This window comes from Abramis brama (genome assembly GCF_963993115.1).
Source record: "Abramis brama genome assembly, chromosome: 13".
NCBI lineage: Eukaryota > Metazoa > Chordata > Actinopteri > Cypriniformes > Leuciscidae > Abramis > Abramis brama.
In genome coordinates this window covers 3,852,023-3,924,111 of record NC_139975.1, presented here as the reverse complement: position 1 = coordinate 3,924,111, position 72,089 = coordinate 3,852,023, and the positions used below count along the sequence as shown (strand labels likewise).

General features: G+C 40.6%; 3 protein-coding genes across 4 annotated transcripts; 2 read left to right on the top strand and 1 right to left on the bottom strand.

Annotated features, from left to right (window-relative positions):
• Positions 1-12,791: 12,791 nt before the first annotated feature.
• arsia (arylsulfatase family, member Ia) lies at positions 12,792-19,388 on the top strand (the record flags this gene model as incomplete). The annotated part of the gene is made up of 2 exons (XM_084133702.1): positions 12,792-13,075; positions 17,270-19,388. 2 exons carry the CDS (start codon positions 12,792-12,794, stop codon positions 18,660-18,662), a joined length of 1,677 nt encoding a protein of 558 aa, XP_083989828.1. The 3' UTR covers positions 18,663-19,388.
• Positions 19,389-28,914: 9,526 nt separating this feature from the next.
• Positions 28,915-30,976, top strand: LOC311094301 (uncharacterized protein). Its single transcript, XM_084132183.1, has 7 exons — positions 28,915-29,121; positions 29,272-29,347; positions 29,430-29,689; positions 30,050-30,121; positions 30,232-30,305; positions 30,517-30,676; positions 30,786-30,976. Exons 1-7 carry the CDS (start codon positions 28,948-28,950, stop codon positions 30,870-30,872), a joined length of 903 nt encoding a protein of 300 aa, XP_083988309.1. The 5' UTR covers positions 28,915-28,947; the 3' UTR covers positions 30,873-30,976.
• A 4,898-nt stretch (positions 30,977-35,874) lies between these two features.
• On the bottom strand, positions 35,875-49,749 carry LOC311095086 (uncharacterized protein). 2 transcript variants are annotated; one of them, XM_084133416.1, is made up of 6 exons: positions 49,605-49,749; positions 49,426-49,476; positions 48,201-48,323; positions 48,057-48,095; positions 47,668-47,745; positions 35,875-35,995 (listed from the first exon to the last, which is right to left on the bottom strand). In XM_084133416.1, exons 1-6 carry the CDS (start codon positions 49,728-49,730, stop codon positions 35,963-35,965), a joined length of 450 nt encoding a protein of 149 aa, XP_083989542.1. In that variant the 5' UTR covers positions 49,731-49,749; the 3' UTR covers positions 35,875-35,962. The 2 variants fall into 2 exon arrangements, with proteins under 2 accessions (XP_083989542.1, XP_083989543.1); XM_084133417.1 differs by lacking the exon at positions 35,875-35,995 and adding an exon at positions 46,940-47,051.
• Positions 49,750-72,089: the final 22,340 nt, after the last annotated feature.

The window sequence follows — 72,089 nt, the reverse complement described above, 5'->3', positions numbered from 1 at the left end:
CATCATGGGAAATGTAGTTTTTTAAAAGTGTGTAGGAAAGATCGTGTTTACGAGTTGAAAGTACATGAACGCCACAACAGTGATTAAAAAAAATTCTAATTTCACTTTATATTATGTAATCTATAAGTGATGAAGATGTGTTATAGCACATGTTTTGATCTGAGAGACATCACAACCAATGCATGACTGGTTTTGTGTGGTCTGGTTTGATGAACATGTTACCTGAGCTGCAGTTCAGTGAGGTCGTGCTCATTGTCTGATTTCAAGAACAGCAGAGTCAGCATGTCCTCTAGGGGAAAACAGCTCTGTGAAAGTGTAAAACCACAAACACAACTCCGACCAATCAAGACCGATCAGATCCAGACATCCAAACCCGCCAGTGTGGTGAAATGAATGTGAGCAGGTGTGTTTGGATTAGGGTTTGAGCTGTGGAGTGTGTGTGTGTCAATATGTTTATTTTAGGGCGATGCAGCCCACTCGTGTTTACGTGTTTCTCTAAAAGGGATTCAGGGTGGTCGAACAACCTGTGATAAACCCAAAATACTGCAGCAGTTTTAAAGTTTCATGACTATGATGAAACTGACAATTACCTAACGTTTGGCTCCGTTTGCTCGAGTAATGAAGGAGAAACTCTTCGGGGTGATGATGGTGAGCAGGTCAGCTGACGGGGGGGTGTATCGGGTAATAGTGTTCACAGAGCTCCATTCATGAGGATCTGAGGGAGAAAGAGGAGATTTTGTATGCCAGGGGTTCAGGGTTTGGCTGGTTAGCGTCTGCGTTACCTTACATGCTGTAACTACACCGTTATGTGGGCAAAAAATTATGTTTCTCTCTGACAGCAGTTCATCTGACCAAGGACTATACTAGAGGCCAATCACCTAAGCCTAAACAATGTCATAAAGTTGGCATAAAACGGAAGCCGCAATAGGCTTTTCCTCCCTATTGTGACGTATTTTCGAGTGAAACGCTTCTGGAACAAGAACAAATGTGGGCGGGGCTTGATTTTGTCTGTGGGGAATTGATTGGCTGGTTGTGGTTTGCTATTGGCTGATCTCATGTGAGTGACAGGTTGCCCCGCCCACATCACCAGAAGAGAAGAGATGCTGCGAGAGGAACTTATTCTGATTCAAGATTACCAGGAACATGAATTAAAAACAATAATAATGTGCACGGATAAATCATTTATAAAAAAAATACTGCAATATGGCATAACAAATTTAATTGTGAATTTTGATTCCCTGGTGACTTTATAGCAACTATCCTGAAAAATATCAATAAAGTAAATTTCATGATTTTAAGACCCCTCCAAAAGTAAATGCTAGCAAAATGTGTTGCATTTGAACAATGTCATTTTAAATGCTGTCAATGAAGAAACAAGCTTTTCGAGTCCATATGCATCTTCCTGGAGTAATGATGCTGAAAATTCAGCTTTTCATCACAGGAATTAATTACATTTTACACAATTTATTACATGACATACATATTTTTAAACAGAAATCAGTTATTTCAAATTACTGTATTTTGGATCAAATAAATGCAGCCTTGGTGAGCAGAAGAGACTTCTTTCAAAAACATGAAAAATAATCTTACCAGGTGTGTGTGTGTGTGTGTGTGTGTGTGTGTGTGTGTGTGTGTGTGTGTGTGTGTGTGTGTGTGTGTGTGTGTGTGTGTGTGTGTGTGTGTCACTCACTAAACACATATTCTTTATACCACAAATTTAACGCGTATTATTTCTTTAATGGTCTGAGAGAAAGATGAAAGGGAATAATTATAAGAGAAGGCAGCTGAGTCTGAGGACTTGTTGAATTTGGCGTTGTGTGTGTGTGTGTGTGTGTGTGTGTGTGAGAGAGAGAGTTATTAAAAACCCTTCCCCTCATACTAACACTAACTCTATTTAATCATCTCCACCACTTCCAGTAAAACGGCACACTTCCAAGCTTTCAAAGGATCTCAGGTTCTCATGCAGACTGTTCAGCGAGGGCTTTTCTAATTCTACAATTTGGAAATTAATTTTATTTCCTGCTGTGAACAAATTCTGAATCTTTTGGTTCTGCTTTTATAATCCATATTCTTGTCTGGAGTCCATTTCTAGAGAGTGTGTGTGGATTTAATGTTGTCCAGTCCTGAAAGTGTTTTTTTTGCATAAATGATCGATATCTGTTTTCATATAGAAGGTAAACACTGAGTGTGTGGAAGTGGTTATAGATGGAGCGCTAGAGAAACGTGGAGCTGTTTGCAGGAGAGTTTGCTTGTCAGAGGTGGTCAGAACCTGACCTGTTCAATCGGGGAATGTGTGTGTACGTTTTATATCCTGGGGAAACTGAATCTTGTTTTTGGATGTAACTTGAGCAAACGTTTACACTCACACACGAAGAATTTTACTCTTACAGACAGTGAACATTATTTCAGTAATGTAGGAGAGACTATTAATCTAAATAATCCTGTAAAAAAACGGTAAACTACTGGCAGCTGTGGTTGCCAGCATCATACCGTAAAAATATGGTGTGTTACTGTTTTTGAAATGAACAGCTAAATACCGTTTTGTCAGCTAGAGTATAAAACTGTAATTTAACAGCATATAACAGCATATTTAACAGCATATAGCTGTAGCTGACAAAACGGTATTTAGCTGTTTATTTCAAAAACAGTAACACACCGTATTTTTACGGTATGATGCTGGCAACCACAGCTGCCAGTAGTTTACCGTTTTTTTACAGGATTATTTAGATTAATAGTCTGTTTTAATTAATACTGTTTTTTTATTTTTTACAGTGAAAAGTCACTTTCGACCCCCCCCCCCCACACACACACACACACACACACGCACAGAGACACAGACACACACTTCAAAAGATCCAAAATCTTTAGGAAAACAGCAGGGCCCTGAATAACTAAATACGCTAAACCTCATGGATCTGTGTAGCCAGTAACAGTCACATGTAATTTAACAGTAAATTAGTCTCAAATAAAAAAGACTTGTTATAATAATTAAAGTCTTGATAGACATCAGGTAGTCATATGTGTTGAAATAGCACATAAAACCTCACCCATATTCAAACAAGGAAACAGTTAGATATTAATTCTGTGACTGAGACCAAAGGAATTTGGAAGAGGTCCCATTTATTTATAATCTCTCTCTTTTTTAAATATTAGACATCATATTTAGGAGATTTATGAGCTGTTGTTCTATTAATAGACGGATTTAAAAGAGCTTGCGTACATTTATTCTGTAAAGTCAACATTAAAGATAGTAACAGCTTGGCAGCGGGAATGTGGAGGTTTGAGCTAAAACTGACTTCAGAGATTTTAGTGGATTTGCTGTTGTTGTTTTTTGGGGAAAGTAATGTGTACTCACTCATGTTTCATGGACAAATATTTCAGGTAAGGAAGAAAACTTTTAGTTCTCTTACGAGAGTTCTCTCGTACTGCGTTCGTAGAACGCTGCGGGAAAAGGTCTCTTTTCACGAAATACTGAAGCAAAATTATCCTTAATTTTCATAAATGTAAAACGCATTGCAGCAGTGCACAGCTATGGCGAGACGGCTCGCTCGCTCATAGGCTGTTCTGCGGCAACTGCATTAGCCTATCGAGCGAGGGCTGATGCAATGTCAGACCAATGAGAGCGCTTCGCGCGCTCCTCGCCACATCCCGCCGAAACGGGTGTGGCAGTCCCCTATAAAAGGAGCTCGAGTAGGCTGATTCAACTGATTTTCATCTCTTCAGCGAAGCGCACGCATCGCTGGATCACGAAGAAGCTAACGCCGTCGAGAACAAGCATCTCAGCGGGACGAGCCCTTGAAGCTGCTGGCCTTCGCCGCCTTCTACAAGCCGTACCTGCTGCGCTTTCCGGCGCTACATATCCTTTTCTGCTCTGTTTGTGTGTGTGTGTTTTGTGTTCTCCGAACACTCACCCTCTAAAAGAGCCGCGTCTTTTTCAAGATGCCATCCTGTGGTTCGTGCCGAGCCCCGCTCACCGAGGGAGACCGCCATGTCATCTGCGTCTCCTGCCTGGGTGAGGCTCACGCAGCGCTCGCGCTCGCTGACGGCGGCTGCCCTCACTGCGAGCTTCTGCCGATGGTGACTCTGAGGACTCGCCTCGCGCACTTCTCCGAGCCTGCACGCCCTGCCGCGATGCCGCGCCGTAAAAAGCGCCGCTCGCAACGGGCCCCGGAACCAGTCTCTTCCCGACAAAGCTCGCCGGTTCGCCCGCCTGCTTCGCCAGCTTCCCCCGAAGCACTTCCCAGTACACAGCGACCGCAGTCTGCCGCCGCTTCATCTGAGGGAGCCGCTTCTGAAGCTGAGTCGGTGGAGAAAGATTCCTGCTCTCTGCTAGCATCGGGCAGTGAGGATTGGGCGAGCTCTGCGGATCTCACGCCTCCTGCTTGTAAGCCCTCGGCTAGAGCTAGCATCGAGAGGGAGCTCATGCGGGTACTCGCGCTGGCCGCGGCGAGCCTCGGCCTCGAGTGGTCTGCACCGAAGCTCCCCTCTCGCACCCGGCTGGATGGTAGCTTCCTCCCTGGCGAGCGTACTTCTCCGGAGTCTAAGCCCGCACCCTTTCTTCCTGAGCTTCACGAAGAAGTGGCTAAGGCCTGGAACGCTCCGTTTTCCACACGGACACGATCCTCGGTTTCGCCAGCTTTCGCTTCCGTGGATGGTGCTCAGGACCGAGGCTACCTCTCCCTTCCGCCGGTGGAACAGGCGATAGCGACCCACCTTTGTCCGCCCTCTGCTGGACGGCGGACTAAACCGGTGTTGCCATCTAAAGCCTGTCGAACTACGTCGACGCTGCTCGCGCGGATCTTCTCCGCCGCTGGGCAGGCTGCATCGGCTCTACACACCATGGCCACGCTACAGATCTTTCAGGGCGATCTCCTCCGTCGACTGGACGAGATAGGACCTGAGGATGTCTGCATCGCGGACCTGAGAAGCGCGTCGGATCTCTCCCTCCGCGCTACAAAGGCTGCAGCACAGGCCGTGGGACGGTGTATGGCTTCCACTACCGTAGCAGAAAGGCATCTTTGGCTGACGCTCACGGAAATGGGTGACTCAGAGCGCAGCGCGTTCCTCGACGCCCCGCTTTCCCCCGCTGGCCTCTTCGGATCTTCTCTCTCCGAGTTCGTGGAGAGATTTTCCGAAGCCCAGAAAGGGTCTCAGGCTTTTAAGCACTTCTTGCCGAAGCGCTCCAGCTCTACAGCGGCCCGTGAAAAACCGGCCTCACGGAGCTCTCAGCCTCAGCCCCCGCCTTCTGCATCCTCTTCACAGCGACAGCAGCGCAGCTCTCAGCCCCGCTCTCGCTCTACCAGCCGCCGCCCCACACACCGCGGGCCGCGGCCGAGGATCACTTTGAAGCCGGAAGCCCCAAAGAAGTCCTAGCACGCCTAGGAAAGCGCAGGTGTGTAAGCCCTGTTGCGGCCGGGCCCTCACCAAAGCGCACCGCTGTCTTAGTCCCAAGATTTGCGACTGCTTCAGCGTTTTCTGCAGTACACAAGCCCGCACAGCTGCCCGCTTGCCTGCACACAAAAGCCGTTTTTACGGCTACCCAGATAAATCCCGAAAAGAGTGTATTTTCTGGTGTCCCGGCCACGGCCGATGGTGCTATAAACGTAGTGCTGATGCCCACTCCTTTGTGCCCATCCCTACACAAAAGCACAGCCCCGCACACGGGGCCCGCGCTCATAAGATCGACTCAGGTCGATCGCGCTCTAAACATAGTCAAAGTGCCCACTTCCCAGTGCCCACAAACACTATGTCTGGCAGATCACAGTCTCCCCGTAAAAGCGGGATCTGTGCGCGCCCGCGCTGCTCACACAGACAGCGCGACCAAAGCAGTGAACGTGCCCGGTCCCCGCCCACGTCCACCTGCAGGCTACATGAGTCCCATGCGACCTTCTCAGACCTCCCTCGCTCAGTTAAGCACTGTAACGGGGTCGAGGATGAGCGCTATGCCCGCTGTATTAAGCGCGCTCCCCGCCTCATATGTCACAGGCGTAACGCCTATGTTATCGCACCCCGAAGCACCACTGCCGCACTGCGGACAGAGCGAGCTTCGCATTCAGCCCCTGGCCGGCCATGCAGATGCGTGGGCCGCGCTTCCAGGGGTTTCAGACTGGGTGCTAGACATTATAAAGAGAGGCTTCTCGCTACAGTTTTGCCGACGCCCTCCCCGCTTCACAGCGCGCGTCGAAACCACGGTGAATTCAGAAGCAGCACACCTGCTTCGCGCCGAAATATCAAAACTGTTGAGCAAAGGGGCGGTACAGCTTGTACCCCCAGCTCAAAGCGAAAGGGGGCTATACAGCAGATACTTTCTAGTCCCGAAAAAGGACGGAGGTATCAGACCCATTCTGGATCTAAGACAACTAAACAGAGCTTTAGTGAAACGCAGTTTCAAAATGCTCACGACCAGAAAAATCCTCGCGCATATTCGCCGAGAAGACTGGTTTATGTCGATAGATCTGAAAGACGCGTATTTCCAGATACAGATAGCGTCACGTCACAGGCGATTCTTGAGATTCGCCTTCGAGGGTCGGGCATACCAGTACACAGTCCTGCCTTTCGGCTTGTCCCTGGCACCTCGTACGTTTACGAAATGCATGGACGCAGCGCTCGCCCCCCTCAGACTCAGGGGCATGCGAGTGCTGAACTATTTGGACGACTGGCTGATCATAGCTCAATCGCGATCACAGCTCGTGGAGCACAGAACCATGTTACTCGATCACCTCGAGAATCTTGGTATTATGATCAATTGGACAAAGAGCTCCCTGAACCCCAGTCAAACTATCTCGTTCCTGGGTGTCGTTCTGGACTCGCAGTCCATGACGGCGCGGCTGTCAACACAGCGCGCGCTGCACATTCAGCACACAGCGAAAGCCTTTCGCTGCGGTGCGACTACCACGCTCAAAAAGTTTCAGAGGTTGCTGGGTCTTATGGCCTCAGCAGCATCGGTTCTCCAGTTGGGCTTGCTTCGCATGCGCCCTCTGCAGTTCTGGCTAAAAGCGCGAGTGCCTCGCAGAGCGTGGGCACTTGGCCGATTACGCCTCAGAGTCGATCAGGACTGCGTGGCAGCCCTGAGACCTTGGGCGGCGAGCGATTGGTACCGTTCGGGTGTAAGCCTGGGGACTCCCTCGAGGGTGAAAGTGGTGTCTACGGACGCATCCACCTCGGGATGGGGAGCGCTGCTCGAGGGCAGACCGTTCTTTGGCCAGTGGTCAGAACGAGAGAAGCTCCATCACATCAACTGCTTAGAAATGCTAGCAGTTCACAACGCGCTGACGCGCTTTTGTCCCCAAATCAAGGACCAGCACGTCGTAGTCCGCTCGGACAACACGGCCGTGGTGTCCTACATAAATCGCCAGGGCGGTCTCAGATCCAATACTCTGTACAGGCTGGCCAAGCGCCTCCTGACATGGGCTCAGCGCAACTTGCGCTCGCTGAGAGCAGTGCATGTGCCTGGGGTCCACAACCTGGGTCCAGACAGACTGTCCAGGAACAACGTTCCCACGGGCGAATGGTCTCTACACCCACAAACAGTCCAGCTGTTGTGGCAGAGATTCGGCAGGGCGGAGGTGGACCTATTCGCGTCCCCAGAAAACGCTCATTGCCCCGTGTTCTTTTCGAAGAACGACAGCGCGCTGTCTCACATGTGGCCGCACTGCCCGCTATACGCGTTTCCCCCAGTCTCCCTCCTGCCTCAGGTATTGGAGCGAGTCAGGGAAGTGAAATGCCCAGTACTGCTTGTAGCACCGTTCTGGCCCAGCCATGCCTGGTTTCCAGCCCTGATGCAGTTAGCAGACTCCGCCCCGTGGCCGATACCTTCGAGGAGAGATCTCCTCTCGCAGGCCAAGGGCGCGATTTGGCACCCACATCCGGAGTTGTGGTCCCTTCATGCGTGGGCGCTCAACGGGTATCCGTTAACCTCACGGAGGGAGTGCTGAATACCATCACTCAGGCTAGAGCACCGTCGACCAGGCGGCTTTATGCCTCGAAGTGGTCGGTTTTCTCCAGCTGGTGTGCTGCTCGGGGCCTGTCACCCCTCGATTGTGAGGTGACGGAGGTTCTCTCCTTCCTACAAGAGCTGTTGGATAAGGGCAGGTCCCCCTCCACGCTCAAAGTCTATGTGGCGGCTATTGCAGCGTTCTCGACAGCAACGCTAAGCCAGTCACTAGGAAGGAACGATTTAGTCATCCGCTTCCTCAGAGGAGCTAGGAGGCTGAATCCCCCCAGACCTCCTTCAGTCCCGATGTGGGACCTTTCTACGGTCTTGGCGGCCATGAAGGGTGCCCCTTTTGAGCCTATTCAAACTGTCAGCCTCAAACATCTGTCGTTCAAAACAGTGTTTTTGCTGGCCCTAGCTTCAGTGAAGCGCATAGGCGATCTGCACGCGCTCTCTGTGAGCCCAGCGTGCTTAGAGTTTGGGCCTAATGACTCCAAGGTCATACTCAAACCTAGACACGGTTACGTGCCAAAATCCCTCAACACACCGTTTAGGGCTCAGGTTATCTCCCTGTCCGCCCTACCGAGTGAGGAAGGGGACTCGAGCTGTCTTTGCCCCGTTAGGGCTTTAAGAGCTTATGTGTCCCGCTCTGCTGTCTTCAGACAGACTGAGCAGCTCTTTGTCTCGTTCAGCGGTCGTTCCAAGGGAGCAGCTGTTTCGAAACAGAGTCTATCCAGATGGGTAGTTGACGCCATAGCGCTGGCTTACACCACCAAGGGCCTTCAGTGCCCATTGGGCGTGAGAGCGCACTCCACGAGGGGCGTCGCCTCATCGTGGGCCTGGTCTAGCGGGATTTCCTTACAGGAAATATGTATGGCGGCAGGCTGGGCCTCACCGTCTACATTCATAAGGTTTTACAACCTAGAGGTTCCCGCCTTGCAGGCAAAGCTGCTTTCGGTATAGTCGAGTCAGCTGTCTAGCCCGGACACTGATTTCGCAGGCGCACAGCGCCCCGAAAAATTTCTGGGCAGAATTGTGTAAGACCCACATTTCCCACATTAGCCAGGCCTTCCCCTGCCTATGTGACGTTATATCGCGTCTGAGGACGCAACCTTTAAGGGCGGATGTCCCCCCCCCCTTTTTTATCTCCAGACTCTCTGAGTCTACCTGGTGATTATGCACTGTATATCTGGACTGGCTTCCAGTGATCGGTGTCTTATCCCAGCACGCACGGCGTCTTACAAGTGGTTCCCGCAGCGTTCTACGAACGCAGTACGAGAGAACTCTCGTAAGAGAACGTACTCGGTTACTAACGTAACCTCGGTTCTCTCTAGAAGAGGGAACGAGTACTGCGTTCCCTGCCGTGCGTACGGTTCGCTCTGGTTCGCTTCGGCGATGAAAACCAGTTGAATCAGCCTACTCGAGCTCCTTTTATAGGGGACTGCCACACCCGTTTCGGCGGGATGTGGCGAGGAGCGCGCGAAGCGCTCTCATTGGTCTGACATTGCATCAGCCCTCGCTCGATAGGCTAATGCAGTTGCCGCAGAACAGCCTATGAGCGAGCGAGCCGTCTCGCCATAGCTGTGCACTGCTGCAATGCGTTTTACATTTATGAAAATTAAGGATAATTTTGCTTCAGTATTTCGTGAAAAGAGACCTTTTCCCGCAGCGTTCTACGAACGCAGTACTCGTTCCCTCTTCTAGAGAGAACCGAGGTTACGTTAGTAACCGAGTACGATATGATGCCTCTGTCCCACTTGGCACAGGAGTTTTGTTTTTAATCAGTTAAATTCAGTATTCATTTCTACATTCTTATAAATTCTAATAAATTGGCTGCTAACTTGTTTGCACATGGGAGCTCAGTTTCCCAGACAGATTTGTGTTTTTTTACTAAGTTTTTTTAAAGCCAAATATCTGAGCCGTAAATGCCATCGAGCCCTTTTATAATGCACTACACAGACAAAATGGCTTAGATGAGTGATCGTGATTTTAACGGTCAAAGACTGTAAAAATGCTACAGTGAAACACTGTTAATTGGTTAACAGAAAGTTTCCTTACTATATACAGTAAACAACTGTGATAGATCTAACGGTATGTCATTTTACTGTAAAATACTGTTAAATTGCCGTTACAGTTTTTGGAAGTGAAAAAGAACAAGTCATTGTATAGTTTACAGTGAAAAAACGTAAATTGACATTCCTACAATTCCCTGCGTGACACTTCACATTTGATGTATTTTTGTTGAAATAACTATGTTTCTTCATCATTTTCTTAGTTTTTTCTAATCAGTTATGACATTAGGGTTTTATGTTACATTTAATGTTGTTAAATTAATGTTTATTGCATTTTTTAAATTTCATGTGTGTTACCATGATGGTGTTTAGTGTTTGTGTGAATGACACTGTGCAGCTTCTTAACTTTATTGTGAAAGAGCTGCTTGTGATGAGCTTCATTTCATCACGTGATTTTCATCACCACTGTGTATAACTGTGGTACAAAACAGATATTAATACTTCAATAAGTCGGTAAATTAACATTATATCAGATAATTAAATATGGTTTATTACTATAAATTTAAGTAAAGTCTGTAAAATCTAAAATGTTGCTACCGTATTTTTTACAGTAAATTTCTGGCAACCACAGCTGCCAGTTTTTTTTACCGTAAATTTAACAGATTTTTTTGTTGTTTAATCCCGGTTTCTAAGGATTCTTTTTTTGAAGTGTATTCTTTATTCAACTTGCTCAAGTGCAAGTTCCTATTAAAGTCACCATATATCAAAATTGACTGTTTTTGTTTTTATTGGAATATTGTAGTATTTATGTAAGGGATAATGTAGAGCGAGGCAGTTGTTATAGCGAATACAGCCCCGACAGGCTGATCACGAATCCGCTTCGCGTAGGGGTCGTGATCAGCCTGTTGGGGTTGTATTCGCTATAACAAGTTGTTATTAACAACCGCCTCGCTCTACATTATCCCGCTTATTACATGGCTACCTACCAAATAAATCAATAATTTGACACAAAATATTGATTTAAAAAGGAGTTTATTGATTTAAAAACGATTGTATTGCTTCCGCTAAAGAAAATAGTCCGTTCCGTCTCTACGGTTAGAATCCTGCGCCCATAGCAACGCTCTGTTTTTCATGGCAACGGTGTGTTATCCTTAGCAATGGTCTGTTATCAAGAAATAACACACCGCATTCTACAATAGAATTCAACCAAGCCATGTAATAAAATGAATTATTTATCTGTGTGTTTTTTCATAATGTTGAATCAGAATAACTTCCCCTCCCTCTTCGTACTTGCTCCGCAGCAAAAGCAGAAATAACCAATAATAACAATAATAACCAAAAGCAGCAATAATATCAGCAGCAGTATAGCAGATCTGATCCGCCAAGACCAAACATATCAACATTGTCATATCCATTATATGCGAAACACTCAGCGAGTTGTCATGAACATCTTTTTTGCATTTATTTGAAAATGAAATGTTGACTTTATTGCACAATGTGTTGACATGAGTGCCAAACGGACACAGATGTGAGCAGGTCTTATTCTAAGTGAACTTCAGTTTCTCTTTAAGATGTTATCAGCTGAGTGTGTGTGGCTTCAGGTGATCCACACAGTGAATCCAGTGAGCTCCAGTTCATATATAATAACAACGCTCAACGTCCCAATAAAAGAGCTCTTGTGCGCACAAACACTGTCTCTGTTCAAGCACGGTTTGTACCCCTGGTCCCCCCTAAATACTTCTACGGCATGTTTTAATAGCAGGAATCCTTAGGGGCCTCAGCTTGTGTTTGGAGATTAATAAAAACATTTACCAGATGTACAAAATAACAGCATGTTCAAATATAAAGTCTGTCTTCCATTTATTGAGCTAGGTTGTAAAAATTACTGTACTTCCTATGAAATGAAATATGCGAAGCAGGTTATAATATGTCCATGATGATAAAAGGTAATATAAATCAGGAGAGTTATGCGCAAATGACTCCAAACCAGGCATTTGGTTAATGCATTTATTTAATAGGCTATTAGTTGAAATGGCAAGACATCATACACACAGAGAGAAGTCATTTCTTCTGAATATGTCATGTGCAACGTTGTTTTTGTGTGCATTATTTTTGTGCATAATGCAGTACTTTAGAGGGCATCATAGATAATTGTAGCATCAGAAATGCATTTGGGACTTTATATTGAGGGCATGCAAAAATACTGTATGTCAGCTGCTTATTTATTAGTTTATTGAACATATATAAAAGTAAATACATAGTAACAATAATATAGCCTAATGAAATATAACAATAATATAATTATAAACAGTAGACAAAAAGCCAGAAAAATAAACAACCAAAAAAACATTGAGCCATGGGGTAACATATCATTTAAAATAAGTTGAGAGAGAGAGAGAGAGAGAGAGAGAGAGAGAGAGAGAGAGAGAGAGAGAGAGAGAGAGAGAGAGAGAGAGAGAGAGGGGGGGGGGGGGGGGGGAGAGAGAGAGAGACTTTTTTCATTATAAAAAAAGCATTAATATTACACTTAGCACAACGTAAAGGACTTTAAAGCTTTGACATTGTGTGTTGACAAGTGATAGTAGTACCCAAATAACATTTCAGGTCTTATAAAAGACTATAGCTCAGCTTATTTACGACTTCGAAAAACCATTCAGCGAAGGCGCGTGCACCAGTTGTGCGATCTAGGTAGGGGAGGAAGGAAGCTCACTTGTGTTTGACACACAGCCAGACCCCTCACCGCGCGCATACATCACGCTGCCTCCTCACACACACACACACACTTTACGCTGTGAATCTGATCCTGTAGTTCAGTGGATCATTCATGATTTTCTCCTCGTGCCATCATGACAGAACCGGCTCTGTCAGTGCTCTCCGTGATGAGTTTGCTCAGTCTGGGTCATCTCTTCCCGGACTGGACGAGCCCGAACCAGGTCGAGCAACCGAACCATCCGCGCCCGCACATCATCTTCATCATGACGGACGACCAGGGCTTCAACGACATCGGCTACCACAACAGAGACATACACACTCCGACACTGGACAAGCTGGCAGCGGAGGGAGTGAAGCTGGAGAACTACTACATCCAGCCAATCTGCACACCGTCCCGCAGTCAGTTCATCACGGGCAGGTCGTTCAGTCACACACACACGCACGCACACGCACGCACACGCACTCATTCACTCAACTCACTCAAACACACATACTCACTCACTCACTCGCTCTCTCTCTCTCTCACACACACACACACACACACACACACACACACACACACACACACACACACACACACACACACACACACACACATTCACTCAACTCACTCAAACTCACTCACTCACTCACTCACACACACACACACACACACTCACACACACACACACACACACACACACACACACACACACACACACACACACACACACACACACACACATACTCACTCACTCACTCAACTCACTCACTCACACACTCACTCACCCACACACTCCATCACACACACACACACACACACACACACACACACACACACACACACACACACACACACACACACACACACACACTCACTCACTCACTCACTCACGTGTGACCATATTTATACAGTAGTCAATCATGTCAAGTTTTTTTGCATTGCACTTTTTACATTACGCATTGTTTTAAAGAGCATAACAGAAAATCATGAAGTTGATTATAATGATATAATATCTTACAGTTTTTCTCAATTGCTTAAACACAATTTCTGAAACCTTGCTCCATTTTCTGAAAACGTTAAACATAACACCTCATCTTCAAGCACTATTCACAAAACCTCTGACTCCTCTTGCAAAATGAAACTTTCGCCTCAAAACAGTTTTACCAGTGTTCAAAATCAAACACTGCTCTCAAATCTTAAACAAAGTGATCAAAATGATATACACTATCAAGCAGTCAGTAAACAATACACCAAAAAATAGAAAACACATTGTTCAAAACATATAGTTGTTCTAAAAAAAACAACAACAACAAAAAACACAAAAAAACACATAGTTCTCAGGGAGAAGTACATTTTTAATCTCAAAACTAATTTCATATTTTTCCGTCATTGTCTTTTGATGAACGAAAACATGTTCTATCATAGTAGCTCAAAATTGATCAGAAATGACTACTCTCTACTTTGCTCTTTGCATCTCTCTGCATCTCACAAACTTGTCCTTTGTCTCTGTGATACTGTAATTCTTGTTCTTTGTTGATATGAACCTGCGAGCAGTCAAAATCTATTGAGCAGTCAGTGCTGTTACAGTATTTCACAATTGCTAAGACACATTTCTTTAAACCTTCACCCATATTCTCAAAACTTTAAACACAAAACCCAGTCTTTAAACTACATTCACAAAACCCCTGACTCTTCTGGCAAAATCAAACACTTGCCTCAAAACCATTTGATCTGTGCTCAAAATCAAACTATGCTTTCAGATCATACACACAGCCAGTCAATATATAAACACTCATCAGCATTCATTAGACACTACAGCAAAAAATTGAGAACACAGCGTCCAGGGCATGTAGTTACAGAGAAAAAAATGTTTATTGCATATAGAAAATAATTTTGCCATAAATAAAAGTAAATAATTCACAACTCAGTACAGCAAATATATTGCATACTGTAAGTACTGCAAGTAATACAGTATTGAATGTCTGTATTTTCAGTATAAAAAATAAAGTAAGCCCAAAGAACAAAGATAACTCTAAATGAAAAGTGTATTACACAAAATATTGTGCAATTGCAAAATCAAAGTCAATGAGAGACTCATGCTAATGGGAGAACAAAGGAGTCCTTCCACCCTCATTTGGTATTCTTGCAATTCTACAAAAGGGAAAATGCTCTTACAAATGCAGTAACAATAGTAATGGACATCACATTCATATGTAAAATGTATTATAAATCTTTTTTTCTTTTTTCCCCAGTCCCCTGACAAACTGATGTACTGTATCAAATGTATACAGTAAACTTTCAGTCGCACAAATTAGAAAAACAATACATTTACCTGTTCTCTTCTCTGAATGTCCTGATTACGGTGGCCACAGAGAATCTGCTCAAATTGGGATTACTCTTTGTCCTGCTTCCCTCATTGTCATTCCATGAACAAGAACATGGTCTATCACAGTTGCCCCAATTTGATCTGAAATTACTATTCTTGGTCTTGGTCTTCATTGTCCTTGTACTCTTCCTCCTCGTCCACCACCTCTTACATGAACTCTTCCTCCTCTGCCTCTCACATTGTTTCCATCCATTGTTGGAATCAACATTCAGCGTGCCTGGGCCCCCTGTGTACTCTGAACTGGCTTATATTCTAGACAACTGATTTGATCACATCATTAGAAACAAGTGTGAACAATTTTGAGTTGTTGTGTGTAAACGATGACAGCGGTGTTGTAGTTGTGTTTAACTTTTGCCACATGTATTTACCATTTTGCAACACAGTGCAAAATGTGTTTTAGTGAGTGAGAATGTGTTTAGAGTTTTGCAAAAAGAGTGGATGAGATTTGCAAACAGTGTCTTAACTACCTGAACTTGTTTAAGGTTTTGCCTACAGAGTGACTGATTCGACAAATGGGTTTAGGCCACTGAGCATTGGGTTCAGAGAATGGGGTTTAGTGTTTTAGCAATTGTGAAATACTGTAACAAATGGAAAGCACAATATTCAGGGCCATAGGATTTGATCATTGTACAGTATACAGCCTACAATGCACTGTACTACAGTATACAATACTAAAAGGGACAAAAATCAAAGGAATGAACATGTGATCAGTGCTTCTTCTTGTCTTTGGGCATCATCTGAAACAGGTTAAATCAGTTTTGAGTGGTTGTGTTTAATCAATGACATGTGTTCTCTATTTGTATTTGATTGTTGCCACTTGTGTTTACCAGTGTGGATGACGTGCATTACAGTGAAGAATGTGTTTTGAGAATGAGAATGTGTTTAGAGTTTTGCTGATTGAAATTGTGAGTTTTGCAAATTGTATTTTACCATGTGAAATGGTTTAAGGTATTGACAACAGACTGCACAATTAGCTAAATGAGTTCAGGCAACTGAGAACTTTGTTCAGCCAATGGGTTTTAGTGTTTTAGCAATTGAGAAAAACTGTAAAATTCCAAAACCATAATGCCATTTATCAAAAAGCACACACATTTCACATGAGTCAGATTTGTTGAACTGTCACAGCAAATCTCTACACACAAATCCCTTAATTTCTCATTGCCTTGTGGTCATTTAGAAAGCACTAGTATTCAATATTGTTCACTCAAAGGTAAGGGCAAGAAGACATGCAGTCTCGGATGAAATTCAGGCCACTTTAGTTGATCATGTCCTTGTCCATGGCATGACTATGAGGGAGGCTGAGCAACGAGTACAGCCAAACTTGAGTCGCTTCACCGTCGCCATCATCAGAACCTTCAGGGACGTGTGGTGGCAAACAAAAGTCTATCACTGAGTAGAGACAAACATTTCCAATTGTTTTTGATGAGGTTTACCATAAGCAACATAACTTAGCAGTTTGGAAATGTTGTTTTGAATTTATTGTTGTAGTGTGTGTGATTTTGAGGGCTTGTGTGTGATGTCCGAGGGCAAAGTTTGTTTTTCCCGCAAGAGTGAATGGTTTTGAGTCTAGAGCTTCATTTTGACCTTAAAATAGGATGTTTGGGGAATTGGGTGAGACGTTATGGATTTGTGTTTACAGTTTTGAGAATACGAGGCATAGTTTCAAGAAATGTGTTTAAGCATTTGAGAAAAACTGTAATATGTTCATGACTCGTTGTTGCATTTAGCAGATTAGAGCTTTGCCATATGTGACCCTGGATCACGTCTCCAGTCTCGAGTCGCACGGGTTTATCTGTGGCAATAGCCAACAATACATTGCATGGGTCAAAATTATCGATTTTTCTTTTATGCCAAAAATCATTAGGATATTAAGTAAAGATCATGTTCCATGAAGATATTTTGTAAATTTCCTACTGTAAATATATAAAACATGTATTTCTGTGAGTGAATGCAGCACAATCGCCAACATAAATGAACAACTTTAAAGGAGATTTTCTCAATGTTTCGATTTTTTTGCACCCTCAGATTCCAGATTTTCAAATAGTCGTATCTTGACCAAATATTGTCATATCCTAACAAACCATACATCACTGGAAAGCTTATTTATTCAGCTTTCAGATGATGTTTTAATAATCTGATAATCTGACTGGTTTTGTGGTCCAGGGTCACATATAGAGTATCTGTAAGTATGAACTTGCATGTGAGTTCTGGTCCATTAATTTTCCCTTCCTCTTCCGCTCTAGATATCAGATCCATACGGGTCTCCAGCACTCGATAATCCGCTCCCGCCAGCCCAGCTGTTTGCCCTTTGACCTCCGCACATTACCTCAGCGTTTGCAGGATTCGGGATACTCCACACACATGGTTGGGAAATGGCACTTGGGTTTCTACAAGCGCGACTGCCTCCCGACCCGTCGCGGATTCCACACGTACTTCGGCTCTCTGACGGGAAGCGTGGACTATTACACCTATAAATCGTGCGACGGGCCGAGAGTTTGCGGATACGACCTTCACGAGGGCGAGAGAGTGGCGTGGGATCAAGGAGGACGCTATTCCACACACTTATACGCGCAACGAGTACGGAAAATCCTCGCCGCTCACGATCCTTCATCCCAACCTCTCTTTATTTTCCTCTCCTTCCAAGCCGTTCACACTCCCTTACAATCCCCGAGGGAATACGTCTATCCGTATCGACGGATGGGAAACGTGTTCCGCCGGAAATACGCCGGGATGGTTTCCGCCGTTGATGAGGCGGTGCGAAACGTTACGTACGCGCTACGGAAGTACGGCTACTATAAGAACAGCGTAATCATTTTTTCCACGGATAATGGCGGACAGCCTTTGTTTGGAGGGAGCAATTGGCCTTTACGGGGAAGAAAGGGAACGTATTGGGAAGGAGGAGTCCGTGGGATCGGATTCGTACACAGTCCGTTGTTAAAACGCAGGAGAAGAGTTAGCAAAGCTTTGCTTCACATCACCGACTGGTACCCGACGCTAATGGGACTCGCAGGAGGGAACGTTTCCCAAATGGAAGGGCTTGATGGATATGACATGTGGGAAGCCATTAGCGATGGGAAAGAGTCGCCACGATTGGAGATCCTTCATAATATCGATCCGCTTTACAACGCCGCGCGACACGGATCTTTAAAAAGCGGTTTTGGGATCTGGAATACCGCCGTCCAGGCTGCCGTTCGAGTCGGAGACTGGAAACTTTTGACGGGAAATCCCGGATACGGAGACTGGATTCCTCCTCAGGTGCTCGGAAACTTCCCAGAATCTTGGTGGAATTTGGAACGACACACGGAGCAAAAGAAATCCCTGTGGTTGTTTAATGTGGCGGACGATCCGTACGAGCGCTACGATCTCGCGGAGAGTCGGCCGGATGTTGTTAAGCAACTTTTGGCTCGGTTGACGTTTTACAACCGGACCGCCGTTCCCGTTCGATACCCTTCGGAAGATCCCAGAGCCGATCCCAGCCTAAACGGAGGAGCTTGGGGTCCTTGGGAAGGAGACGGAGAGAACTGGGAGGCGCTTTATCCTAGAAAGAGAAAAGTCAAGAAGCAAAAGCGAAAGTTTTGCAAAATGAAGTCATTTTTTAGGAGACTTAACATTAGAATGATGTCAAACAGGATTTGATCCGACTCATCCTGCATGAACTGACTATAGGGGCTTTCGCACCGGATAGTTCTAGGAACTAGCCACCAGGATGGTTCCCCTAGGAACGTTTTCCTGCGGTGTGAACGCCCCTAATCACAGATGCTGCTGACCGAGACATGTTATTATTACACTGCAAAACATACTTTTCTTACTTAGTATTTTTGTCATGTTTCCAGTCCAAATATCAAACATTTCTTAAATCAAGATGCATTAAAGTAGCATTTAAGATGCATTTAATTTAAAGAATTGTCAGATAATTTTGCTTGTTTTCAGCAAAAACTCACTTACCGGTAATTTTTCCCCCCGGAAACAAGACTTAATATCTTATCTCATTTTACTACTTTAATGCATCTTGATTTAAGAAATGTTTGATATTTGGACTGGAAACATGACAAAAATACTAAGTAAGAAAAGCATTTTTTGCAGTGTTTTAGGGACTTTGATTATAAATCCGCCTGGTTTGATGAAGTCCCTTGATCACATTCACTGAATCATGTGTTTCTGCTTACTTGATTTTTAACCATCCACATCATTTCTTTGCGCTTTCTGATAATGTGACCTCGAATCCCTGTGCAACGAGTGTTGAAGGAATGACTGAGTTTTGATCATGGTGTACACCTCTTATTTGTTAAAACAGTGTTAGTTAGCTGTAAGTAAGTAAATCTGTTCATTTGTACTGTATGTGACTGTCTGCATTTGTTTGCTGCTTGAATCTACAGGGTTTTAAAACCCAATGTTTTGTATTATTATTATTATATATGATAATAGTTCCAATAAAATAATCTCTTTTTCACAAGTTTCCAGTGGACTGATTGCCCTCTAGTGGACACCTGAGATTTCTTTATTGAGATCAGAGGACAAATGAAAGTGTGTGTACATTTGTTAGACTCACTAATAGCTGATTTCTTGATTTTGTTCAAAACATATGTAAGGAAGGCACATCGCTTGTTTGCCTGCAGGAACACCTTCTGGAACTGTGCTATACTGTAACTACACATACAGTATAAAGGTCTGCTTGTTATGTGTGTGTGTCTTTCAGAGATACGGGGCACTAGAAACCTCTGACTCTTAACCACGTGACTTCATTTTATTGAGATGCATACCAGAGAATGTCCAATAAGGCGAGAAGTTTCACTCTCAGTAAACTTAGGTTGCAGTTCCACTCTGATTCCATATGAGGGCGCTCACAGGACGAGTGCAGAATGAATGGAAGTCTATGGCGCCATTGATTGTGTGAGTGATTTATGGGAATTGGAATAGGTAATGATCAATATTCCGGGGACGGATCCCTCCGGTGGTGAGGAGGAGGCGGTACGGGAGCCTCTTCTGTAACAGAGCCCTCCCCCTGCGAGCGGCTCCTGACGCAAGGAGGCAAACGACGTCGGGTCTCCCACGAGGTCGAGGGGCCGGCTTCCCCGGGTGCGTCCGGTGAAACTCTTCAGTGATCTAGGATATCCCAAAAGTTGACCCAGGATCACTCCTCCGGACCGAACCCCTCCCAATCGACCAGATACTGAAGCGTGTTACCCTGACGTCTTGAGTCGAGCAGCTCGTGCACACGATACGCCTCCTCGCTGTCAACCAGGATGGATGGGGGAATCTGCGGTGAGGCTCCTTCCTCCGACTTTCCTCTCGGACCACCGGCAGGTTTCAGAAGGGAGACATGAAAAGTGGGAGAGATACGGTAGTTAGCGGGTAGGTCTAACCGAAAAGATACAGGAGTGATTTGTCTAGCAATTTGGAATGGACCAACATACCTGGGACTGAGTTTGCGGCATGGAAGTCGGAGTCTGAGGTCTTTGGTGGATAACCAAACCCATTGACCAGGGTGGTACTCAGGAGCAAGGCGGCGGTGACAGTTGGCTTGTTGCTCCTGTCGTCGGACAGCATGCAGGAGATGAGTGTGGACTTGGTCCCAAACCTCCTCACTCTTTTGTAGCCACTCTGTGACAGAGGGAAGCTCTGTGGGTTCGCCCTACCATGGGAAAAGAGGAGGTTGGAAGCCCAAGATATTAACCTAGAAATCTAGACACACCCTAGCGGCAGCAAAATGTATTTTGCAGCCAGGGTAGTCTAGCAACTCTCCATTGACTTTCAAGCTGCAAAAACCTAAATTGGGTCAGGCCAATCACGTCGTCTATAGAGTAGGCGGGGCGGGCTTAACATAATGACGACAGAGCGACGGTTCCTGCTACTTAACAAAGAATGGCAGCTGCTGCTGGAGAACAGTCTTCCGAATCGGCTTTGGCCGCGACTCTGGAGGACTTGGAGTTTAGTTTTTCTTTGAGAAAAGAGCACAGAACGGCATTTAAGTCATTAAGTCATTAAAATTAAAAAGGAAGATGTGTTCGTAGTTTTGCCGGCCAGATATGGCAAAAGTTGAATGAATCTATCAACTAGCTCCGCTGTTGGGAAAACGCTCTGGTTGGTTGAAGCGCTGTCCTATTGATACTTTGCACGTGACGTCAGTTGTACTGGCTGGCGGGCAAGAACGTCATTCTCTAGCAACGAAAACCAGTAAACTAATCAAGGATCTTGCCAGGACGTTGCCAGTTTTAATATACAAAAGTTGGTGTTTTGAGGTGTACACGACATGCCAGATAGTTGTTGTGCGATTGGATGCACTAACCGCGTTTGTTGCCCGTCAGATAGCACGTGACTGCAAAGTATCAATTGCGTGCCGAGGGAATTTGAAAGACAGCTGTTTATCCCGCCCCTCGGATTGAGCCGTGTCTATGGTGAGTTGCCAGACCTAACATCTTGATGTAGCTTGCCAGGCTACCAAGATATATTTGAAGGGGGTGATTTCTGTAGCGGGTTTGGCCAAGGAATTCTGGGCATACTCGGCCCAGAACAGATATCGACTCCACTCTGTCTGTTGTTGTTGGCAGTAGGAATGGAGAAAGCGAATGACGTCCTGGTTCAGACGTTCCGTCTGGCCGTTGGATTGGGGATGATAACCGGAGGTGAGGCTGATATTAACGTTGAGATGCTTGAAGAAGGAAATCCACACTCTGGAGGTGAACTGAGGGCCTCGGTCGGACACTATGTCGTCGGGTAGACCGTAGAACCGGAATACATGGTTGCAGAGTTCCGCTGTTTCGAGGGTTGTGTTGTTGTGTTGTTCGAGGGAGTGTTGGTTGTGTTTTAACATAATCATTATTTCACAGTCATTTAACCTGAATCACTGAACTCATATTCTGAGTTAGGTTTACTTTATTAATTATAACAGCTCTGTCCTTGTACAGCATAATATTTTTAGCCTTTTCAATGAAATCCATATGATCAAATCAATTAAAAAAAAACTTCAAAAAAGAGTTTTTATGTAGGCACACACAGACATCAAGAATTCGCGTATGAATCTCAGCAATGGTGACAAACAGATCACCTCTTTATTTATTCATGCAGCAATGTATGATGGGAGCCATGAATGAGTTTTGATTGGTTGCACCCAGAATGCACTGTAACATGCTTTATAATTGTCACCATTGTTGAGATTCAACAATGAATTGATTATTGAATCTGATTATTGATGTCTGTGTAAAAACTAAATCAAAACAAAAAAATAAAAAAAAATTGTATATGCGACACGTTTAAGAAATCTTTGGATTACATTGTAAAAGTTCAAAATATTATGCTGTGCAAGAACAGTGCTGCTATAATTAAGTAAACCTAAATTGGTAAATTAGGTTCTCAAGTAAATTGGGATCTATATGAGTTCAGAGATTCAGGTTAAATGATTGTGAAATAATGATTATGTTAAAACATAACCAACACCATCAGATCACCTTTTCTCGTTGTTCATCTGGCTGTTATAACTCAGGTACAGCAGCCAAACAAAACTTAAAGTTAATAATTTAAGGTCAAGAGCCCAACAAAAAAACACCGATCACCATGACCATGGTGACTTAAAATTATGGTTTTCTCCTTCAGTGATTCTGCTTGTTAACATCAGGTGTCGTCAATGTTGGCAATAAAAAAAAATTTGTTTAAAAAAAATTGTTGTAAATTTTACTCATTTTAAATGGTTAACTTTTAAGGAATTAATTTGATTAATTATTACTCAATTCTAATTTGTTAAATTTAATTAATAATATTGCTTGCAATCTGTTGCCACAATTTTATTAATTAGATATAGCGTATTCATTTTTACAGTGAAGAAAGACTGGTTTGTGGCAAGCTGGTTCTTTGTTATATCAATTACAAGTATTTTATTATTTCTATTACAATTGTTTTACATACAAAATACCAAGAAATCAAAATAAAATTAAAAACTAAAAATAGGTGTCCGTACAGGTGTCAGGCTTGGACCATCAAACAAGGGAAAGACTGTCCAGGTCTTTAACAGCTCTCTCGTTCTATGTCTCACTGTACTTTTCATAATTCATCTCATATCACACCCCTTCATTACATATTCAATCACATATAGACAATCTATCCAATCCCAGACCTTGAACTATTATTAACTCCTTCAGTCCTTTTACATATAAGAAGCCTTGCGTCTCCTTGTCTTCCTCTTGTGAGCTCAGATTCTCAGCCTTCTTCTCCTCTTGGTCTAGAACACAACAACCAGGTAATACTTGCATTTCTACTTCACTGAATATATGCTTTCTAATACATAGCATTATTTCTAGCTATACTATTTCTTTATTTATAAAAACCTCTTTACATTGTTTTCTTATATAAAGGTTTTCTTATAAAAAAATCTCTTTACATTGTTTTCTTATATATTAATACAGGGTTAATGTAAAACACTTTTATCACACAAAGTTACAATTAGTTAATATGAGCCTGTTTACATGAGGCATTAATTATAACAGAATCAATTGCATATTTCACCCAACAGTGTGTATGATAACATGACAGTGAAGTCTGAGGCCTGGAGAAGAGCTCTTGACACCTGACACTGAGATCATCACAGGAGAAGGTGGAGAAGAAGAGCTTTACCATGAGCTCATGTATCTTTGACATCTGACACTTAATTAATAGCTTTTTATCTGCATTATAATAATAATTATTATTATTTATAAGTCAAGATGGAGTGGAAACCAAACAACCTTTTTTTGTTTTCATACACTCTTCACTCTGAAGATCCTTCTCCAAGGAGCTCAGCGCCTGAACATGTTTTGTAAAAATGTGCTGCAATAATGACAACATGTGCTGATCTAATGTAAAAATAAAATAAAACATGGATGTTTTTTTGTTTTTTTTTGTTTTTTTGTCTGATTCTTTTCATACAAAAAATACATCTAAATTTATAATTTACATATAATAATTTCTATCTTATCTATCTATCTGTTAATTTGTTCTATCTGTCTATCAGTTCATCTATCTGCTGTCTGTCTGTCTATCTATATTCATTTGTTCTATCTATCTATCTATCTATCTATCTATCTATCTATCTATCTATCTATCTATCTATATATCTATCTATCTATCTATCTATCTATCTATCCATTCTTGGGGCGCAGCTGTAATTTCCATTCTAACACTTATTTATGTTTTCTAGGGTACAACACTGCCGCCACCTGGACATAAATGTGCATTGCATCTCAACGCTTAAAGGGATAGTTCGCCTAAAAATGAAAATTCTGTCATCATTTACTCACCCTCAAGTTGTTTCAAACCTGTATGAATTTTTTTTCTTTTCTGCTGAACACAAAAGAAGATATTTTGAATATTGATATTTGATTTTTTTTTTTCTACTATGGAAGTCAATGGGGTCCATCAGTTGTTTGGTTACCGACATTTTTCAAAATATCTTTTTTTGTGTTCAGCAGAAAAAATAAATTCATACAGGTTTGAAACAACTTGAGGGTGAGTAAATGATGACAGAATTTTCATTTTTGGGCGAACTATCCCTTTAATACTACATTTACATGTCGACTCTTAATGAATAGAAGCCTAGAAAATTATGCACCCTAGCGGCAGCAACATTTATTTTGCAGCCAGGGTAGTCTAGCAACTCTCCGTTGACTTGAAAAACCTAAATTGGGTCAGGCCAATCACGTCGTGCATAGAGTAGGGGGGCTGGGCTTAACATAATGACGACAGAGTTGCGACGGTTCCCTGCTACTTGAAAACAAAGAATGGCTGCTGCTGGAGAACAGTCTGAGAAAAGAGCACAGAACGGCACTTAAGTCATTCTTAAAAAAAGGAAGATGTGTTCGTAGTTTTGCCGGCCAGATTCAAAAGTTGAATCTATCAACTAACCTTAGCGCCGCTGTTGGGAAAACGCTCTGGTTGGTTGAAGCGCTGTCCTATTGCGTGCAGAGGGAATTTGAAAGACAGCTGTTTATCCCGCCCCTCGGATTGAGCCGTGTCTATGGTGAGTTGCCAGACCTAACATCTTGATGTAGGCTAAATTATCACGGGTACGACACACACTTTCATACAAATATAAACCATCGCTGCCGTTTGCATGACAGATTACTCATGAATCGTGGAGTATAGTGTACTGAGATATATATGCGTGCTGCTGATTCACTGGAACATTTGTGAACATCTGTTAGTTTAGGTTGCATCTCTTTATTGATGCTGAGTTTGCTTGCGTCATCTGTTTATTTATATATGACATTACGTGTAACATTTAGAATTGTTAGTGCATGGTTTAATGCTGTTTTTCGTTACTGTTCAGGAACACAGTAATACATAATAAATAATAGATGGTTGAAATATATATACAAATATAATACACACACACATACATGTATTGCAGACAAAGCTCTCATCACAAATGGTTTGTGTGTCATGACTCATGAGAATATATTGACTTGTATTCCCTCCTGAGAAAGACATTAATATGCGTCTCCTTAAGTCTACACCTAAAACCAAACAGACAAAAACAGCCGAGTCCCTCACATGACAGCAGAATGACTGCATTCACCTCTGAACCCGACTATAAACTCAATTGCATTAGTTAGACCTCAGCATTAAAGGTGCTCTAAGTGATGTTGCACGTTTTTTTAGGCCAAAACATTTTTTGTCACATACAGCAAACATCTCCTCACCATCCGGTAGCTGCCTGTCCCCTGAACACAATGTAAAAAAAACGTGGTCTCTGTAGACACCCCAGGCTCCACAAACGGCAAGAAAAACAGACTGGGCTCACCCGCACCACGAAACATAACAAACTGCTCCAGCCAATAACCAACAGGAATGATTTAGGGGTGGAGTTTGGGGGGTTAGTGCGTGGATGAGGAGGAGGGAGGGTCTAGCTAGTATGAAGGTAAAACAGTAGCAAAACTCGAGAGCTTGCTAATTTGAATGTGAGAACTTGTAAAATTAATATTTGTATTTGTAAGTTGAAATTTATACTTGCAGCTCTGATGTGAAAAGCTGCATCTATCGATTTGCACACACAGACAATACTCAGAACTCCTGTGTTTTGAATTCAAAGTTGCAGATTAATAGTTACAAATGTGTAAAGTGTCATTTACATAAACAAAATGACAGGCACAATTGTGTACTACACATTTATCTTTGTGCTTTAGTTCAGTTTCGTTGTACAACCACAAGTCGGCACTCACAACCTCTCATATCTGGCAGTACAACTTCAAATCCTAGCGCTTTGACTTTTGCTACTCTTTTTGCGATATTCCTGTAGCAAAACTCACTCGTGCACTTGTAAATGCAGACTTGAGAGAGCAGAGTCGGGGGCGGGGCTGGGGTCGGAATGAAGTCATTTTATTGGTCGATGCCTCACCAATGAACAACGCCAGCCACAATGCAAACATTTGTATGCATATGTATCAGCTATTTTTTAAAACGCTTGGAAAATATTTTTATGAAATATCATTAGTTTTACTGGTTTTTATATATCAGTAAAAGCGCAGCAATGTCGTTTTGTGCGCGATGACGTCACTACACAGAGCAGCTCGCGCCGTTTTGGTGGTGGTGGTCGATGGATTGCGATGGCGGCATCAAACAATCCGAGAGTAAGTTTTTATTTTTTATATATTTTTTTATACATTCAGTATTGTTAATTAAAGACTGTTATATATAACTGCAAAGTTAAAATTTATAAGTGCCTTCTCATGTATTTTTAGTTAATTAAATTGTTTAATAAATGTACATGGTACAATAATTGCCTAAATGTTTATTATGTTTATGAAAATAATGCATTTTTACAATGCATTAAGCATGTTTTTTAAGCTAACATGAAAGATTCTGAAAAATAAGAAAAATATCTGCATTTTTATAATCAGTGTTTATACACATCCCACCATGGGTACTGATAAAAAAACAAACAAGACAAGATACTTTGTGACCAACCTTTTTGTAATAGAATCATTACACTGTACTATTCGTGTGGGGTGGGTCACTTCTTGCTAATAATTAAATTATTATTATTATTATTGTTGTTGTTGCATTTAATGTGAATGCACTTATGTTTTCTTTTTACAGGAGCAGAATTCAGAAATAGAAAGTGCTGTAAGGAATCTGCTTAGCTGTATCCAAAAGCATAGCAACCCTCAAGCACAGGGGAATTCCAACAGTTCTCCCACCATGGCACCTCAACCTGGTACCAGTGCTTCCTTTGGGGTTAGCCAGGCTGTCAGTAGGCCAAACACAGTTCAACAAGAAATGCAAAGGTAAGGAATTGTATACCCAAAGCCCCCTTCTTAGTCAAGTGTTCATATTTATATACTTTTTTTTTTTAATTATGGGGAAAAAATGTAAATTTTTTATATATTTGTTCTATTGCATGCAAGGTTGCAGATTCAGTAATGTCTTTTTATTTCTGTTGGTAAGCAATCTGTTGGTGTGATGTGGTCAAGATGTAAGCTAGTAATCAATAGTTGCAGGAAAGAACCCCATTATGGCCCATCCATGATCTGTCATCAAAAGACAAATTCAGGCCCTGTTTACACGAGAACGCTCGCGGGTGAAAACGTAAAAATATTTTATCATATGTGCCTTTCGTTTAGACGGCGACAGTGTTTTTGGGGCTTAAAAACGCAAAAAAGTGAAACCACCCTCCAGAGTGGAAATCTTAAAAACGCTCCACCGTCGCGTTTCCGTCTAAACGGTAAAAACGCAAAAGTCTGCTAGACAGTGAAGGCACCGATCAGTGCTTCACATTGCCACCTAGCCGCCTGGAGTGCATACTACATTGAATTTCACACACTTTTGCGTCACCTTATGCACGCAGATTCCCCCCCATAACGCTCGTCTAAACGCAGAATAAAAAGTGATCACTTTTGCGTTTTCTCTTCAGATCGTTTCCGTGTAAACGTAGCCTCAGTGTTTGCAAACAGTGTTTTTTTTAATGGGCAGAGCCTATCTGGTGGCAGAATAGTATTAGTCTATGGAAGAAATGAAAAAGATATATATATATATATTAAAAAAAAGGTTAATTTGACTTTAAATTTAAAAATTCTAACTATTTGCGCAATTACAAGATTTTATCTGACAATTCTGAAAAGGAAAAACTACTCATCATTCTCTCTTTTGCACTAAGCTCAGAATCATGAATTTATATCCCATGCTACTTTTTTTTAATCCCGTATTTCTAAATTTACAAACTCACTATTGTTAGGTTATACAGAGAAAAAAAAACAGAATTGTGAGATAAAGTAGGTAAATGTTACATAAATTGATATAGGTTTAAATAATATTACATCCTGTAACTGTAGGGCTAATACAATATGTCCCCTATGAACTGCATATGTAAATATTATGTAGACCTATTATTATATAAAAGTAGAGTATTCATAGCAGGTTTCATCCATAGTATGTTTGTTTAAACGTCTGCATTTAGCTTCAAATGGCCTCTTTGATGATAGTATTCTATAAAGATTATTTGCATTCTGATTCTGATATCCAAAGGCACAGCAATACATTTTCTCTTATTCCATGGATTTGACTTGTTTTCCTTCACTTGTTACCATTGTTTTTCTGCCACCACAATGTGCACACAGCTGCAAGAGATGTAACTATGATGTTTACTTCAAATTGGTCTATACAGCCTTAAGCAAGGCTCATAAATCCAGGTAGCTAAAGGGGAATTGTACCACTGATTAGTGAACTAAGAGTTGTTTTGGTTGAAGGTGTCCATTAATTGTCAATTCAAATATTTGTGCATTTTATGTTGTGTTTAATATTAGTTTACATTGAATGTTTGATTGTCTCCTATTTTAGTCACACTGCAAATGGTCTGTTCCTGCAAGTGTTAATTTAATAATAACTTTACGTATTTGCACATATTTTGTTGTTTTATTAAAGAGCTTTTCCAGCACTTTACAATGGAGGCCGTAAACGAATGAAGAAAATGGCACCTGAACCTGCGAGAGTTACATCTGTAAGGTTTTTAGAACTCCAGTTTTGCTTGATTTCAAAAAACTCCCAAAAGACTCCCAAAGATGAAATAGTCCTCTTACAAGCAGGCCTAGGCAGAAGAACTGTAAATATTCCAGATGATGCTGATCATACTGAGGTGAGCCATGGTGCAAAACTTCATGTTTAAATATGTTTTTGGAAACATAAAAGATATTAAGCTTTTGTTCGTAAATTTTTACATTATGTACATGTACATTTTTTTGTTGTTGTTGCATTAATACTTACATCTATGCCTTTTAATATCCAGATAACCAAAGTACTCTTTCAGGAGTACCCAAAGTTGCAAAATTTAAGGGGTGGTTGGCTTCTCCAAAAAGCCTCAGGTAAGTTTATGAAACCAAATGCATTTTCATGTTTAATCCTTTTACCAGTATTGTTATTGTTTTTTATGTGTATGTTTAAAAGGGGGCAGTGGACAAAGGAAAACTACTTCTCTGCCCCAAGGTTCCCAGGGCTACACAGCAAAAATATTGAAAGCCTCCTCTAACAATGGGAAGAATGTCATCTATATCGTCCCCCTCCAAGAAGAAATTGATTTAACCCCGTTGCCATATGATGCACCTGAATTTCAGAACATGCCCAAAAACATCTGCATGACCTGTGGTACATCAGTCCCATTACAGTTGCTGCCATGTCACCTTGAGGATTGTCAGAGTAATAATACTGTAAGTTATTTTTCAGTATCATTCACAAAAACTGAAAAAGTATATATGTATAAACAGATCTAAAGTGTCTTTAGAGTCCACTACAAGAGGTTAGTTATCTATTTTATGTCCAAGGGTCAGGTGTATTGTTCGGTTTCTTGAGCTATTTAGGTTCTTACTGAATATCTGAATATATGGTGGGCTCAGCTGCTACCTTCAGTCACACTTATTGCATGGATTTTTTATATTTTTTTTATATAGCCATCTATTATTTTTTTAAGTATATCTATTATTTGGCCTTTGCCATAGTTTTAATGATCCTCCTTTTTATATTGAATATAAATAGAATCTGATTTTTTTTGGTTTTGTTTTGTTTTCCAGGTAGAATCTGAATCTGAAAAAGAAAATGAAGAGGCCCAAGGACTGAGCAATGATTCAGATGTAATTTGTCTGGTAAGAGGTTATCTACGTTGAAAGTGAGGTCAAGACAAAACATAAAGTTGCAGTCCGTAACAGTTATGTACACCTGTCTGATGTCATATTGAGTCTCTCTCATTCTTTAGGATGCCTGCCCGATATGTGGTGAAGAATTTCCTGCAGAAGTGATGCCTTATCATGCAAGCACATGTGGAGAAAGGTACTGTAGAAATTATAGGTGTGTAGGGAGAGGATGGTTTTTTTCTGTCCACAACAAATATGAAATAGATCTACTGCTATATCTAGAAAAGAGAAAAATTATGAAAGTTCTGGTTTGAAGAAAATTGGTGAATTCTGTTATTCTGTTGTTTAGGTTTAAAACTTTCCTTAAAGCCTACATGGGCAATGGATGATTATGTATTTTGTTGTAGCTTCCCTGAAAGTTTTACCTCGATTATGGTTGGACATTCTGTTGATGAAAGGGCCTCAACACCATCCCAAAGCAGTAGCAGACAACAAAGCACTACTCTCCATCTTGATCCTAATCATTTAACACCGGGAGCATCTGTTTCAGCTGAAAGTCTACCTTCAGTGTGTGATGGTATGGATTTTGTGTTTTATTTTCTCATAATGTAAAAAGTTGATGTAAAAGTTCTTTCCATGATACTATACCATGAAATTAATTTTTTTGGGGCTGCAGATTGGAAATGGATTGAGGTTCCAGAAAGGGCAGCAAAACTCTACAGGCGGTATGCACTTCGACAAAAAGAAGATGAACCCCCATTGAAAGTAAGAATTGATATTAGAGAAGACATGGAGGACCAGGAAGGGAGAATAATAAATTTTTACAAGGTCCCCAAAATTGATTGGGCTAGACCTCTCCAATGCCGACTGGAAGGTACTGTAACAGTAATACTAATGTTTAAAATGCTTAATAACAGACTGTCATTTATGCCATACACTATATTGCTTTAATTATTGATACCTTTTATGATATACCTTGTTTACCTGTAATACATCTTAAAGTTTACTATTTTTTAGGGGATGTTGCCACTGGGGATGGTGTTCAGCGCCATTTTTTAAGCATGGCAATGCACAAGCTGCAGAATGGATTCCTCTTTAATGCAGGTTAGTTGTTTGAAGGAATATCATCATGGACCTTATCTATGCAAAAACTTTAAAGAGCAAGTTTGCCACAAAATGTCTCATGTTATACTCACCCTTATGTTGTTCAAAACCTGTATGGCTGTCTTTCTCCATGTTTATAGGACAGTTTTGGATAGTTTAAATGTTGGTTCTTTCTACTGCATTGTCAATCAGAAGGAACGATCAATTTAAAGCCACAGTATCTTTCTGGAGCCATTGTATAGAAAACAACATATACGATTCTGACAAATATCTTCTTTTGTGATCTGCAAAGGACAGCCATACAGGTTTAGTCTTTTATAAAAAGATGTCAGTTACTATTTTGTAAACATTGTGTGTGATCTTTTTTATTAATAGACAGTGTCAATTTTTCTCAAAAATGTTTTGGGCTTTTCTGCTTTACCAACAGGAAATGGAAGTGGCACTGCATTATTTGAAGGCCAAGCAGACCACCTTATTCCATCTACTTCCCAAGTCCTTTTGCAGAGTGACTTGTTTGTGATGGCAGGCAGGATTATTGGCCATTCTTTCCTCCATGGTGGGCCTTCATTAGCAGGTGTGAGCCCAGCCATTATACATGTGTTAGTAGGTGGCTCCCCACAGACAGCAACCATCACAATTGAAGATGTGGCTGACATTGACATCAGGGAGACAATACAGATGGTAAGTTGGTAGATGCCAAATTGATAGAGGTAAATGAGTTTGTATATTTCATTGTATTCTTTCACTATTTATAAAGCTTGCTGCAGGTGATTCAAAGAATGATTTTACTGAGGATGAGAAGGCAACCATTAACCAGCTGGCAATATCTTGGGACCTTCCAGTGTTGACAACAACCAACCGCACTTGGCTGTTACACAATCTTCTTCAGCATGCAGTAAGTGATTTTTTTTCTCCTCATGCAAGGGTTCAGCAGTCTAGCAGCAAGTTAGAATTGTATGTGTTTATATGAAAAACTTTAAAAACAGAAAGCAAAACAAACCACAATAATCCATTAACACAATTTTCTTTTCCTAATTACATTAATGGTCAGTCAAATGGGATTCATCAAATGATTGTCATAATCAGGTGCTGACACGAACTTGGCGACAAGTAACCTAACCCTAACCCTAACCCTAACCCTAACCTAAGACTCAATGGTATGGCAGTTACTGGAGGCCCGACCGGATGTGGCATCTGTGGTTTTTCCAAGCCAGTCAATGGCTGACTGCAGTACACAGTAGGGTTGTGCCGATAGACGATAGTATCGTGTATCGACGATAGACAGAGATATCGCCGATGGCAGATGCCTTTGACGATATCAATACGATAATTGGCTCGTTTTTCCATTAATGTATTAAATCGTTATTATTATTATGAAGCTAGTATAGTTATTAAATTAATTAGGAACTACAATTATATTTGCCTTGCCTAAATTCATAACGACATCACCACATAACCACACTTGCGCCATATCACGCGCGTATGAGGACTCCTCAAAGAAAATGTTTTTAAAACAGACAAAACAAAAACTACATCCCAAAACGAAATTTCATTGCAAGGTGATCCATTCACAAATTGTCAAGAGTGCTTTAACAGACGCATAATTTTTATACAGAGCCTAGATGAAGACGCGGCATCGTTGTTCGTCAGTATTTTGTTTCCATAGCACATTAAGAAAATATTTAATGACACGAATAACACTAAAAACAATACAATTACAAAATATTAATTATAATAATTATATTAATAAAATGATATAGGCCGCCTAGGCCTAATAAAAGTCTTTAGTTCACGAAGCATCTGTGAAACTCTGCCATCTGTGAAAATCACAAGCAACTTCAAACTTGTTTAACAAGAAATATTCTTCTAATTTTTTCGCTGTCAATAATGTAAGTCCACAAGAGAAATATTCAGCCAGTAATTAAGATAGTTGCTGTAGCCTACCGTTATCCACCGTCGACTCTGAGAGAACGCGCCGTTAATGCAGCGAAAGCTCAGTCCGTTTCTGCTTTCGTTTTCAGGGATTGAGCGCGTTTACATGCACGTTATTAACAAGATTATGCTGAATAAACTGACAATGCATGTGGTCATGTAAACGGATTAACCCGTTTTCCTTTATCAGAGTCAAGTCATAAGTTTAAGTCGGCGTATAACCGATCGACTTTTAGATTTTTGCCTCTGATTTCTCCCGGCATTTAAAACACATTAACCTGCGTTATTGAAGTGCGGTGCGCATGTGAAGTGCATCCAGACAGAGAGAGCACTGGTAGGAGGACATATATCGCAGACTCCGACTCTTTCTTGAATCAAGAAATTAAAACGTGTTCACATCTCGTCAAACAGTCAAAATGCTACAGATCTGTAACGGCATGAGAGGATAATGTGTGTCCGTAAATTTCCCGCTGACATGTTTACTCCGAGTCAGATACAAGAATGATTATGATCTTTTTTTTACCTCACTATACCAGGAAATAACCTGATTTAGCCTATTAATAAACACTCCACCTTTGCTAGCAAAATAGAAAAAAGATTCTCATTTAAAACGAAGTAATAAAACAAGCAAATTGATGAGTAAATAAGCAAGTTAATAATCAAATAAGTAAGCCCCGCCCCCCTCACGATAATATCGTGTATCGCCGATCTCACAGGCTGACGATAGGACGATATGAAAATGGAGCATATCGCGCAACCCTAGTACACAGGTGATTTATTCAATTATACTACCCACATTAATTATCAGAATGTTAATTCCAGTGTAGTTTCATACATTTAAAGTGTGCCCTTATTGAATACTAAAATTATAATTAGGTTCTCTTAAACAACATCATCTGGCCCATGGCAGAAGAAGAAGAGGAGGATAATGCACCCCCATTTACCACCCAATGCAGAATTTCAGGGTACCTAAGGCAGTTTGTGGAAACTGGTATGTTGTGTTGTACTTTCCTGATAGCAAAACTGGCCATTAAACTGCCTGGTGCTGATACAAATCCATATACAAACCTTTTCTTTATGTTATTGATTAATATTTTACAGATCTTAACACTAACTTGCATATGTATTGTAAAATTAGTGTTTTGATAGTTTATCTTGTTCTCTATTTGTCTGCTTCATTTTAGCTGATCAATGTAAATTGAAGCAGCTGGTCAAATTCTGGGTGGCCTGGGAGTTGCCCATGAAGGACATGCAGGTGAAGGTGGTACAGAATTCTGAATTGAGAATTCTGCGCGCGCAAGATCGCATTTTGAGCGTGCAAAAGGGCATTTTGCACGCGCGTGAACTGAGTTTTGCGGAGAAATGTTCATCTCGCAGATAAGAAAATATTGCGAGCGAACGAAAATCAATTTTGCATTTAAAATAAGTATTTGGATGTGCGCGGACGTTCTCTTTCGCGTGTGCAAAGTTTCACTTTCTTGCTTCTTTCATACCAGCCGTGAGCGCTCTCTAAGCGCAGACGGCTCGCTTGCTCAACACAACCCAGCGTTACAATATGCCATAATTCCAGCCAATCAGAGATGAGACTGCTAAATTCTGATTGGCTGGCTTGAAAACCAATCACAAGACTCCCTGCATCACCGACTGCGGAAGAGAACTAGTGCAGTTGAGTAAAGTTGGCAGTTGACTAAATTGACAAACATCATATGTGTAGTTCAGGGCACAGTTCAGACAGAATAAAAAGATAAGTTATCTCTCGCCATTGACTTCCATACATATTTTTTCCGAAATAAGGTCCCATGAGCCGGAAGCGGAGGGGCGGGACTTAGGCTCTCTATTGTAAGACTTCTAAAAGCTGTGCCAAGAGAAATCAATCTGAATCACCCACCGAATCTTGCAGAGACGGCGAACGTGAACAGCAGCAAATTTTGGTAAGCATTCTGATGAATTATTTTGTCATTTTGCATAGTATTTATTTATTTATTTTAAAATTTAACGCCAGTACGCTATCTTTAAAGTTAATGCATAATATTAAGAAGTTATGATAGAACCTGTGATAAGTAGGCATATTCTGATTAATTATTTTTTGTCATTTTGCATAGTATTTATTTATTTTAAAATGTAATGCCAGTACGCCATATTAAGTTAATGCATAATATTAAGAAGTTAAATGGTATTCAACTTGTGATATGAATTCGCAAGTTACCCAATAGGTAACGTTACATAAGGAGATAATATGTAACTTACAGGCTAATTATTGCTAACTAAATGCTAGTTAAATTTAGTAATTCATTTAAAACAGCTAATTAAGTCGAATGTAAGTTAAATGAGTCATATTTATTTAACCGCCCAGGGAGCGCATATTTTAAATATCATATAAGCACGATTCAATTATGAATTGGTAAAGATAACGTGCTTGCTGGGCACATGTTAATTGATGCACATGGTGTTTTAACGTTAATGGTCTATCTACATCAAACCGAATAATAACCCATTCAAAACAATACTATATAAGCAAGAACCATACTGTAAGTAGGCCTATACAATATACTATCCCCTCGAGTCATTTTCGTATCCATTCAATATTCATTTTAAATAGTCTCTTAAAATTACTCATTGTACATTTCATCTCTTCACGTAATACATTGACCATATAAAATTCCAATTTATAAAAAATGATGAGCTGTTAAATCATGCAGTTTTTGCTAATAAATCATGGACAAACACACTTGAACAGAAACGGTTTTCTTTATTTTTTACATTAGGTTATGTAGGATAGGACATGTTGTATATGGCTTCCGACCAGGATGAAAGGGATCAAGTGGAGGGCACATCTTCAAGCGTATATATCTGTAAATAAATAAAGGAATAACGTTAACCGCGATTGACATTGAGATGGTTTTTTTTTTCCATTGCATAATTTCATGATAATTTCTCCATCCCCCGTTAAATTAGATACCCCGTTACCCATACTTCATTATTTAATTAAGTAGATACATTATTTAAAGATCGTGGATAAATGTTAGGCTACTTCATGTAGCCTAGTGAATACTTCATACTTGCCACATACCGAATTATTTCCAATTCCTCAAAACGTTGTTGAACAATTTTGCCCCGTTGCTTTTATGGACTCTATATGGGCTTCTCCCTTGACTCTACGTCCCCCCGATTGCCTCATAGACGTCTATGCTCATAAAATATTGCCTGCGAGCTTCTCCTCCTGTCCATACGGTAATTTTTTACTGTGCGACAGAAGGCTTGTTTGAGATGCGCCTTGCCTCGCCTGAAATGTATGCGAGAGTAGGCGGCTGCAGTGAGGAGGAGTGAAAAAAGCGCAGGCAAGCCGGACAGTTCTCTCTTCTCGCAGTGGATCTGACACCTGCGAGATCAAAGATGGATATCGCGGGATTCACGCTCGTGCACGTGTTGCTAATAAACAGGATGTAATTCAAGTACTGTTGCTTTTATATAAAAAAAATAAAATGAACATGAATACATGAAAATGAAAATGAATAATATTTTTTCTTTAATACAGACGTATGTGTTTTTATTTATTTATTTATAAAAAAAATTTAAATTGCATAACCCAAAGAGATCGCACTGTCAGATAGTTTGGGAATATTCACACATAACATATACACATAAAACATGATATTAGAGTTTTAAAATCAAACATTTTAAAAGAGAACAATACATCACAGTTGTTTAAACCAATGAGCATTAAGCTGTGCTGTCAGCAAGTCGTTTCCCATCGTGCTTTTGATCAGCGCAGTCGGTGGAGAGCAACTGCGCTCGACTGCAGAATCCGACACGTGCGCCTTGCGCTCGCGAGAGATTTTTGACATACGTCAGCATGACATCAGAGCAAGGCGGACCGCACTCGGACACCTTTCTAACCGGCATGCATCTCGCGCTGATCACCGGTGATCGGTTCTGCGCAGATTTTGCTCATCTCAAACAAGCCTAGAGAGTCGCGTGGGTATGACGCAATCGTTAGCCTACTTTTACAAAAACTGCTTCTACGGGGCCATAACATAAGCTACAAGGTAATTGAGCATTTTATACATTGTCGTGTTTCTTTAGAAATAAATAATGGACAAATGGAGTCTACAAACGCCTCAGATGTAAAGTTATTTGCTGTCAAAGTGACGCCAAAATGAATGGGAGTCAATGGGATGCTAACTGCAGGTGGGGGTCCGCTAGCCAATGGCGGCGCCCGGGGGTACCTTCAAAATAATACAAATCCCTGCCCCCCTGATCAAGTCGGACAAAATTTCTAACCATCATGCACTGCTTCAGGTCAGCCGCCGATCGGTCTGCGCAGAGCTGCATGAAGTCGAACAAGCCTAATACTTTAAACGTCAACAAGAAGTGACGTCACCCAACATCACTTAGAGCACCTTTAACCTGTTGTTGTCTGAAAGTTGCGTCATACGGGTGAGATTGTTATGAGTTGTGATGATGAGTTATTAACACGTTTGTGTAATATTCAGTGCTTTATGGATCACAGTTTTGCTTTTGAAGAAGCTTTAGTGTTTATCTCTCCATCAGAATCAGGCATTAAAGGTGCTGTAAGCGACATAGACTGTAAAAAATATGGACAAAGCGTCTGTGACGTCACCCATAGACTTTCTGAAGAACGGGTTTGAAGCCCTTTATGGGGGGTATGGGCGGCGCCATCTTGGAAAATCTTGGGAAATCCTAACCCCGCCCACCTTCTGACGCAGCGCGCGTCGCTCTGCTACTCCGTTTATCTCTGTGTATATTTTAGGCAACGAAATATGTTATAAAACACCATACTAACTCTTTTCGTTTTAATTTAAAGAAATCTTAAACATTATAGCCACACAAATGTGGTTCAGGCAACGCTTATTGATTATATTCACTGCACATAACGTTTGCCTATTTATAAAAACAAAACAAAATATAAAACACAAACTTGCCTCTTTTAGTTTTAAATATAATATAAAAATATTAAACATTTTAATATGGTCCAGGCAATATGTGCGTTTGTACTAAACAACAGATGTTGCAGTAAACAACATTACAGATCATCTTCGTTGTATTACAATTTAAAATGACAAAACTCAACCCAGTCTCTTTTTGTTAAATTTCACTTTTATCAATATTAGCCATTATAAAAGTAAAAGGTAAAGTTACAAGAAGCTATACAAATAAAGAAAACAATTCAGTCAAACATACAAAGTCAGCGCTCTAGTCTAACCATACAAAGGTAAACTTAAATAGCTTATAAAGTTATGAAACTTCCCCTCAGCCAAAACGATTGGCCAGGGAACAAATTATAGATTGACGAAACCAAAAATCGCCCGTTAGATATACACAAGACGAATCATGTTTAACCACTACAGAGACGCCAGAGTCCGCGGCATTGGCGGCAAACCTCATAACGACAAGCCGAAGAAAGGCTGTTCCAGGCGGGGTACATGAACGCCGAGCGCCCGGTCATCGCGGGATCTCACAACTGGATACAATTTTCATAAATCTTTATAAATAAACCACAGATTTGAGCTTTAAACAACTACATTCTCGCCTGAAAAACTCTTAAAACTACATTTCATGATACAGAAACAGTAGTATTATATGTCAACTGTATTAAAAAATGGCGCTTCTTATGTTGTCATTCTCCTTGGCGCTGCCTTGTCAGCTGTCAATCAAGCTGTCAATCAAAGTTAACCACGCCCTTATTGGCATACATTTTATATCTAAATACGATCTACACTAACGAGTTAGAAAAAAATTCACAGCCCTCATGGTTGTCAGGCACTCGGAAGCTATCGAAAAATACAATAAAAGTCCATGGGACCAACCTGTAAAAACATGAATTTATGCTGTGAAAACGGACATTTTAACATGGGGGCTATGGACATTTGCTCCCTTTTGGGACCTTCCCCTAGCGGATTTTCGATGTATTGCAGTTTTTCGCACTTCCGGGTAGGCTTCATTTTTCAGATCAGAATGTTGCCGCTTGGTAAGCGATCTCGGTTGGCGTAACCTCTTGTTGATGTTTGAATTATTATCAAACAAAACGGAGGCTAGCTAGACCCTCCCTCCTCCTCATCTGCGCACTAACCCCCGAACCCCACCCCCACATCATTCTTGTCAGTTATTGGCTGGAACAGTTTGTTATGTTTCGTGCTGTGGGTCGCTCTGTTTGTTGCTCAGTTTGTTTTTGCTGCAGTTTGTGGAGCCTGGGCTGTCTGCAGAGACCGTGTTTTTTTACAGTGTGTTCAGGGGACAGGCAGCGAGCGAATAGTGAGATGTTTGCGGTATGTGAAAAAAAATGTTTTGGCCTAAAAAACACGTGACATCGCTTACAGCACCTTTAACTGACTATGTGACTGCCGTAAGAGGAAGTCGAAGTCAAGACGTGTGTGTGCATGTCTTAAATTCCTCTGAAACTCTCTCTCTCACGCGCAGGAGTGTTTATCTGGCAGTGTGTGTGTGTGTCAGCAATGAGAACTGAAGAAAACCAGTGTGGCTGTTATTGATGTTTCTCCCTCCCTCATGTGACGTGACCTATGACATGCTAACCCTTCTCTTTTTCTCCCAGGTTTGCTGGTGGGTACGTTGGATGTCGTGTTGGACTCCAGTGCTCGTGTGGCGCCGTACAGGATCCTGCACCAGACGGGAGAGTCTCAGATCTTCTGGAACATCGCTTGTGGTGTGTACTTAAAGGGGTGGTATAATGCCCTTTTCACAAGATGTAAAATAAGTCTCTGATGTCCCCAGAGTGTGTGTGTGAAGTTTTAGCTCAAAATACTCCACAGATATTTTTATATAGCATGTTAAAATTGAGGGTTTTTGAGGGTGAGCAAAAACACACCGTTTTGTGTCTGTTCCTTTAAAGGTCCCGTTCTTCGTGATCCCATGTTTCAAACTTTAGTTAGTGTGTAATGTTGCTGTTAGAGCATAAATAATATCTGTAAAATTATAAAGCTCAAAGTTCAATGCCAAGCGAGATATTTTATTTAACAGAAGTCGCCTACATCGAACGGCTCGTTTGGACTACATCCCTCTACTTCCTTCTTTAATGACGTCACTAGAACCGTTTTTTGACTAACCTCCGCCCACAGTTGCTCCCTCAACTCTACCGAAATTCGTTTATGTACTTGCGCACTTCTTATAACTTACTGTGTTTACTCAGCTCTTACGGTGATTTTCTGAAGTAAAACTGACGCTTCATCTTTTGTGTGATGTACAATAAACTTTATTAAACTCATCAGTATATGTTTGATGATCATTCACACAGCAGACTTGTAGGCTATTAATAAATAATGGATACATACAAGCAGATGACAAATACGTTATAATAACCGTAATTAAACTACTAAACTATACCTGTTCCATCTCTATACAGCACTCTGACTCTGTAGGCATTATTGTCCGACTCGAAATGAACACCGTTACTGAGAGTTTCTGATATTATCATCATTCCGTGAGATGAAATTGTCCTGAGAGACTGAGCGCGAGCTCATGAAGCTCCGCCCCCTGGGTCGTCCAGCAGCAGCTTATTTGCATTTAAAGGGCACACACTAAAACAGCTCGTTTTTCTGAGCCCCAAAAAATGACAATTTAAACATGCTGTAAAAAATGATCTGTTGGGTATTTTGAGCTGAAACTTCACATACACACTCTGGGGACATCAGAGACTTATTTTACATCTTGTGAAAAGGGACATAATACGGGACCTTTAAATGCAAATGAGCTGCTGCTCCCGGCACAGGGGGCGGAGCTTCAAGAGCTCCTGTTCTCTTATCTCACTCACACATGCACTGAACATTTCACAAACTTTTAGCCTTTTATGTTCAAACCGAAGTCAGAAAGATGGAGAGACAACATGTAGAAGCAACAGGACATTTCTGAATGGTTAGTTGATGAATTTATGAAGCTTATGTGTAGTTATCTTCTAGTCATTGATTAGCATATTCTGTCTTGATAATCTATAATCGTGTTCAGGGGGCGGGGTTTATGTAAATTCTAGGGTTGGTGATGTCACTAACCCAGGAGGAATGTGGTGTAGTCTCTACCAGCCGTTTGTTGTAGTCCTTAAAAAACGATTTCTTTAAAAGCAAATATCTCCCTTTGCTTTGAACTTTGAGCGTTGTGACTTTGCAGATGTTGTTTATGCTCAAACAGCAACATTACACACTAACTAAAGTTAGAAAAGTCCCTTTAAACTCGCCATGAAACGGAAGTTGAACTAGTCTTTTCTGTCCTATTGTGACCTATACCTAGGGCCTAAAATTAGCACTCGCCAAGCACCAGATGCGAGTAAAAATATGAAACTCGCCAGTTTCACATTTTTATGAATTCTAACAATGCAATGTTGTGAGAACATGAACGTAAACAAACGTGAACGACGCGTTCGGGACGGTTGACGGGCCAGCACTGCATCATCACAAAAGTTTAAAATGTAAATATAATATATTATATTATATAAATATAAATATATTTACTAAATATAAATATTCAAGCACAAGAAGACACAAAAGGAGTTAATTTAGTTATTTGTGCTCTGTGTGGAAAGTTGTGTGTGCATCTGAAGCATCGCAAGCAGGTGTTTGGTGTTTTAAGCCCCCAACGGCGCCTTCCAGGCAGCGAGGGGATGGGTAGGTTTAAGGTTGAGGGTAGGGTTAGCTGCCTTCAAGGAGCCATTGGGGGCTTAAAACACCATTGAGCTCCGAAGCACGCGCCCAGAAAGCCGCGTTTCAGTCAGTGCGAATACAAAACTGATCTCGCTTTCATGTTTGAAACTGAAATTTGAACTGACAAATTACACAATAAATTACATTTATTAACTTAGATTAATAAATGCTGAAGACGTATTGTTCATTCTTATGGCGTTTTTCCATTACCAGTACCAGCTCAGCTCGGCTTGACTCGACTCGACTCGACTCGGCTCGGCTCGCTTTTCGCTCCGTTTTCCATTGCAGATAGTACCTCCACAATAGTACCTGGTCGTCATAGCGACGCCGCAGGAAACTGCCGTGACTTAATCTTTTACGCGAGACACACCCGCTACCCACACACACAGGACAATGGAGGAAATCGAGTGTATGCTGTTTTTGGATGTTTTTGTTTTTGTTTTTGCTGTTTTTTATTCAGGATACTCCGTCTGGCGCGTGCAATGATGACGCAGTGAATAGTGACGATTCTCTCTGACCAATCAGTAGTCTGCTGTGTTTTCAAGTCACATTTTAGTATCGCCTCAGCTCGCCTCAGCCCGCTTAGAACCTCCCCGGAGGTGGTACGAAAAAAAGTACCTGGAAGCAGGTACAGGTACAACTTTTACACAGTGGAAAACCAAACAGAGCCGAGTCGAGTCGAGCCGAGGCGAGCTGGTACTGTGTAGTGGAAAAGCGCCATTAGTGCATGTTAACTAATGAACCTTATTATAAAGTGGGTTACACTTTATTTTAAAGGAGAACTCTGGTCAATTTTAACATTTAACATTTTTTTGTAAATTTGGAGTGCTGTCAGTACAGAGAACAACGACAAAAATCGGTGTTGCCTACACCGTGTTATCCTCTTTTTATAATTTGCACCCTGTTGACTTCAATGGGGAAAGTTTTAAACCTGCTTTTAGCCTCTTAACATCCTTGATGTGTCATTACAAGTGCCCAGCCAATGTGAGTGATTCCTTCAGAGTGAACACGGGTCAATCTGACTGCAGTAGATGTGAAAGATAATAAAAGTGATGTTAATTCAGCCAGCGCACATACCTGTATTTACATCCTGTTTTCGGTCGAAGACCACAGTAGTCGATTGTCGAGTTCTCCACTGTTGCTTAGTTACCTATGATCACGCGCGTGAAAATATCATATAAAGTCGTTGTCTTTTGACTTCCCGCCATAGACTGTAAAAAAATATGGACGTAGTGTCCGTGACGTCACCCGTAGGTTTCTGAAGACCGTTTTTGAAGCCTAAAGTGGGCGTGGCCGACCGTCGCCATCTTGGTAGCGCATCACTCCCGAATTTATTTATTTTTACAGTCAGACAATGAGCTGAGGTGACGTGACGGCTAACAGACAGCAGACAAACGGCTAATGATGACTAATGACCACAGCAGCGGGAATCCACCTGTCACTCAAAGTTGGACACACCCTTAATTATGCAGAAATTTAAGGCTTAATATAATTTAAACGGATGAGTTATAAAAAAATTCACCCCCCTCACAGTCGTCATGAAGGGCAAAATTAGCTGTATAGACCAAAGCCACTTTTTGCTCCAGGCTGTAAACATGTTTTTTTCTGCTGTAAAGTTGGGCATTTTATCATGGGGGAGATGCAGATTTGACTCACTTCTCTCATTTCTCTGGCGCATAAGGTCTATACACACTTCAGAATCTCAGCGGAAATAGTAGGTCACTTTTCGCCTACTGTTTTTCACATACTCGGACATACTACTCTGTTGGCCTACTGTTCTTAGCCTTTTATATAGTAGGGAAGTATTGTATTTCAGACTCAGTGAGACTCTTAGGGCCCTATTTTAAGGATCTAAGCGCATGGTCTAAAGCGTTCAATAATGTTTACACTCATCAGGTTTTCTAGGATAAAAACAGACGTAACAGTAAGTAAACTCATGTCACCTTCTTTCAATATGATTGGTTCAACCTGTGCAATCTGTGCACTTAACTCTCTGTTACTGGCATGAGCAAAAAAATGTAAAAAGGTTAGAAGTTCAGTTGATTACTCAATATGTCATGAGACTATTCTAGACAGTATATTTTTGATATTGTCTGGTCAGCATCTCACAATTTTCCATGGACGTCAACAATATTCGGATTACATTTTGTTTAAAGGGATACTCCACTTTTTTGGGAAATATGCTCATTTTACAACTCCCCCAGAGTTAAACAGTTGAGTTTTACCGTTTTCGAATCCATTCAGCCGAACTCCGGGTCTGGCGGTACCACTTTTAGCATAGCTTAGCATAATGAATTGAACTGGACAGGACCATTAGCATCTCTCTCAAAAAAATGAACAGAGTTTCGATATTTTTCCTATTTAAAACTTGACTCTTCTGTAGTTACATCGTGTACTAAGACCGACGGAAAATGAAAAGTTGCGATTTTCTAGGCTGATATGGCTAGGAACTATACTCTCATTCCTGCGTAATAATCAAGAAACTTTGCTGCTGTACCATGAGTCCAGCAGGCGTATTGATATGACGCAGCACCTGCCGCCTGATAATAGGCTACCGAGCTGGGGACTATTTCCAGGCGCTGCGTCATATCATTAAGCCTGCTGGACTCATGGTACAGCAGCAAAGTTTCTTGATTATTACGCAGGAATGAGAGTATAGTTCCTAGCCATATCAGCCTTCAAGTTTTAAATAGGAAAAATATTGAAACTCTTTGTTCATTTTTTTGAGAGAGATGCTAATGGTCCTGTCCAGTTCAATTCATTATGCTAAGCTATGCTAAAAGTGGTACCGCCAGACCCGGAGTTCGGCTGAAAGGATTCGAAAACAGTAAAACTCAACTGTTTAACTCTGGGGGAGTGCATAAAATGAGCATATTTCCAAAAAAATTGGAGTATCCCTTTAAGTGTTAGAATGTTAGGCCTAAAGCAGGTTTAGATGTTAGACTTATGGTTAGTAATCTTATCTATTAAAATCCATCACAGGAGTCAATAGATTTATTTCTGATAAAGCAATGGAACATGCCAAATTGTGTGGACATATTTTTTTGTCCTGGCTGTCATGCAAAAGATAACCAATGAAATTATAATAACTGATTATGTTGTAGTCAATGTATGCTTGTATGCGAGCTTTTTTTTTCTGTGCATTTTTTCTGTTTTTTTGTTTTTTTTTGCATGGTAAAATAAAACCTGTAGTTGTAGTTTGCCTTTTTTTGCCAAATCATTTTATCAGTTAAAATACCTTAACCAAGTTTAGTGTGTAGTTTAGGTCTTACAGTGAGACCATAAACAAAAAACCCTACCCTAACAAAAAAGAAATTACCGAGCTGCTTCTTCTCAGCCTCAGATGTGGTTTGGGTTTCTCCAGTAGACGGCGCTCTTCTGTAGAGAACTGTCTAAATGACTTACATTTTACTGAATGAAGATGAGGCTGTGAAGGATAGAGTCGGTTCAATGTTTTTATACTATGCTGTCAATTGTTCATCTAATGCAACATTGAAAACATCCATCCATCCATCCCTCCATCCTTCCATCCATCCCTCCATCCATCCATCCATCCATCCATCCCTCCATCCATCCATCCATCCCTCCTTCCATCCCTCCATCCATCCATCCCTCCTTCCATCCCTCCATCCATCCATCCCTCCTTCCATCCATCCCTCCTTCCATCCATCCATCCATCCATCCATCCCTCCTTCCATCCATCCATCCATCCATCCTTCCATCCCTCCATCCATCCATCCATCCCTCCTTCCATCCATCCCTCCATCCATCCATCCATCCCTCCCTCCATCCATCCATCCCTCCATCCATCCATCCATCCATCCATCCATCCATCCATCCATCCCTCCCTCCTTCCATCCATCCCTCCCTCCTTCCATCCCTCCATCCCTCCCTCCTTCCATCCATCCCTCCTTCCATCCATCCCTCCTTCCATCCATCCCTCCTTCCATCCATCCCTCCATCCCTCCTTCCATCCATCCTTCCATCCATCCATCCATCCCTCCTTCCATCCCTCCATCCATCCCTCCTTCCATCCATCCATCCCTCCTTCCATCCCTCTATCCATCCATCCATCCCTCCTTCCATCCCTCCATCCATCCATCCCTCCATCCATCCCTCCTTCCATCCAGCCATCATCCCTCCATCCATCCATCCCTCCATCCATCCCTCCTTCCATCCCTTCATCCATCCATCCATCCCTTCATCCCTCCTTCCATCCCTCCATCCATCCCTCCATCCATCCCTCCATCCATCCCTCCTTCCCTCCATCCATCCATCCCTCCTTCCATCCATCCCTCCTTCCATCCATCCATCCCTCCATCCTTCCATCCCTCCATCCATCCATCCATCCCTCCTTCCATCCATCCCTCCTTCCATCCCTCCATCCATCCCTCCATCCATCCCTCCTTCCCTCCATCCATCCATCCCTCCTTCCATCCATCCATCCCTCCATCCTTCCATCCATCCATCCCTCCTTCCATCCCTCCATCCATCCCTCCATCCATCCATCCCTCCTTCCATCCATCCATCCATCCATCCCTCCTTCCATCCCTCCATCCATCCCTCCCTCCCTCCATCCATCCCTCCATCCATCCCTCATTCCATCCATCCATCCATCCATATATATATATATTAGGGATGGGCATTTTTCACAAATATTGAATTCAAATATTCGGGCTCATAAAAAACGAATATTCGTTTATTTAAATGACGTTTAACGAAAAAGACGTTATTTAAGTTTAAAATTTTTTTAACGTTTTTGACACCATTTCTGTACAAGTTTACGATTAAGAAATATACACAACAAGCTTACAATATATGTTAAAGTTGTCTTTTACTTGAAAACATTATAGGCCTATGTGTAAACAAAAAATATAAAGAACAAAAGCATTTAAGCTCAAGCAGTGCGAACGGAAAAAAAATAATATATATATATATAAATATATATTTTGTTTCTTGCTACATCCGCTACACAAACAAAACTTTGTTTAAAATACAATTGAAATTCTGAAACAAATACAAAATTATCCTGAAAATAGGAATGATTGACACCAAGGGAAGTTTACATGATAAATGCCTTTTAAATGCAGTTTGTACTAAATCAAGTGTGCAACATGAATCACGAGAGACTATCTGTGATGCTCATGAAACATTTTGATAAAGACTTCTGCTTATTTGCAAACTTGAACTGGTAGTGTGTGTCAATTTCACACAAAAACAGTGTGAAATGTGGCATAGATCTAGAAAAAAGGAAAGTAGGTCGTTACACAGTGCTTGTTATCTCTGTTCGTGCTTTTTGAGGATCTTTTCCATTCCTACGAACAGTTCAAGTTACCAGTTTAATGTTACCAATTAACTTGGTAACATTAGGTAATGTAGTAACTAATATGAACTAACCATGAGCAATACATTTGTTACAGTATTTATTAATCTTTGTTAATGTTAGTTAATAAAAATCCAGCTGTTCATGTTAGTTCACAGTGCATTAACTAATGTTCACCAATACAACCTTTGATTTTAATAACGTATTAGTAAATGTTGAAATTAATATTAACTTAATAAATGCTGAAGATGTATAGTTCATGTTAACTAATGAACCTTATTGTAAAATGGGTTACACTTTATTTTAAGGTGTCACTGTTACAGTGTAATTATATATTTAAGTACTGAGTAATATTAATCAACTACATACTTACTATAGGGTTAGGGTAGGATTAGGGTTTGTTAGTTGCATGTAATTATGCATAATTTACTGTTATTGCTATGGGAAGTACATTATGTAACAAGGACACTGTAAAATAAAGTGTTACCGTTAACTTAGATGTCTATAAGAAGATGTGATTGTCTTGAACTCACCTTTTGCAGAAGAGTTCGAAAGTTCCGCACAAACGTTTGGCTGTTAACCTCGCTGTACGATGATTCGCACTGAGCTTTCTGAAACAGAACATTGTACACATCAGAACTGCATGCAATCATATTTCATTTTTACCATGTAAACACTCTCCAAAATAAAGCTTCCAAAAGGGTGTTTTTTATTCTCTCCAAAGAACATTCAGTGAGCAGTTCTTATAGGAAACCCTTTTTTATTAGTGTGAAGATTATTTTTCCACTATAATGAAGCTTTAGTGGAATGGAAAGTTTCCATGGATGTTAACGGTTCTTCATGGAACCATCGACGCCAATAAGGACTTTTATTTTTAAGAGTGTAGAAAATGTTAATTTCCATGTGTTGCTTTGTTTCTCACCTGTGTTTCTTCCGGTTTGCAAATGGGCAACCCGTTCAGCTGTGAAAATAAAGAACAATGAATGAATAAATAAATCAGCATTTCTCATTTCTAAGTGTTTTAAACAAGAACAGTGAGCAGAAGGCGTAATAAACACACACTCACGATGATTTTTTTGCCAAGCTCCCTGGAGATTCTCCCCTGGACCTTTTTAAGGGTAGCATCGGTGACCTGCACGCGGATCATGTTGTGCCTGAAAGACTCCAGTGCAGATGCAATGCAGCAGTCCTGTCCAAAGAAGCAAAGACAACCGTTTAACACATGCACTTTTTAAATTTATTTTTTTACTTCTTAATGAGTTCAGATGCAATGGATTTTTAGGCAAACCCCGTATGAAAGCCTCTCGGTACACGGGTCAAGGAATCAAATCTGTTTTCCTCTCAAATCTGTTAATAAACAGCAGCAGAAAGAGAAAAGACTCGAAAAGAAAAGGTTCGAAATGGAACCTTCAAGGGGTTCCGTCAGGCGCTACATTTATAGAAGCTTTTTAGGGGTTCATGGGTTCAAAACTAATCATTTTGTTTTATTTTTTATTTGAATTACATTTCATAAACTAAGCAGCTCATAAACATAATCCCAAGGGCAAAAAATAAATAAGCTGTTAAAGTATTATGCAATCATTAAAGGCAGTTCTATTTAGAACCCCAATGTAAGAACTGCAGCAGGTTTAACTGTGAAACAGGACACATCTGGGTTATACTTTATTTTAAGGTGTCATTGTTACAGTGTAATTATATATTTAAGTATTGAGTAATATTAATCAACTACATGTACTTACTATAGAGTTAGGGTAGGATTAGGGTTTGGTTGAGGGTTAGTTGCATGTAATTATGCAAAATTTACTGTTATTACTACAGTAAGTACATGTAATGTAACAAGGACACTGTAAAATAAAGTTTTACCAAATCTGTTTTAGCATATTAGCTCTACTTTAAATGTCATAAATTACTCATCAAATTTCTCCTAAATGAAGCAAACTTTCTCCTGACCGACTCTAATCTAAAAAAGCAGCGATTACACATCAAGAGGGTGTTTGCCAAGAAAAGCATGACTAAAAGTTGTTATTTCTGTCTTGATTTCAGCTCAGCAAACTGGATTCATTGAAATGTTGTTCATCAACCCACACGTTCTGAGCGCATTTGAAAATCAATTAGTCTGTATTTGAAGTGAAACCCGCTGTTTAAGGTGGGCTGTGTAATCTAAGCGCCTTTATATCACAGCAGGGTCGAATCACTGAGTCATGCAGAAACCGCTACGAAAACGAGAACCCTAATTATGTGCTCGTCCAGACATGAAAATGGAGCAGAAGAGAAGAAAACGAGTTGCTTACCTTCAGTTCATTGGTGATGATGGGTGAGTTGATCAAAGTTGCGCTTTTGCCCTTTTTAAAAAAAAAAAAAAAGAAGAAAAAAATCAGATTTAAAAAATGTGTAAAATTAACACAGCAGATCCCAGCCATAGATGTTTCGAAATCAACTTACCATTGCTTTCTTAATCTTATCAACTTACCATTGCTTTCTCAATCTTCCCGAGGTCATTCATGACTTTACTGAGCGTGAGCATAATCGGCGACTCGTAAGCCTGCGAAACGACCCAACACGCCACTGCGAACAGAACACACACAGACGCCTTCATGTTTAGGCTGCAAAGTTTCTTCTCTAAAGCAGAGAATGTCTAATAGGAAGAGAATTGGCACTTTCTAGTATGGCAAGCCGTTTTAACTTTTATTAATTTCCAGGATATGAATCCTTGATATCAACAATTCAGTTTCACTAGTTAAAATGATAGTTATTGATATCAGGAATTAGATTTCTACTAGTAACAATGCTAATTCTTGATATCCACAATTAAAATTTCACTAGTTAAAATTATAATTCTTGATATCAAAAATTTAATTTCAACTAGTAAAAACTATAATTCTTGATATCTGTAATTGTATTTTCATTAGTGAAATGTGACCATAGGCTGTCATTCAAAATGTAATTGTTGATATCAACAATTCATATCCTGTAAATGAATAAAAATTCAAACGGCTTGCCATACTCTGGTTGCTTCCGGTTTCTGGACTGGTTGCAGTTCCCACAGGACGAGTGCAGAATGAATGGAGGTCTATGGCGCTATACCCATCAAAATCCACTTTTCTCAGGATATCATTTTTTTGTCTAGTAATTTAAATGTTGTATTCAAAAGGAGATGCAAAGAAATTACACATTGCTGGGTGTTAAGATTTTTTAGAGTCACTTATTTGCTTTAAAAAGTCTTTTAAAGTGTCAATGACGTCATACACATCGTACGACCAGAGCTACTGCTTTACGGCAGTCCTTCAGTCACTCTGGTGCTTTCGCGCTCTGCACTTTCTTTTCTCTCGAGGCATCGACAACACAGCTGACACAGGCAAACACACAACACAGCTGACACAGGCAAACACACAACACAGCTGACACAGGTAAACACACGTGCTAGAAGAGTTTTTGTTTTGTTTGTTTCTGGTCCCGCTTCGGATGCCACGATGCCATCAAGCGGTATCTCTGGTCGTAATCAGTCCTTCACTGACCAATCAGCGTTCATTAGCAGAATGCTAGCGTGTTATGGGCAACAACTAGCCTGACGTCGTCATACTCAGATTCTAGTCAGAATGTGAGTCTGATACTGCTCCATTGGGCTTTGATTATGGGGCGTGTTTCAACCGAACCAGGAAAAAAAATGCCTCTGCACTCAATTGGATAGACCTACAACCAATCAGAGCAACGGAGTAAGTGACGTATGTTTTTCATTCATGTTTCCGATCGCGGTTCTCTGTTCCTCTTTTAAAATTAATGCGCTGTCGATATCTTCTATAACAGACGCGATGGCGGAATCTACACATGATGTTTTATAAACAAAGTTCAGGAGGAGCACGTTCAAATAATCAATCCAATCAACCGTCTACGGTCTACAGTATCAGCATGAGAGAAAGCATATATTTATTCACTCTGTCAACTCACCTAACATTCCTTGACAGTTTTCAGCATCCCTCCACTCACTCTCGGCTTGTTCTTCCACAGCCTGGAATACGGGGGAGTACTTTGGGTTCGGGCCGAATACCGAGCCCGAAGCATCTCCTCGAACAGCACGCCAAATATGCATTTATTCTATCTGACTTATTTGTAAGTGTGAACTCGTGAAATCTCAATTCTTCAGCGGCAGTCATTTGAATTCAACCCAAGTGCTCGTTGATGACGTGGATGATTACGTTACCGTTGCTCATCTGTCCATCATCGTATAAAGCCCACCCTGACAATTTGATTGGTCCGAACAATTTTTGTTCGGGCATAATAGCTCCTCAACGGAACGAGTCCAGACCGAACTTCCCGACCTAAAAATGTTGTGGGCGGGGCCAAGTTCGGCTGGCATCCAGACTAGGCAACAACTCAACCTGTAAGAAATCGAAAGGACATAACTACTCGTTCATTCAACTTTCGACCTATAACCCATTTTGAACTTGCAAAACCTACAATCAAATCTGAGATTTCTCAACGGCAATCGGGTGAAAGAGACAAATTTAGCCGTCTAGCTCCATAGACTCCATAGACTCCCATTCATTTTGCACTCATGGGCGATTTATTTATTTATTAAATTAAATGTTTGAAGTATTCTAATAATGTTTTATTTATTTAAATGTTTGAAGTATTTAAAAAAATAGTGTCGCTATTTCGCCGTTTTGATCAGTCGCTTCCACATGCATTCTAAAAAAATGCTCGGTTTAGCTGCTATAATAATCAATAAATCCATATCATCTACAGAATAAAACTCATTACAAACACATGATATTAAAATATACGCATGTACAAATATGCTATCCATTTAACTGGACTTGGAAGGTAAAGTAGCCTAATTATTTTTGTTCCCTGTAAACATTGACTTCCATAGTAGGAAAAAAAAAATACTATGGAAGTCAATGGGGTCCATCAACTGTTTGGTTACAGACATTTTTCAAAATATCTTCTTTTGTGTTCAGCAGAAAAAAGAAATTCATACAGGTTTGAAACAACTTGAGGGTGAGTAAATGATACCAGAATTTTCATTTTTGGGTGAACTATCCCTTTAAGAGGCCTATAAAGCAAAAGTGTTGATGTGTTTGAGCTGTTCTTGTCTGATCTTGTCCAAGAATTTCACAGTTCATGACAGCCATTTTCTTCTAGGCCAAATAATCACTTTCTGTGTCTTAAACCAGGGGTCTGCAGGGACTCTGGGTCTGTAAGAAGGTGCTAGTAGGTTGGACATTTTAAATTTCAGAGAGAAATAATGTTAAAAATGTTAATAAAAATAAATATGTAAATAAAATTAAAAATTAAAATAAGATAAAAAAACATTGCTGGGATTTGATGCCTTTTGTGTCCCCAGTAAAGATCATGATCTTACTACCTTAAAGTGTTGAACAATATCAATTTTAAACCTGTCTTAGTCATAAATAACACCATTATATTCTAAGCATATTGAACGTCATGCAGAAATAAATATCCACAGTGAGTCTCAGAGAGTTTTGCTGGATGTCTCTGAGAAATCCTACTGGATAAACAGGTTTTCTCAAACATGCTTCAAAGACTTTGTTTTCTAACCCATAAATGTCTTACAAATCTTTCCAGCCCTGAATGCATTACATTACACGTTTATTATTATTTTAATTCTTTGCCTCTGATTAGTCTCTTTATGTCTTTTCTGTAGTGCTTGAACAATAGTCTGATCAGAAACCTCTCGGATTTTATCAGAAATATCTTAATCTGTGTTCTGAAGATCAGCGGGTATCTTACGGGTTTGGGACGACATGATGGAGAGCAATTAATGACAGAAACTTCATTTTTAAACCCTCTGCTGTGTTTGATTAGACTGTAAGTTATACTCAGAGCTCTTATTTTACTGTAAAAGATGATCTTGTGTCTGTCAGGAGAATAAAGGTCATGAGTGTAACGGCACTGAATGAGCCGTGGAGAAAATGAGTTCAGAAAGTGTTTACAGAGACTGTCTGATCGTTTTATGCATTTTATTTAAAACAGTGTGTTTGTATCTGGACTTTTCTTGGCATAATTAATTCAGTTTTACAGTAAATGTTTCAAAGAAATGAAAAACTTACAGAAAACAGCAGGTGTAAATGATACAAACATGTGCTTGTGCATCAAGATAAAGAACGTTACATGAGGAGGATCATATTTAACATGGAGAAAACACAATACTGTAACAACCAGATGCATTATTGCACTTATAACTGACATAAACATAATTTTATATTCAGAACAAAAAACTATACAACTATATGAAAATATAATAGCATTTACAAACTTACACTTATTCCCGTTCCATTTACAAAGCCTAATAAACTGACACAGTTTATCCGAGGAAGATTTAAGGTCTGGAAACATTAGTTCATCATGTTCTGTTATGAATAAAGTTGCTGTCAGGATCTTGATAGTCCAGAAGACACTTTAATGAGCTTTAAAAAAAGACACATGCGGTTTCATCATCATCATCATCATCATCAATACTCCCTGAAATATAAATAAAATATTGATCATCTGATCATCAGCATATCTCAGAGATGATGGCCAAACATGATCTTACATTAGTTTCAGGCGTCCTCTCATCATTTACTCAGATATCATGATCTCAGCTCATGCTTGATCTTCTCTGATGATTCAGATCCACACTTTACAGGTGTGTGTGGATCCACAGAAACTGAGAATGAAGAAACATAATATTATCTTCAGAACAACCACATACAACACTAAAACTCCACAAGATAATAATAATAATGATGATAAAGCTGATAATCTGTTGCTAGATAACAGGCAAATGAAGTTGTACTTCTAATGAAACGAGACACTGTTTTCATCTTTAATACCGTAAAGCTGATAAAAAAACGACATGTTCACATGCTTTTCTTGTTTGTTTTTCTGTTTTTTTAAAGCTTGCTGTTTTCTCAACTTTGTTGCGTGTGTATTTAGTTATTGAGAGGAAAGAGCAGCACATATTCACATATTCATCTAATCATCACTCTCAGCAGTCTGGATGTTTGTTTACTGTACAAAAGAGAAGGGTCTGACTGCAGAGCCGCAGAGCCACAGTTTCACCCCAGCAGTTTCGCCCCGCGCATGCGCAGTTTATATTGGTTTATATTAATATTTAAATATATTTAAAAAGACCTATATTTTTGTGAATTGGTGAATATTCCGGTGAATATTGTTTTGTGGCCACAAATTAATAATTCCTCAGCAGGTTATACTAATTTGTTCCCTCGCTCGTTTTACTATATTGTGGCCACGTTGTACAGTAAAACGTGCTGAGGTATTATTAATTTGTGGCCACGAAACAATTCACCTGAATATTCACCAATTCACAAAAATAAAGGTATTTTGCATTCACTAATTAATAGTATCAAACTGTTTTTGTCCACGTTGTAATTCATTAAATCAAAATGAGGGAGGGAATTAGTTCAACGTCTCCACGATTTATTAAAACGAGGGACTGTAAGTTTCCACACCCACAGCCGCAGCTCACGCCCAAAAAGCGCTAAAAGGCGGGGCGTCTTTCCACACGTTGACAATGAACAACAAGGCCCGCCTTTTAGATGGAAAAACAGCTCTGATTGGGCGTCACTAAAGCTGCTATAGGCTACACAGCCGCAGCTCACGCCCAAAAGCGCTAAAAGGCGGGCCTTGTTCTTCATCGTCGACGTGTGGAAAGACTTTTAGCGCTTTTTGTAGCCGTTTCTCTTTGCTGTTCATCGAAATACAGCACAACACCAGCACAGTATTATCAGCGCGAAACAGTATGTTATAGGCGCTATGTATTTTTAATAATAGGCTACACTTTACAAATTATATATAACAGATGATAATTTATGGGGGTATTATTGTTGCAATATTCCAAATAAATAGATTAATATTCACAAATAAATGTAAAGAGATTCACAAAAATGTATCGAATTCACAAATAAATAGATTAAGATTCACAAACATATGTAAAGAGTTTCACAAAAAAATATAAAATACACAAATAAATAAAATGAGATTTGCAAATAAATAAAATATTTACAAATGTTTTATTATTTTACAAACACAACTCTGCCTGGCATTTATTTGTGAATCGGTTCCTGTGCATTTGTGAATCCCCTCACGCATTTGTGGATTTTGAAACACTTCTAGCGTTGACGTGCAGACAGATCCACAAATAAGTGGACTCCACCCACCGCCTACTCAAGCCAATCAGATAACGGCCAAATCGAGCTGGCCAATCGTAGCACGTTCTCGCTTCAACCAATCACGTTTGGCTTTACACTCGGGGCGGGAACTGATGCTCGGGATCTCTGATTATCATAATTCCCTGAATATATCCTGGTGGAAATATAAAGAGGCCTTAAAATCTTTTGAAAACAGAGTGTTTTTACCACACAAACAGTTCAGCGCTACTACTGCTCCTTTCAAGGATGCAAGAATCAGTTCCCGCAGTTCTCAAGAGGCACGGAACCTAGGAATAGGAGATGCAAAACTCGACGCAGGTCCTCTTGTCCAAGAAGTGCTCCTTGCCCTGTACTTCGATCACCCCGTCCTCGGACCCTAGTTGCACGGCCTCTTGCACGACCTACTCTGCTTCGCCCTCGACCCCGGACCTGTCCTCGAGCTGACGATTGTCTCTGGAGTGTAGTCCTCATCAGAGTCAACAATGCTTTTGTCACGGTGTGACAAATAGCATGTGGAACTTATTCCCGCTGAAGCAGTGTTCCCGGTGGGACACTTTGAGTGTAACCCCGTCCCCAGGCCTGTGTGTGCGTCTGTTGCCATGACAACCCCAAATGACAGATTGGCAACAGGTGAGGGGAATTTACTCTGAGAGTTTGGGTGAGGCCTCGTTAACATTGGAGAGGATAAAAAGCAAGAGAGAGAGGCGGTTGGGGTGGTTTTTCTCCCCCGTGAGAAGTCGTTTTATTGGGTGGTAGCAGTTATTGGAGGACTGGTGAATGAAGAGGAGAGTGTTGACTTGATGAGGGACTCGAGGACAACAGAAGGAGAGTGGAATACCCCGTTTGCATTGGAGAGGAGCTAAGTAACCGAGAACTGAGTCTCGTAATTGCATGTGTTCGACACTGAATTGGATGTGGTTTGGAGTGTTTGGATCACGATCATAAATATCACTGAGTGGATTGTATTGATTCATTACCGATCTCTTACCTCTCCCTCCATTATAAATGGTGATGTGAACTCTGCCTGTGTTTGTGAAGAAAGACATCCCAAAAACATCCTCAGCAGCATTGATGATCGCGGCCCCCTCGGACAGAGACCCAAGGGTGAGTGCTGGCTTTAAATTGCACTTCGTGAAGTGAGTTTGCAGTGCCTAAAATTGACGTTTTTCCCCACATTATATGCTTGAAGTGGAATTGTCGTGTGTGTGGAAGATACATTCCTTTTTGCCATGCACTCTCCATGTGTTATGCTGGTCGACTGTCAATAGTGAGTTCCGTGACATTGATCTGTTTTAACTGTCTGGATGTTGAGGAATTATCATCTGGGATTTGAATTAACCCCTCTGTTTGCGCTAATAGGAGAAGAGATGCCCTGTTGAAATTTTCACTATCTGTCTCAGTAAAAGCCCCGTGCAGCCTGTCGACTTCGAGTCTGCTGTATCCTGGTAGCCCACCTGTGCTGAGAGAAGTGACTGTCCCTCTGTCACGAACGTGAGGCTGGCACGCTCTGTCTGAAATATCTACTCTGTCTGTGTCAGAAGAAGCCCCGTTCAGCCCGTCGACTTCGAGTCTGCTGTATCCCTGCAACTCATCTGTATTGTGAGAAGTGTTCGTTCCTTTCAACGCATGTGAACTGTATACTTTGTCTGAAGTATCCATTCTGTCTTTCTCAGTAGAAGCCCCGTGCAGCCTGTCGACTTCGAGTCTGCTGCATCCTTATAGCCACCTGTGCTGGGGGAAGTGACTGTCCCTCTGTCACGAACGTGAGGCTGGCACGCTCTGTCTGGCATCTCCACTCTGTCGGTGTCCGAAGAAGCCCCGTTCACCTTGTCGACTTTGAGTCCGTTACCACTTTGTAACCCCCTTGTATTGGAGAAGTGCCCGCCCCCCCCCGCTGCGAGCGTGGGAACAGTGTGCCGTGTTGGAGTCGCCATTCAGTGTGTCCCCTACCTAATTACTCACCGGCTTGCCGTGTACCTGCTTAAGGCCCTGCTCTGGTGTTACAAAGAAAGTAGAAGAGCCTGACCACACCTCTCCCAAGGAAGATTCCCCTAGCCACCCCACCTTAAGACCGTGTACCTGCCGTATGCGTACCTGACTGATATCCATCCGCCCCAAATTCCGCACCTGTGAAAGAAGGAAGGAAGGTTGGAATTACCCACTCACCAGAGGAGACTTACCGGACCGCTCACTTGCCAAACGCATCCCCACCTCAAGACTGTGTACCTGCCGTATACGTACCTGACTGATATCCATCCGCCCCAAATTCTGCACCTGTGAAGGAAGGAAGGTTGGAAGTACCTACCTACCAGAGGAGACTTACCGGACCGCTCACTTGCCAACCGCATCACCACCTTAAGACCGTGCACCTGCCGTATACGCACCTGACTGATATCCATTCGCCCCAAATTCCGCACCTGTGAAAGAAGGGAGGAAGGTTGGAATTACCCACTCACCAGAGGAGACTTACCGGACCGTTCACTTGCCAACCGTATCCCCACCTGTGAAAGACCTACTTGACCACCCACCTGTTCGCCGTCCATCTACTGCAGGGTCCGCACTGAGGAAGAGGGCGGGAGAGTCCCCGGTCGCTGCACCGTTCACCTTCGATCCCTGAGGGCAATAAAGAAGAAGATTTTAGATTAGGATTTCCAATTTGTTTTTACTTCGAAATAAAACTTGTTAACTTTATTCTCTGTCTCCGACTCTTCCCTCTGACACGCTCCTCGAGGTGGTCCTGGTTCAGGGGTGGGCGCAGTCTAGCTTGGCCCACCCGACCTGTGACAGATTTCATCATGGAAACTCTTACATGCAGAACACCATATATGAATCTTACACGAAATTCATCTTCATCACAGTGTAACTGATGGTAATGGAAAAACGTGTATCAATGCAACCTGTTTTTAGCTTTGCCTTATAGATATAACTAGCTCGTTAGCGAATAAAAAAAAAATATATTTTAAACTTTACCAATATCAATATGCTAGCTTGATGGTGAGTACTAAAATATATCTTATTTGTTTATATTCATAATGATAAAGTTCTTTTTTTTTTTTTTTTTTTTTTTTACATGTGATTCTGACATGATGTCACTACATGCACTGTGCTCCTTCCTCTCCGCTCATCTCAGGTAAATAATGCGTCTTCAGCTCAGCGGTCGGAGTCGCGCGTTCATGTGTTTTGGGGGCGTGGCTTTGGGAGGAGCCCAGAAGGGAGGGGGTGGGAGTGAATGGAAATAATGAGCTGTCTTTAAAACAGTCGTGAGAGGTCTACAGACACTCGATTTTTATACTTTCTTTTTCAGAGTACTTACATTTTTAATTATGTATTGATATATAAAGTTTAAACAAATTTGGAAAAGAAGTTTTTTAGACAATTCCTACTTACCCTACCTTTAAAGTGTCAATGACGTCATACACATCGTATGACCAGAGCTACTGCTTTACGGCAATCCTTCAGTCACTATGGTGCTTTCGCGCTCTGCACTTTCTTTCCTCTCGAGGCGTCGACAACACAGCTGACACAGGTAAATACCCAAGCGGCAACCTCCCCGTCTCTCTCTTGAAACCAATACGGAAGTGAGTTAAACTGCAATTCATTGACTGGCCGCTTGGCCTGGCTGCAGAAGTGAGTCAAATCTGTATCTCCCTCATGTTAAAATTACCAACTTTACAGCAGAAAAAAATATGTTTACAGCCTGGATCTCTATGTGGCTTTGGTCTATACAGCTAATTTTGCCCTTCATAACAACTGTGAGGGGGGTGAATTATTTTATAACTCGTCCGTTTAGTTGATTAATATTTAAATTTAAGGGTGTGGCCAGTGGCCACTTGAGTGACAGATGGATTGCCGCTGTCAGTGCTAGCCGTTTGTCTGCTGTTACTAGCCGTCACTTCACCTCAGCAAATGTTGCTGCTGAACTTGCCATCTCTGCAGTGTTTGTGCTTTTTTTTCGGGATTAATTCATACAATTTAATACTTGGGTACAAAGCCCACGTCTTTGGATTCCGTCGTTATCGTTCGAGAGAACAACCAGCGCTGTATTTCAGTTGTTTTCCTCCGTGAACCTGCACTAATGGATGTCTGACAATTTCGTTGCTTTTTGGGGTTTTCAAATTTAAAACGTCAATAAATACTCGTTCGTTCTGCTCCCATGGAACAGATGGATTATAATATGCTTGTTTCATCAGATGAAATCCTGCAGGCGTCGGCGCTTTCTCCGTCCATGCAATAAATGCACATGAATGAGCGCGGATTTTCTAGCGCATTTACTTGAACTTCAAAGGCAATATATCTATGGTTTAACCCATTTGAGAGACGGCCAAAATCAGAATTTAAAATGGACTGAATAAGCTCTCTACGAACTTGAGCGATGCCGCGCTGACGGACCATGAAAGAGTGACGGACATGTATGCACATAAATCACTGTCACACACAAACACTCTCGAAGTAATACACAGTCTCAGCCATGCCTTTTAACTATTATAATATTTCGAAGGGCAAAAATAGGAACGTTTAATTGGCTTTACATCATCAGCTAACTCGATCACGTCGAGCTAGGTCAGGGGTGTCAAACTCAGTTCCTGGAGGGCCACAGCCCTGCAGAGTTTAGCTTCAACCCTAATTAAACACACCTGATCAGCTAATCAATCAATCAAGTCCTTCAGGCTTATTTGAAAACTGCAGGTGTGTGTGTGTTGAAGCAGGGTTGGAACAAAACTGTGTAGGGCTGTGGCCCTCCAGGAACTGAGTTTGACACCTGTGAGCTAGGTGATTTCAGATAGCCAGGTCAGCTCCACTCACGCCCCGCCTGTTTGCCTATTTTCTGTTATCCGGGAGTGACGCAAGGCCAAGATGGCGACGGCCGGCTCCGCCCACTTTAGGCTTCAAAAATGCTCTTCAGAAACCTACGGGTGACGTCACGGACACTACGTCCATATTTTTTTACAGTCTATGGTAAATACACGTGCTAGAAGAGTTTTTGTTTTGTTTGTTTCTGGTCCCACTACGGATGTCACGATGCCATCAAGCTGTATCTGGTCGTAATCAGTCCTTCACTGACCAATCAGCGTTCATTAGCAGAATGCTAGCGTGTTATGGGCAACAACAACTCAACCTATAAGAAATCAAAAGGACATAAGTACTCGTTCATTCAACTTTCGACCTATAACCCATGTTGAACTTGCAAAACCTACAATAAAATCTGAGATTTCTCAACGGCAATCGGGTGAAAGAGACACATTTAGCCGTCTAGCCCCATAGACTCCCATTCAGTCTGCGCTCGCCCGTGATCCCCTCCAGTGAAATTCTAATGGAACTGCAACCAAGATCGATACAATGGGGCTAATAGGAAGTGCCAAGGCTCTCCGTAGACGGGCTCTGGTGTAAGCAGAATTAAATGGATGTAAAATTATCATCATGTCACATATTTTATTTAATGTGACATGTACTGTATGTCATTGGTGATTCATTGTGTCACTGCGGTGTTACTGTCTTTTTTTTTCTAAGACCAGAGATCATTATTCTTCAACTATAATTAAGTAGATGAGACTAAATTGTTACATCTGGCATACAATCTAAATGAATAGCTTTGAATAAAGTTTATCTATAAATGGGAGACACTGGTGTTACCCATAAGAAAGGTGACACCAGTGACAATTTTCATGAAAAATTCATTTTACAAAATGGCTGCTGCAAAGTATCAAACCACATGTTGTCAATCATGGTATACTAAATTAAGTAGTTTAATCCATTTGTATTCTAGATTTTTACAATTCCCCAACAATTAAGTAGGTCATACCAATGAGATCAACTAAAAGCTTCATATGAAATCATGAGATAAATGAGAAAATGTCTGATAACTGAAAAGAGACAGTGGATTTACTATGGGCCTTTCTTCATAGATATTCAGGAAATTGGAAGAAGAAAGTCAAGTGATGTCATAAGTGTGATTTTTATTTTAAAATAAGAGATTTTTGTTTAACGGTAACACCAGTGACACAACTCGGGACCACTAATTTCATTATAAATTTTATAATATTTATTCAGCATTTTTTTTTAATGTCATTTACATAATATTTTTGATAGTTATGTATACATTATTGTATTTTAAATGGCGGAAAATCCTGTTATTGACATAAAAAATAAAGCATTTTCCGGGGACGAGCACTTCTGTGGTGCTTGAAATTCTATATAATTAATTAAAAATCAAATATTGCCACATTGATGGGTCAAGAAGGTGTAAGTGTTCAAATAACATATTGTTTTATTTTAAAAATAAAGAAATTGTAACCCTAAAGTATTTTTTATGTGTAATATTTCTGTAAAGTCACTTTCCATTATTAAATGTAAATGCATGGGTAAGATGTCACCTAATAGATGTAAATGCATAGATGTCGCCTAATTTGTTGTTTTCTATACCAGTTTACAACTGTTTCCTCTTTATTTTTTGTGCAGCTGTGGTGCTTTTGAGTGACAATTCCTCATTTGTCCTTAAACCCTCATTGTGTTGCCTTTCAATTAAAAGATTTTGTTATGGGTGTGCTTGTTGTTCATTTGTCTTAAAAGTATCATAAGATTTGTTTGTCAGCGGTGCATTTAGCTGTTCTAATCATCAGCTAATCAGTCAGTCATACAATAAGACATCAAAAGATGTTTAAAATTATTTATTTGAAAAAAAGAAGAAAAAAAAAGAAATAAAGCCCAATTTCAGTTAGTTGAGGTGGGAAGAATAATTGATCAAACAAATAAAAAAATACATCTTAATAATATGGTTTCTTGTAATACCATTTTCACAACCCTGGCACTAATGCAGATTGCAGCTTGCTTTACTGCATACCAAAACAAGTATTTCGGTTCGTGAACAGCCAAGAGTCAGTTTAATCAACTCAATAGCTGTGTCCCAATGTGAAGACTGCATCCTTCGAAGGCTGCGGACTTCAAACGATGCAGCCTATGCGTCCTCCGAACGACACACCGTGTAGCCTTCGTAGGATTTCCTAATTGCGCAGCCAGGTGTTCCCGATTACCGCTCCAGGCGCCAAGCAACGGTGCAAGAGTATGCTGCCATCCTGACAATTAATTTGATATAATTGAGTAAACAGCTATGGAGCCAGAATTGGCTATTGTCATTTTTATGTTTTATATTTTACTGGAGGACATGGTAAGGATGTTTCAGGTCATGTACTTTGATTCAAATGTTCATTTATATCTTACCTTGATGCGATTTTGTAGGCTAGTGTATTATTTTTATTGTGCACATAAATGGACCTTGGTAAATATATTTACACAGGTTTTCAACCCTATTTGAATATAAAACTCAGTTGAATATAAAAAGTCCAGTGCGAATGTTACTCCCGCTCTTCATCGGCAGCTGTCAGTCACTGTTGCCAGGCGACAAGAACAATCCTCCGTAGGCTAGACCGGTCCGAGCGCTTCAGATGCGCTTTTTCATATGGGACGGAGCTGTAGTTAGCAACAATTTGTTAATATTGTGACAATAGGCCTACATTTTGTTACTTTAATTTTCAAAATAACCAGTGGTGGTATGTAAGGAACTACATCGTTAATACTCGAAGTGATTTCCCCACACAGGACAGCAACACTACAAAATTATGTTATTTTACAATACGATGCATTGTTTTACATTAAACTACACAAAAGTATATAGTTTAAAAATGTATCAACCTTGAAAATATTCAGAAGTAAAATGCAACATATGCAGTAATATAAAAGCAGAACCATCATAAAAACCCTGACAAGGTTTTTTTCCTGCAGAATTCCTTTACTTTTACTCTTGATGCCTTAAGTACATTATAGTATGCAATATAATTTTGCTTAACTAAGGTTTGAAATATATGAGTTTTTCCCCAATGCGGTATTAGTGGTTATTAAAAGTACTTTAGTGTAATAAAGTATCTCAATATTTATTCCATGAGTCAGCCCTGCAAACCTGTTGGTAGACAACTTAGTGAATAGTGGAAATATGCACTCAAACACTCTGGAGACCATCCCAGATGATGTCCCACCAGCAGCAGAGGCCTTACCAGGGTCTCTACTGTGGAGCCCATCCCAGTCCAGCAGCACACCAGGGTCTCCCACTCAGCTGAATAAAAGTCTACATCATTTTTTCTTATTTTATGTACTGTAAATTTAAATGTTTATGTTGATTTTGATATGTTTAACGTATGTTGTAAATAGTTGGGGGAAAAACGTTATAGAAGAATTTGTTTCATGTAGAAATTATGACTGTCATTACAGAAATAATCAATGTCCAGAGCAATGAATTCTCTTTTTTTTACACATTTAAAGTTGCATTATTTTTTTTTCCTTTTAAAAAATATAAGTGAAAAAAAGTTAAACAAGAATATATATATATATATATATATATATATATATATACATATTTCTCAATCATTCTTTCAAGAAGAGAAAACAGCCTGTCAATTCTCTCTTGTGCTCTCCTCGCCTCTGCAGTCCCATGTCTTCTCTAATCAAGTCCAAAAACTCGTCCTCTCTGTCTCGCCTTCATCGTGGTGCTGGTGCTGGTGCTGATGCTGCTGGTGCTGATGCTGGTGCTGCTGCTACCCCTGGCTCCTCCTCTTCTAGGTCACACACTGCTGAACTTGGCCCTGGTGCAATGCCTCTGTCCCAACATCTCATCCATGAGGACAAATCAGGGCCTAGTTTCAGCAGTGGGTTTCCCACTCACACCCTCACATGTCCCAGGACACTTGCAATCCTAATGCTGCGTTCACACCAAACGCGAATCTGCGTCAAAATTCGCGCCTGCCGCGTCTAGTTATACGCGTGACCACTTTGTGTGCATTCGCGCGTCAAGAGTGAAATTGACGCGCGTAAAATCAAAAGTTTGAAGCGAAATTTACGCGCGTCAAAGGCGAAGTCAGGGGGCGAAAGTTTCTAAGCTGTTGGCGGCCATCTTTTTTAGATGTTTATCGAGCATTAGCAATAGCATTAATCGAGAGAGTCACCGCTCTTATATGATCTGAAGAGCAGAAACAGCTGCGTAGGGGACATCGTCGCTGTACTCGGGTCCACCAAAACCTCCGGAGGGTTTCAGGAGTTTCACAATTTGCTCCAGGAGGTAGGTTTGGTGGACCTAACGGTGAGGACGCTGACGAGGACAGCGTAGGCCGTATAAAGCCTCGGCCTCGAGTGGTCGCTGCCTGACGAGCCCGCGCTGTAAAGCCCGGCGCGAGGTTCACCCTCTCCCGCACCTAATCTGTCATTTATTTTTGTTTTGATAATAAATGGAGGCAGCCTCCAAAAGTGAAACCTGTCCTGTTATTTATTTTGAAAAGTTTTTATACACTTAATTGTGTTTGGTGTCTTTACATTAGATTAATAAAGTTTCATATAGGCTAATCTAGAATAGATATGGAATAAATAGCATTCAATACAAATGAGTAGGCTATCTCTCATATTGAAATCGAGTTTTTATGTGAAAGATTTGCTTTGTTGTGCATTTTAGTCATATTACAAAATAATTTATTGAGGCCAAACATAAAATAACATTAAACTGTCAGTTCACCACGTGACAGCAGCAAGCAGGCAGGCTCCTGATTGGTTAACGCGGCGCGAATTGACGCAGAAGTTCAGATTTTTCAACTCGGGCGGCAGACGCGAATTCGCGTCAAACGCGTGATGCACAAAAAGCACAATTCGCGCTTAACGCGCGAAACGCGCCAGACGCTCAATTCGCGTCTAGTTCGCGCCGCAAGACCTCCAGACGCGCGTAAACGCGTCTTACCATTGACTTAACATTGAAATCACTCGCGCCAGACGCATATTCGCGTTTGGTGTGAACGCAGCACGGTGCGTGTCCACTACAGCGGCAAAACTCTATGGAACGCCGTTGGGGACAATACTTATTATATGCAACGCGTGAAATTTGGACGCATTAACACGCACAGTTTGTACGCGTAAATACGAAGTATATGTTCGGGTGTCGCGTCAAACCGCACAACAGCCAATAGCGTTGCTCTATTTAGGATTTAATTTGCATTTGTGATGCGATGGCACGTTGCTGTATACATAAACATCAGACGACATTTCTTTCCGTGAGGGATGATGTGCTGTTAGGTAAGCAAATACCTATGCAAACGTCACACGTAACATTTGTTCGTGAATGAGATCGTAATTTTACGTTGGCATGTACATAGGCAAGCGTAAAACTTTAGAGTAAATGATGCATTTATACGTTGGCTGTGATGTCACTGCTGTGTCATGCTGTGGCATCTCATCCCGTTTGTACTCATGCAGGTTTTTTGTCTCCGGTAACGTGGAAAAGTGGATTGCTCTCTACGATGGCTCTTAGAAATTTTTTATTAAACTGTCAAAGAACTTTTACAGACTGCATTCAGTTTGCATCCTCTTATAACAGGCTATATACACATGTACAGTGCTTAATTTGTAAAGTGGGAGGTCCCGGAGCGCAGATCCGGCGACTCAAAACGGGGGTTGGAGGTAACGGAACAAAACAAACAAAAAAAAAAATAAAAAAAATTAAAATTACACTGCCTACGTAGCTTCTCTGCAGGGACAGCGCCAGATAATTTTTAACGCATGTGCTGAGTGGGTGCTAGATTTGACGGAGAGCCGCGCAAAACTTGGCCACTAAATATTTAATATTCAGTTATGTTAATGATCACAATTAAAGTTTTATTTTTATTAAATTGAACAAGGGCAACTTTCAGCATTCAATCAAATAGGCCTATTCTAAAAGATGTAGGCTATTATTAATAATAATGTTATTTCAACACAATATCTCGTTATTTCGAAATAATATGTGTGCGTGCATCTGTAAATCCGGTGATGCGTGTATTGATTTTTATTAATAAACAAGTGTTTTCTCTAAAAGTGTCGAGTCGGCTGCAAAGATGAAGTTGACGATCGCCATCTCCGTGTGAACGCGCTTATAGAGAGAAATGCACATAAATAAGACTAATGGATTACATAATCAGAGAGTAGCCTAGCCTTTTTCTTTTTTCGTTTTGAATTATTTCGTTTAAAGACATTTCAAGCTTTGTGTATTTGATGTATTTGTCATGTCTGTGTGAGGCATACACTGAGTTTCGTTAAGTTAGGGTGTGCTCTAGTTCACGTGCAATGGAAGTGAGCGCGCGGGCGCCTCCGTTATATTTGTTTCGTAGGCCTATACAGGCAATTGGTTGATGAAAAATTGATTAAAATTAAGATACAATTTATACAAAACGAAATTCACTTTAAAGAAAGGCTTTCTACAAAACAACTTCAACTTCAGCGTTCAAAATCATGTCTGACCCGCTCCATGTCTCATATTGCGCATCCTATCTTACCGTGCTGTTCATTTTTCATAAACCAACATAAATGGAAAAAAAATAACATTATAATATTTTAACAAATATGAAACTAAATGCGCTTTTTTAATGGCTAAAACAGTATAGTAGGCCTACATACTTTGTATTTGTACAAATTTCTGCACATTAATTTAATTCTGAATTTTGCACACACAAGTTGAAAGGCATTTGTTCAAATCAAGTTCACGGATAATTGTGCGTGCATTTATTAATCATTATGATACTAAAATCCTAACAAATAGGCTATGCTATGTACAAAAATCAGAAAAGCCCAAATCAGAAAAACAAATCAAATGAGCCCAGAATATGAACGCAATTACACGTTAAGCATTTTCCTCCCATAGAAACCCATTATAAGAACGCTTAATGTGGCTTAATGCAGATTAGAATGTCCCCTTATTATGTCGAAATAACGAGATATTATGTCGATACTAGGCTACTGTGTCCACCGTGGTCTCCTTTTTGATCAGCGGAAACGATTTTTGCTTGTTTGGGATCTGACTGTCCAGCGTATTTGAAAAAGTTAAGCAAACTTTCCTGTCTTTTTGACATTTTTCCCCTGCGTGAAACGATCGAGGCTAACAGCAATCTCAACTCGTACAACAAGCGCGCAAGTCATGTGTCACAAACATTGAACACTACACAAACAGTATTTATTTATTTATTTTTCATTTAGGCAATTAATTTTAGTGACACAGTAGGTGCCGGATCCAATAAAAAAAGGTGCCGGATCCAATGTCGGAGGTGACGGAACATGTTCCGGCGTGTTCAGGCTCAAATTAAGCCCTGTGTATAACATATGTTAACATATATACAACATACAACACTGGATACGGCCATAGGGTTTAATAATTAGTGAGGTCCAGGGTGGGGTGTCAATAATTATACATAATAGTGCCAATAAATGCCATAAATCATTCAACTTTAATAAATACAATGAATAATAAAGTTAGCAAAGGCTAAATACTAAATACTGTGGCTATTGTTTTTTCAAAATGACTGGAGTAATCTCCGAGTGGGCCAGCATCAATCTGGTATGAGAGACTCTGGAATGCTCCTTGAAGTCGGGATGTCAGTTTGACTGGAAATAATTAATACACATATACTGTAGGCCTATGTATACTGTATATGTCAGATAAAAATAATCTAATAACAACAATATATTGTAACAATCACAAATTTAACAATTATATTATAACAATAAGGCAAATACAAAAGCAGAAAACAAAGCACCAGTAGCCTATGACAATTTACAAATCTTTATTCAACATTTAAACACAGACACAATCATACGACACATAAACATTACAGAATCACTACAGCAGGCGGACCACGTAAACTGTGGGGCAGCCAGTCCAAGTCCAAGTGTAAATAGCAACAGTTGTGGATTCAGTAGACATTTAGATGCTATTTACTTATAAATAGTGACAGATAACGTTACTATTTGCTCATCAGTATTGTTGTGCATTAAACATCCTGCAATTTAACTGACAGTAGATTATTAGATTTATAAAACAATATTAAAATCATGGCAACTTATTGAGATATTAAAGACTAGAGCCACCCCTAACCTTACCCTAAATGTAACTTTTATGAATTAAAATGAATTTTAAGTCAAATAAAAAGTCATTTTTATTGAAAACAATTTTGCGTTTAATAACTGTAAAGTTATTTAAAAAAAGCGCTGTCAGTGGGAATAGAACCCCGGTCTCCCTTTACACGTTTCGCCACAGAAACCGCTGACTAAAGAGGTGACTTTTTCCACATATAGGGTAGACTGGCCTAGTGTAATTAGTTCTGCCAACAAGTAGGCTATTTGCAGTGGTCCAAATAGACACCTCGAATGCATTAACCAGAGGGGAAATAGGCTATGGTCGTTGGATCACAGAGACCACTCACTTTTCCTACAGGACAAATTCCTTTAACGTTACAAAAGAATATAATGTTAATTCATGCAGTCATTGAATGTATTTAATCATTGACTCTAAATTATCACCAGTTTAACTAAAACAGAAAAATTTCTATGTCGCACATCAAATAAGACTCAGAAATATTACACGTTCAAAAATGTCATGTTTACACGACGAAAACGTTCGTATAGAAACACGTAACAAAAAATACACGGCCAAAAATGTTGCGTTAAGGCGATACAAACGATCGTGTCTTTAAATAACATGACAAAAAACTTCGCGTTTAGACGTACAAAACGTTCGCGTTTACACGGACCAAAAAGACGCGTACAAACTGTGCGTGTTAATGCGTCCAAATTTCACGCGTTGCATATAATAGGTATTGTCCCCAAAGGCGTTCCATAAAACTCCGCTCAGTGCCGCTGGGAACGCTATAACGCGTCCGCTTTGGGGTGTGTCTGTTGCGAGTGTGTTTAATCTAAGTTTTTTTCAACACACACACAGTATAATCATCAGCGATGCACGCGATTACATTTAGAAATAGACAAGCTTTGTTTCAAAATGCCCCAAGCAAATATATCCTTTCAATTTTATAAACTTTTATAAACCCAGCCAATATAATCACAATGAACACATCCAAATTAAAATATTTAACATATATAACAACTGCAAAGTGTCTAATTTGTAAACAAAATGATTTACGCACTAAATCCAGCATAAACTCCGGCACAATTTGCATATTTTTAAACTCTCAAGACAGACGTCACATCCCGAACCTCACAGCAATTGGCTGCCGACCGCGTTTTTCGCTTGATATTTGCATAAAGTCGAGAACTGCCCAACCTCTTGACGCTCTCGATCGCTCTCAACGCTTTCTCCGGTCCGCTGTCAATCCCAAAATGCACTGCGCGAGCGTGAAGCTCGACTTCCTGATAGGAATGAATTGAAAACGCTCGCTCCGCTCCGCTCGCAACGCGCCAGTGGACACGCACCGTAAGGCAGAGCAAATTAACCATGGCTTGTTAATAACAACAGCACAATACATTTCAGCAAAGATGTGATCTCAACTTTCTTACTTTGTATTTTTAAAATCATATTCATATTCAGAAATCATATTCATGAATACTCAAATTTGGTTAAAACCTTTGTAGACATAGCTTGCATGACAGCACTACAAAAACACATAAAAGTGAAACCCCATTGCCTTATCTACTGCTTTTCTTATTGTTGTGGGCTTTATAGGGTGAGTGATATTTCTTATTTACACAAGTTAGACAGACTACTGCAAATATTACAATAAAATTTAATTTATTTAGTTTATTTATTTTTTTAATTGCAGTTTAATAAATTGAGCTGTCTGCTCCTTGCTCCCTGAAACAATTATTAAACTAATATTAGCACAAGTTTTGCCTCAGACCACCTGACAAATGAAGCCACGCGAAGGAGTTAAGATGAAGTTTATAAGAAAGAAAAACTTGTGGCTTTTAACTGTGGTTTCGCTAGCTATTTGAGTAAATGAAAACATAATACTTACATTTAAATGTGAATTTGCCGTCCACCAGCGAACTCTCGGCCGTCATTTTTTTATTTTATTTTTTTTATAAAAATGCTGTCGTCACCGCCGCGCGATGACTTAAGGCTTGTTCGACTTCATGCAGCTCTGCGCAGACCGATCGGCGGCTGACTTGAAGCAGTGCATGCCGGTTCTTCTTCTTCTTCTTCTTCTTTTTATTGGCGGTTGGCATACCAATTTGTTGCATTACCGCCACCAACTGTTTGGGGTGTGGAGCTTCAATGCGGATTTCTACTAACACGTAATAACAAAACAAAAAAAAAATAAAATAAAATAAAATAAAAAATAAAGTATATATTCTTGATTATTCTTAAATTCGATCAAATAGCTCTGTTTCTTTAAGGTATCTCATGACAGCTGGCCATGCTGATGGCTTTGATGTAGAAAAGGAAAGTAAACCCTCTACTGATAAATGTGTGTAACCTAATTCTTTAACTTGTTCTAACAATATGATTCGTTCTGTTCTGTATGCTTCACATTCTATTAATATATGCTCTACCGTTTCTCTCCTGTCACAATTAATGCATAGTCCTGTTGCGTGTTTCCCTAAACGATTGAGATTATGATTAAGACCTGTGTGTCCAATTCTTAGCCTTGTGATAACAGATTCCCCCCTTCGTTTCCAACCACCCTGCCTCCTTGTTTTCACTTGTTTCTGTATTTTATATAAAAAACGACCTTTTGCCTCCTTTTCCCATTGTTCTTGCCATATCCTATTGATTCTTGTTTTAATGATACACTTAATTTCCATTTTACTCAATGGAACTGTCCATTGTATGTCTGACTTAAGAGTCTTTTTAGCCAAACGATCAGCTTCTTCATTACCCTCTATTTCTACGTGAGATGGGACCCACATAAAACACACTGTAATATTAAGATTTTTTAATCTATATAAACTATGAAAAATTTCACAAATCAAGTCAGGCCTACAAACAGATTTGCAATTTGCTATACTTATTAATGATGCCATTGAGTCTGAACATATGATATATTGATTATGCCCAACCTCCTCTATCCATGTGAGTGCTAGTAAAATAGCTAAAAGCTCCACAGTATACACTGCTAAATAATCTGAAGTTCTTTTTAAAATTGATTTCTGAAAATGTGGTATATATACTGCTGCTCCCGTCTTTCCTGTACTTGGGTCTTTTGATCCGTCTGTAAATATTTGAATACTATTATTATAGTTACTACATAGATATTGTTTTACCAGATCATTTATCACACCATATTCCTTGTATTGTTTTAACATCTTTGCGATTTCTAGGTCCACAACTGGTAATGGAAATATCCAAGGAGGAATAGCAGATAATGCCACTGTACAGCTGTAATGTAATTCCACAATTCCCAGTTTCTCAGCTTGACTGTTTCCCACCCATCCAAAACTGTTAAACTGCTTCCTTCCATGTTCCCAACATGCGTTCAACACTGGTTTGGTTGGATGACCCTGCTTATGTCCCTGCAAATTTACCCAATATACCATGGCAAGCTGAAGACGTCTAAGAGATAGAGGCATCTCCCCTACCTCCACCTGGAGAGCTGGAATTGACGAAGTCTTGAATGCACCACTACATAGGCGGAGAGCTTGTGCTTGGACCAGGTCGAGCTTCTGCAAATGAGATTTTGCAGCTGAGCTAAATGTAATGCATGCATAATCAAATGTTGATCTAATTAAGGCAATATAAATATGTTTAAGAGAGTTCATACTAGCACCCCAACCACTTCCTACCAGACATCTCATAACATTAACTGCCTTTTTACATTTGGTAACATTCCTCTGTATGTGATCACCAAATGTCAGCTTATGATCCATCCATACACCTAAAAACCTTATATTTTGTACCTGTTTAACTGATTGCCCATAAAGAGTAACTTGTATTGCAGGAGTGTTACGTTTCTTAGAGAAACAAATAACCTGTGTTTTGTCTACAGAAAACCGAA

Coding starts and splice junctions, on each gene's coding strand:
- LOC311094301 (XM_084132183.1), top strand. CDS start 28,948: ATGAAGAAAATGGCACCTGAACCTGCGAGAGTTACATCTGTAAGGTTT. Junction 29,690..30,049: donor ATTGTCAGAGTAATAATACT/GTAAGTTATTTT, acceptor TTTGTTTTCCAG/GTAGAATCTGAATCTGAAAA. Junction 30,677..30,785: donor CAGCTGAAAGTCTACCTTCA/GTGTGTGATGGT, acceptor TTGGGGCTGCAG/ATTGGAAATGGATTGAGGTT.
- LOC311095086 (XM_084133416.1), bottom strand. CDS start 49,730: ATGAAGGCGTCTGTGTGTGTTCTGTTCGCAGTGGCGTGTTGGGTCGTT. Junction 49,477..49,604: donor GGAAGATTGAGAAAGCAATG/GTAAGTTGATAA, acceptor TTTTTTAAAAAG/GGCAAAAGCGCAACTTTGAT. Junction 48,324..49,425: donor TCATCACCAATGAACTGAAG/GTAAGCAACTCG, acceptor TTCTTTGGACAG/GACTGCTGCATTGCATCTGC.